This window comes from Tenrec ecaudatus, chromosome X (genome assembly GCF_050624435.1).
Source record: "Tenrec ecaudatus isolate mTenEca1 chromosome X, mTenEca1.hap1, whole genome shotgun sequence".
Classification (NCBI taxonomy): Eukaryota; Metazoa; Chordata; class Mammalia; order Afrosoricida; family Tenrecidae; genus Tenrec; species Tenrec ecaudatus.
In genome coordinates this window covers 68,993,509-69,065,597 of record NC_134548.1, presented here as the reverse complement: position 1 = coordinate 69,065,597, position 72,089 = coordinate 68,993,509, and positions in this window count along the sequence as shown.

Here is a 72,089-nt window from a genome sequence, read left to right as displayed (position 1 = left end):
GCATTTGGACTATGTATGCTCCCTAGCGGTCATTTGGACTATATAGATTACCTAGCGGGCACTTAGACTTTGTAGGTTCCCTATCGGCACTTGGAGAATGTAGGTTAACTAGGGGGAACTAGGACAATGTAGGTTACCAAGCAGGCCCTTGGATTATCTAGGTTACCTAGGGGGAACCTGGTGTATGTAGGTTAACTAGTGGGCACTTGGACTATCTAGGTTACCTAGCAGGCACTTGGATTATGTAGGTTAACTAGTGGACACTTGGACTATCTAGGTTAACTAGCGGGCACTTGGACTATGTACGTTCCCTACCAGGCACTTGGACTATCTACGTTACCTAGCGAGCACTTGGACTATGTACGTTACCTAGCGGGCACTTGGACTATGTACGTTTCCTAGCGGGTACTTGGACTATCTATGTTAACTAGCGGGTACTTGGACTATGTAGGTTCTCTATCGGGCACTTGGACTATTTAGGTTAACTAGCGGGTACTTGGACTATGTAGGTTAACTAGCGGGCCCTTGAACTATGTAGATTAACTAGCGGCACTTTGACTATCTACATTAACTAGCGGGCCCTTCGACTATGTAGATTCCCTAGCGGGCACTTGGACTACGTAGGTTCCCTAGCGGGCACTTGGACTCTGTATGTTCCCTAGAGGGCACTTGGACTATGTATGTTCCCTACGGACACTTGAACTATGTAAGTTAACTACCGGGCACTTGGACTATGTAGGTTAACTAGCGGGCCCTTGGACTATCTAGGTTACCTAGCGGGAACTTGGACTATGTAGGTTAAGTACCGGGCATTTGCACTAGCTAGGTTACCGAACGGGCATTTGGACTATGTAGGTAACCTAGCGGGCACTTGGACAGTCTAGGTTACCTAGTGGGCACTTCGACTTCAAGTTAACGAACGGGCACTTTGACTATGTATGTTGCATAGCGGGCAATTGGACTATCTAGGTTAGGTAACGAGCACTTGGACTATCTAGGTTACCTAGTGGGAACTTGGACTATGTAGGTTACCTAGCGGGCACTTGGACTATCTAGGTTACCTAACGGCACTTGGACTATCTAGGTTTCTTAGCGGGCAGTTGGACTATGTAGATTAACTTGCGGGCACTTGGACTATATAGGTTACCTAGAGGGTCCTTGTACTATGTAGGTTAACTAGTGAGCACTTGGACTATCTAGGTTAACTAGCGGACCTTTGACTACGTAAGATAACTAGCGGGCCCTTGGACAATGTACGTTAACTAGCGGGCACTTGGACGATCTAGCTTAACTAGAGGGCACTTGGACTATCTAGGTCAACAAGCGTGCACTTGGACTATCTAGGTTAACTAGGGGGCACTTAGATGATCAATGTTAACTAGCGGGCACTTGGACTATCTACGTTAGCTAATGGGCACTTGGACTATGTACGTCCCCTAGTGCGCACTTGGACTCTCTAGGTTAACTAACGGGCACTAGGACTATCTAGGTTAACTAGTGGGTACTTGGACTCTCTAGGTTACTTAGCTGGCACTTGGACTATGAAGGTTCCCTAGCGGGCACTTGGATTATCTAGGATACCTAGCGGGCACTTGGACTATGTAGGTCAACTAGCGGGCCCTTGGACTATCTAGGTTAGCTAACTGGCACTTGGACTATGTAGGTTAACTAGCGGACACTTGCACTATCTAGGTTACCGAACGGGCATTTGGAGTATGTAGGTAAACTAGCGGGCACTTGGACAGTCTAGGTTACCTAGCGGGCACTTGGACTTCTAGGTAAACGAACGGGTACTTGGACTATGTATGTTGCATAGCGGGCAATTGGACTATCTAGGTTAAGTAACGGGCACTTGGACTATCTAGGCTACCTAGCGGGAACTTGGACTATGTAGGTTACCTAGCGTGCACTTTAACTATCAACGTTACCTACCGGGTACTTGGACTATCTAGGTTACCTACCGGCACTTGCACTATATAGGTTCCCTAGCGGGCACTTGGATTATGTATGTTCCCTATCGGGCACTTGGACTATGTAGGTTAACTAGGGGGCACTAGGACTATGTAGGTTACCTAGCGGACCCTTGGAATATCTAGGTTACCTAGCGGGCATTTGGACTATGTATGCTCCCTAGCGGTCATTTGGACTATATAGATTACCTAGTGGGCACTTAGACTTTGTAGGTTCCCTATCGGCACTTGGAGAATGTAGGTTAACTAGGGGGAACTAGGACAATGTAGGTTACCAAGCAGGCCCTTGTATTACCGAGGTTACCTATGGGGAACCTGGTGTATGTAGGTTAACTAGTGGGCACTTGGACAATCTAGGTTACCTAGCAGGCACTTGGACTATGTAGGTTAACTAGTGGGCACTTGGACTATCTAGGTTACCTAGCGGGCACTTGGACTATGTACGTTCCCTAGCAGGCACTTGGACTATCTACGTTACCTAGCGGGCACTTGGACTATGTAGGTTCCCTAGAGGGCACTTGTACTATGTAGGTTAACTAGCGGACACCTGGACGATCTAGGTTAACTAGCGGGTACTTGGACTATGTAGGTTAACTAGCGGGCCCTTGAACTATGTAGATTAACTAGCAGCTCTTTGACTATCTACGTTAACTAGCGGGCCCTTCGACTATAGATTCCCTAGCGGGCACTTGGACTACGTAGGTTCCCTAGCGGGCACTTGGACTATGTATGTTCCCTACGGACACTTGAACTATGTAAGTTAACTACCGGGCACTTGGACTATGTAGGTTAACTAGCGGGCCCTTGGACTATCTAGGTTACCTAGCGGGAACTTGGACTATGTAGGTTAAGTACCGGGCACTTGCACTAGCTAGGTTACCGAACGGGCATTTGGACTATGTAGTTAACCTAGCGGGCACATGGGCAGTCTAGGTTACCTAGCGGGCACTTGGACTTCAAGTTAACGAACGGGCACTTGGACTATGTATGTTGCATAGCGGGCAATTGGACTATCTAGGTTAGGTAACGAGCACTTGGACTATCTAGGTTACCTAGTGGGAACTTGGACTATCTAGGTTACCTAACGGCACTTGGACTATCTAGGTTTCATAGCCGGCACTTGGACTATGTAGATTAACTAGTGGGCACTTGGACTATATAGGTTACCTAGAGGGCCCTTGTACTATGTAGGTTAACTAGCGAGCACTTGGACTATCTAGGTTAACTAGCGGACCTTGGACTACGTAGGATAACTAGCGGGCCCTTGGACAATGTCGGTTAACTAGCGGGCACTTGGACTATCTAGGTTAACTAGAGGGCACTTGGACTATCTAGGTCAACAAGCGTGCACTTCGACTATCTAGGTTAACTAGGGGGCACTTGGATGATCAATGTTAACTAGCGGGCACTTGGACTATCTAGGTTAGCTACGGGGACTTGGACTATGTACGTACCCTAGTGGGCACTTGGACACTCTAGGTTAACTAACGGTCACTAGGACTATCTAGGTTAACTAGCGGGTATTTGGACTCTCTAGGTTACTTAGCTGGCACTTGGACTATGAAGGTTCCCTAGCGGGCACTTGGATTATCTAGGATACCTAGCAGGCACTTGGACTATGTAGGTCAACTAGCGGGCCCTTGGACTATCTAGGTTAGCTAACTGGCACTTGGACTATGTAGGTTAACTAGCGGACACTTGCACGATCTAGGTTAACAAGCGGGTACTTGGACTATGTAGGTTAAGTAGCGGGCCGGTGGACAATGTAGATTAACTTGCGGCACTTGGACTATCTACGTTAACTAGCGGGCCCTTGGACAATGTTGGTTAACTAGCGGGCACTTGGACGATCTAGGTTAACTAGCGGGCACTTGGACTATGTAGATTCCCTAGCGGGCATTTGGACTATATAGATAACCTAGCGGGCACTTGGACTATGTAGGTTACCTAGCGGGCCCTTGGACTATGTAGGTTAACTAGCGAGCCCTTGGACTATGTAGGTTACCTAGCGGGCACTTGGACGATCTAGGTTAACTAGCGGGTACTTGGACTATGTAGGTTAACTAGCGGGCCTGTGGACTATGTAGATTAACTTGCGGCTCTTGGACTATCTACTTTAACTAGCGGGCCCTTGGACTATGTAGATTTCCTAGCGGGCATTTGGACTATATAGATAACCTAGCGGGCACTTAGACTTTGTTGGTTACCTAGCAGGCAGTAGGACTTTCTAGGTTACCTAGCTGGCACTTGAAATATCTACGTTACCTAGCGTATTCTTGGAGTATGTAGGTTACCTAGCGGGCTGTTGGAGTATCTAGGTTACCAAGATGGCACTTGGACTATCTAGGTTAACTAACGGGCACTTGGACTATGTAGGTTCCCTAGCGGGCCCTTGGACTATGTAAGTTCCCTTGCGGGCACTTGGACTATGTGGGTTTCCTGGCGGGCATTTGGACTATCTAGGTTACCTAACGGGCACTTGGACTATGTAGGTTCCCTAGTGGGCACTTGGATTATGTAGGTTCCCAATTGGGCACTTGGACTATGTAGGTTAACTAGAGGGCATTTGGACTATGTTGGTTACCTAGCGGGCACTTGGACTATGTAGGTTCCCTATCGGGCACTTGGAGAATGTAGGTTAACTAGGGGGCACTAGGACTATGTAGGTTATCTAGAGGGCCCTTGGACCATCTAGGTTACCTAGCGGGCACTTGGACTATGTGGGTTCCCTAGCGGGCATTTGGACTATCTAGGTTACCTAACGGGCACTTGGACTATGTAGCTTCCCTAGCGGGCACTTGGACTATGTAGGTTAACTAGCGGGCATTTGGACTATGTAGGTTGCCTAGCGGGCCCTTGGACTATCTAGGTTACCTAGGGGGAACGTGGACTATGTAGGATAACTAGTGGGCACTTGGACTATGTAGGTTGCCTAGCGGGCACTTGGACTATGTAGGTTCCCTAGCGGGCACTTGGATTATGTAGGTTCCCTATAGGGCACTTGGACTATGTAGGTTAACTAGCGCGCACTGGGCACTCTGGGTTACCTAGCGGGCACTTCGATTATCTAGGTTAACGAACGGGCACTTGGACTATGTAGGTTACCTAGTCGCCACTTGGACTATCTAGGTTAGCTAACAGGCACTTGGACTATTTAGGTTCCCTAGCGGGCACTTGTACAATCTAGGATACCTATCTGGCACTTGGACTATGTAGGTCAACTAGCGGGCCCTTGGACTATCTAGGATAGCTAACGGGCACTTAGATTATGTAGGTTAACTAGAGGGCACTTGGAATATGTAGGTTAACTAGCGGGCCCATGAACTATGTAGGTTTACAAGCGGGCCCTTGGACTATCTAGGTTCCCTAAAGAGCACTGGGACTATCTAGGTTACCGAACGGGCACTTGGACTATCTAGGTTACCTAAAGGGCAGTTGGACTATGTAGGCTAACTAGGGGGCCCTTGGACGATCTAGGTTACCTAGCGGATAATTGAAGTATCTAGGTTAACTAGCGGGCACTTGCACCATCTAGGTTATCTAGCGGGCACTTGGACTATGTACGTTCCCTAGCAGGCATTTGGACTATCTATGTTAACTAGCGGGCACTTGGAATATGTAGGTTAACTAGCGGACACTTGCACTATGTAGGTTACCTAGCAGGCACTTGGACTATCTAGGTTTACTAGAGGGCACTTGGACTAACTAGGTTAACTGACGGGCACTTGGATATGTAGGTTGCCTAGCGGGCACTTGGATTATCTAGGTTAACGAACGGGCACTTGGACTATGTACGTTACCTCGTTGCCACTTGGACTATCTAGGTTAGCTAACAGGCACTTGGATTATCTAGGTTCCCTAGCGGGCACTTGTACTATCTAGGTTACCTAGCTGGCACTTGGACAATGTAGGTCAACTAGCAGACCCTTGGATTATCTAGGTTAGCTAACGGGCACTTAGATTATGTAGGCTACCTAGCGGGCACTTGGAATATGTAGGTTAACTAGCGGACACTTGCAGTATGTAGGTTAAATAGCAGCCCCATGGACTATGTAGGTTTATTAGCGGGCCCGTGGACTATCTAGGTACCCTAAAGGGCACTTGGACTATCTAGGTTACCGAACGGGCACTTGGACTATGTAGGCTAACTAGGGGGCCCTTGGACGATCTAGGTTACCTAGCGGGTAATTGAACTATCTAGGAAAACTAGCGGGCACTTGCACTATCTAGGTTACCTAGCGGGCACTTGGACTATGTACGTTCCCTAGCGGGCACTTGGAATATCTATGTTAACTAGCGGGCACTTGGAATATGTAGGTTAACTAGTGGACACTTGCACTATGTAGGTTACCTAGCAGGCACTTGGACTATCTAGGTTAACTAGCGTGCACTTGGACTATGTACGTTTCCTAGCGGGTGCTTGGACTAGATAGGTTCCCTAGAGGGCACTTGGTCTATCTAGGTTAACTAGCGGGCATTTGGACTATCTAGGTTAACTAGCGAGCACTTGGACTATCTAGGTTAACTAGCGGGCATTTGGACTATTAGGGACCCTAGCGGGCATTTGGACTATATTGGTTACATAGCGGGCACTTGGACTATGTAGGTTAACGAACGGGCACTTGGACTATGTAGGTAACCTAGTGGTCACTTGAACTGTCTAGGTTACCTAGCGGGCACTTGTACTATGTAGGTTAACTAGCGGGCCCTTGGACTATGTAGGTTACCTAGCGGGCACTTGGACGATCTAGGTTAACTAGCGGGTGCGTGGACTATGTAGGTTAACTAGCGGGCCCTTGGACTATGTAGATTAACTAGCGGCACTTGGACTATCTACATTAACTAGCGGGCCCTTGGACTATGTAGATTCCCTAGCGGGCACTTGGACTATGTATGTTCCAGAGCGGGCACTTGGACTATGTAGGTTCCCTAGCAGGCACTTGGAGTATGTAGGTTCCAGAGTGGGCACTTGGACTATCTAGGTTCCCTAGCGGGCACTTGTACTATGTAGGTTAACTAGCGGACACTTGGACGATCTAGGTTAACTAGCGGCACTTGGACTATCTACATTAACTAAGGGGCACTTGGACTATGTAGATTCCCTAGCGGGCACTTGGACTCTATATGTTCCCTAACGGGCACTTGGAATATGTATGTTCCCTACGGACACTTGAACTATGTAAGTTAACTACCGGGCACTTGGACTATGTAGGTTAACTAGCGCGTCCTTGGACTATCTAGGTTACCTAGCGGGCACTTGGACTATGTAGGTTAACTACCGGCACTTGCACTATCTAGGTTACCGAACGGGCATTTGGACTATGTAGGTAAACTAGCGGGCACTTGGACAGTCTAGGTTACCTAGCGGGCCCTTGGACTTCTAGGTTAACGAACGGGCCCTTGGACTATGTATGTTGCATAGCGGGCAATTGGACTATCTAGGTTAAGTAACGGGCACTTGGACTATCTAGGTTACCTAGCGGGAACTTGGACTATGTAGGTTACCTAGCGGGCACTTGGACTATCTAGGTTACCTAACGTGCACTTGGACTATCTAGGTTTCTTAGCGGGCACTTGGACGATCTAGGTTAACTACAGGGCACTTGGACTATCTAGGTAAACTATCGTGCACTTGGACTATCTAGGTTAAATAGCGGGCACTTGGATGATCAATGATAACTAGCGGGCACTTGGACTATCTAGGTTAGCTAACGGGCACTTGGACTAAGTACGTCCCCTAGTGGGCACTTGGACACTCTAGGTTAACTAACTGGCACTAGGACTATCTAGGTTAACTAGCGGGCACGTGGACTATCTAGGTTACCTAGCTGGCACTTGGACTATGAAGGTTCCCTAGCGGGCACTTGGATTATCTAGGTTACCTGGCGGGCACTTGGACTATGTAGGTTCCCTAGCGGGCATTTGGACTACATAGATAACCTAGCGGGCACTTAGACTCTGTAGGTAACCTAGCGGGCACTTGGACTATCTAGGTTACCTAGCGTGCACTTGAACTATCTACATTACCTACCGGGTACTTGGACAATCAGGTTACCTACCGGGCACTTGCACTATATAGGTTACCTAGCGGCACTTGGATTATGTATGTTCCCTATCGGGCACTTGGACTATGTAGGTTAACTAGGGGGCACTAGGACTATGTAGGTTACCTAGCGGACCGTTGGAATATCTAGGTTACCTAGCGGGCATTTGGACTATGTATGCTCCCTAGCGGTCATTTGGACTATATAGATTACCTAGCGGGCACATAGACTGTAGGTTCCCTATCGGGCACTTGGAGAATGTAGGTTAACTAGGGGGAACTAGGACAATGTAGGTTACCAAGCAGGCCCTTGGATTATCTAGGTTACCTAGGGGGAACCTGGTGTATGTAGGTTAACTAGTGGGCACTTGGACTATCTAGGTTACCTAGCAGGCACTTGGATTATGTAGGTTAACTAGTGGACACTTGGACTATCTAGGTTAACTAGCGGGCACTTGGACTATGTACGTTCCCTACCAGGCACTTGGACTATCTACGTTACCTAGCGAGCACTTGGACTATGTACGTTACCTAGCGGGCACTTGGACTATGTACGTTTCCTAGCGGGTACTTGGACTATCTATGTTAACTAGCGGGTACTTGGACTATGTAGGTTCTCTATCGGGCACTTGGACTATTTAGGTTAACTAGCGGGTACTTGGACTATGTAGGTTAACTAGCGGGCCCTTGAACTATGTAGATTAACTAGCGGCACTTTGACTATCTACATTAACTAGCGGGCCCTTCGACTATGTAGATTCCCTAGCGGGCACTTGGACTACGTAGGTTCCCTAGCGGGCACTTGGACTCTGTATGTTCCCTAGAGGGCACTTGGACTATGTATGTTCCCTACGGACACTTGAACTATGTAAGTTAACTACCGGGCACTTGGACTATGTAGGTTAACTAGCGGGCCCTTGGACTATCTAGGTTACCTAGCGGGAACTTGGACTATGTAGGTTAAGTACCGGGCATTTGCACTAGCTAGGTTACCGAACGGGCATTTGGACTATGTAGGTAACCTAGCGGGCACTTGGACAGTCTAGGTTACCTAGTGGGCACTTCGACTTCAAGTTAACGAACGGGCACTTTGACTATGTATGTTGCATAGCGGGCAATTGGACTATCTAGGTTAGGTAACGAGCACTTGGACTATCTAGGTTACCTAGTGGGAACTTGGACTATGTAGGTTACCTAGCGGGCACTTGGACTATCTAGGTTACCTAACGGCACTTGGACTATCTAGGTTTCTTAGCGGGCAGTTGGACTATGTAGATTAACTTGCGGGCACTTGGACTATATAGGTTACCTAGAGGGTCCTTGTACTATGTAGGTTAACTAGTGAGCACTTGGACTATCTAGGTTAACTAGCGGACCTTTGACTACGTAAGATAACTAGCGGGCCCTTGGACAATGTACGTTAACTAGCGGGCACTTGGACGATCTAGCTTAACTAGAGGGCACTTGGACTATCTAGGTCAACAAGCGTGCACTTGGACTATCTAGGTTAACTAGGGGGCACTTGGATGATCAATGTTAACTAGCGGGCACTTGGACTATCTACGTTAGCTAATGGGCACTTGGACTATGTACGTCCCCTAGTGCGCACTTGGACTCTCTAGGTTAACTAACGGGCACTAGGACTATCTAGGTTAACTAGTGGGTACTTGGACTCTCTAGGTTACTTAGCTGGCACTTGGACTATGAAGGTTCCCTAGCGGGCACTTGGATTATCTAGGATACCTAGCGGGCACTTGGACTATGTAGGTCAACTAGCGGGCCCTTGGACTATCTAGGTTAGCTAACTGGCACTTGGACTATGTAGGTTAACTAGCGGACACTTGCACGATCTAGGTTAACTAGCGGGCACTTGGACTATGTAGGTTAACTAGCGGGCCCATGGACTATGTAGATTAACTTGCGGCACTTGGACTATCTACGTTAACTAGCGGGCCCTTGGATTATGTTGGTTAACTAGCGGGCACTTGGACGATCTAGGTTAACTAGCGGGCACTTGGACGATATAGGTTAACTAGCGGGCACTTGGATTATCTAGGTTACCTAGCGGGCACTTGGACTATGTAGGTTCCCTAGCGGGCATTTGGACTATATAGATAACCTAGCGGGCACATAGACTTTGTAGGTTACCTAGCGGGCCCTTGGACTATGTAGGTTAACTAGCGGTCCTTGGACTATGTAGGTTACCTAGCGGGCACTTGGACGATCTAGGTTAACTAGCGGGTACTTGGACTATGTAGGTTAACTAGCGGGCCCGTGGACTATGTAGATTAACTTGCGGCTCTTGGACTATCTACGTTAACTAGCGGGCCCTTGGACTATGTAGATTTCTTAGCGGGCATTTGGACTATATAGATAACCTAGCGGGCACTTAGATTTTGTAGGTTACCTAGCAGGCAGTTGGACTTTCTAGGTTACCTAGCTGGCACTTGAACTATCTACGTTACCTAGCGTTTTCATGGAGTATGTAGGTTACCTAGCGGGCTGTTGGAGTATCTAGGTTACCAAGATGGCACTTGGACTATCTAGGTTAACTAACGGGCACTTGGATTATGTAGGTTCCCTAGCGGGCCCTTGGACTATGTAAGTTCCCTAACGGGCACTTGGACTATGTGGGTTTCCTGGCGGGCATTTGGACTATCTAGGTTACCTAACGGGCACTTGGACTATGTAGGTTCCCTAGCGTGCACTTGGATTATGTAGTTTCCCAATTGGGCACTTGGACTATATAGGTTAACTAGAGGGCATTTGGACTATGTTGGTTACCTAGCGGGCACTTGGACTATGTAGGTTCCCTATCGGGCACTTGGAGAATGTAGGTTAACTAGGGGGCACTAGGACTATGTAGGTTACCTAGCGGGCCCTTGGACCATCTAGGTTACCTAGCGGGCATTTGGACTATGTAGGCTCCTTAGCGGTCATTTGGACTATATAGATTACTTAGCGGGCACTTAGATTTTGTAGGTTACCAAGCGGGCACTTGGACTATTTAGGTTAACTAACGGGCAGTTGGACTATGTAGGTTCCCTAGCGGGCCCTTGGACTATGTAAGTTCCCTAGCGGGCACTTGGACTATGTGGGTTCCCTAGCGGGCATTTGGACTATCTAGGTTACCTAACGGGCACTTGGACTATGTAGCTTCCCTAGCGGGCACTTGGACTATTTAGGTTAACTAGCGGGCATTTGGACTATGTAGGTTGCCTAGCGGGCCCTTGGACTATCTAGGTTACCTAGGGGGAACGTAGACTATGTAGGATAACTAGTGGGCACTTGGACTATGTAGGTTGCCTAGCGGGCACTTGGACTATGTAGGTTCCCTAGCGGGCACTTGGATTATGTAGGTTCCCTATCGGGCACTTGGACTATGTAGGTTAACTAGCGCGCACTGGGCTCTCTGGGTTACCTAGCGGGCACTTGGATTATCTAGGTTAACGAACGGGCACTTGGACTATGTAGGTTACCTAGCCGCCACTTGGACTATCTAGGTTAGCTAACAGGCACTTGGACTATTTAGGTTCCCTAGCGGGCACTTGTACAATCTAGGATACCTATCTGGCACTTGGACTATGTAGGTCAACTAGCGGGCCCTTGGACTATCTAGGTTAGCTAACGGGCACTTAGATTATGTAGGTTAACTAGAGGGCACTTGGAATATGTAGGTTAACTAGCTGGCCCATGGACTATGTAGGTTTACTAGCGGACCCTTGGACTATCTAGGTTCCCTAAAGGGCACTTGGACTATCTAGGTTACCGAACGGGCACTTGGACTATCTAGGTTACCTAAAGGGCAGTTGGACTATGTAGGCTAACTAGGGGGCCCTTGGACGATCTAGGTTACCTGGCGGATACTTGAAGTATCTAGGTTAACTAGCGAGCACTTGCACTATCTAGGTTATCTAGCGGGCACTTGGACTATGTACGTTCCCTAGCAGGCATTTGGACTATCTATGTTAACTAGCGGGCACTTGGAATATGTAGGTTAACTAGCGGACACTTGCACTATGTAGGTTACCTAGCAGGCACTTGGACTATCTAGGTTAACTAGAGGGCACTTGGACTAACTAGGTTAACTGACGGGCACTTGGACTATGTAGGTTGCCTAGCGGGCACTTGGAATATCTAGGTTAACGAACGGGCACTTGGACTATGTAGGTTAACTAGCGGACACTTGCACTATGTAGGTTACCTAGCAGGCACTAGAACTATGTAGTTTCCCTTGCGGGCATTTGGATTATTTAGGTTACCTAGTGGGCACATGGACTATGTAGGTTACCTAGCGGGCACTTGGACTACGTAGGTCAACTACAAGGCACTTGGACTATCAAGGTTACCTAGCGGGCTCTTGGACTATGTAGGTTACCAGCGGGCACTTGGACTATCTAGGTTAACGAACGTGCACTTGGACTATGTAGGTAACCTAGCGGGCACTTGGACTGTCTAGGTTACCTAGCGGGCACTTGGACTATCTAGGTTAAGGAACGGGCACTTGGACTATGTAGGTTAACTAGCGGACACTTCGAATATCTAGGTTAGCTAACGGGCAATTGGACTATCTAGGTTACCTAGCGGGCACTTGGACTATGTAGGATCCCTAGCGGGCACTTGGACTATTTAGGTTACCTAGCAGGCACTTGGACTATCTAGGTTAGCTAACGGGCACTTGGACTAAGTACGTCCCCTAGTGGGCACTTGGACACTCTAGGTTAACTAACTGGCACTAGGACTATCTAGGTTAACTAGCGGGCACGTGGACTATCTAGGTTACCTAGCTGGCACTTGGACTATGAAGGTTCCCTAGCGGGCACTTGGATTATCTAGGTTACCTGGCGGGCACTTGGACTATGTAGGTTCCCTAGCGGGCATTTGGACTACATAGATAACCTAGCGGGCACTTAGACTCTGTAGGTAACCTAGCGGGCACTTGGACTATCTAGGTTACCTAGCGTGCACTTGAACTATCTACATTACCTACCGGGTACTTGGACAATCAGGTTACCTACCGGGCACTTGCACTATATAGGTTACCTAGCGGCACTTGGATTATGTATGTTCCCTATCGGGCACTTGGACTATGTAGGTTAACTAGGGGGCACTAGGACTATGTAGGTTACCTAGCGGACCGTTGGAATATCTAGGTTACCTAGCGGGCATTTGGACTATGTATGCTCCCTAGCGGTCATTTGGACTATATAGATTACCTAGCGGGCACATAGACTGTAGGTTCCCTATCGGGCACTTGGAGAATGTAGGTTAACTAGGGGGAACTAGGACAATGTAGGTTACCAAGCAGGCCCTTGGATTATCTAGGTTACCTAGGGGGAACCTGGTGTATGTAGGTTAACTAGTGGGCACTTGGACTATCTAGGTTACCTAGCAGGCACTTGGATTATGTAGGTTAACTAGTGGACACTTGGACTATCTAGGTTAACTAGCGGGCACTTGGACTATGTACGTTCCCTACCAGGCACTTGGACTATCTACGTTACCTAGCGAGCACTTGGACTATGTACGTTACCTAGCGGGCACTTGGACTATGTACGTTTCCTAGCGGGTACTTGGACTATCTATGTTAACTAGCGGGTACTTGGACTATGTAGGTTCTCTATCGGGCACTTGGACTATTTAGGTTAACTAGCGGGTACTTGGACTATGTAGGTTAACTAGCGGGCCCTTGAACTATGTAGATTAACTAGCGGCACTTTGACTATCTACATTAACTAGCGGGCCCTTCGACTATGTAGATTCCCTAGCGGGCACTTGGACTACGTAGGTTCCCTAGCGGGCACTTGGACTCTGTATGTTCCCTAGAGGGCACTTGGACTATGTATGTTCCCTACGGACACTTGAACTATGTAAGTTAACTACCGGGCACTTGGACTATGTAGGTTAACTAGCGGGCCCTTGGACTATCTAGGTTACCTAGCGGGAACTTGGACTATGTAGGTTAAGTACCGGGCATTTGCACTAGCTAGGTTACCGAACGGGCATTTGGACTATGTAGGTAACCTAGCGGGCACTTGGACAGTCTAGGTTACCTAGTGGGCACTTCGACTTCAAGTTAACGAACGGGCACTTTGACTATGTATGTTGCATAGCGGGCAATTGGACTATCTAGGTTAGGTAACGAGCACTTGGACTATCTAGGTTACCTAGTGGGAACTTGGACTATGTAGGTTACCTAGCGGGCACTTGGACTATCTAGGTTACCTAACGGCACTTGGACTATCTAGGTTTCTTAGCGGGCAGTTGGACTATGTAGATTAACTTGCGGGCACTTGGACTATATAGGTTACCTAGAGGGTCCTTGTACTATGTAGGTTAACTAGTGAGCACTTGGACTATCTAGGTTAACTAGCGGACCTTTGACTACGTAAGATAACTAGCGGGCCCTTGGACAATGTACGTTAACTAGCGGGCACTTGGACGATCTAGCTTAACTAGAGGGCACTTGGACTATCTAGGTCAACAAGCGTGCACTTGGACTATCTAGGTTAACTAGGGGGCACTTGGATGATCAATGTTAACTAGCGGGCACTTGGACTATCTACGTTAGCTAATGGGCACTTGGACTATGTACGTCCCCTAGTGCGCACTTGGACTCTCTAGGTTAACTAACGGGCACTAGGACTATCTAGGTTAACTAGTGGGTACTTGGACTCTCTAGGTTACTTAGCTGGCACTTGGACTATGAAGGTTCCCTAGCGGGCACTTGGATTATCTAGGATACCTAGCGGGCACTTGGACTATGTAGGTCAACTAGCGGGCCCTTGGACTATCTAGGTTAGCTAACTGGCACTTGGACTATGTAGGTTAACTAGCGGACACTTGCACGATCTAGGTTAACTAGCGGGCACTTGGACTATGTAGGTTAACTAGCGGGCCCATGGACTATGTAGATTAACTTGCGGCACTTGGACTATCTACGTTAACTAGCGGGCCCTTGGATTATGTTGGTTAACTAGCGGGCACTTGGACGATCTAGGTTAACTAGCGGGCACTTGGACGATATAGGTTAACTAGCGGGCACTTGGATTATCTAGGTTACCTAGCGGGCACTTGGACTATGTAGGTTCCCTAGCGGGCATTTGGACTATATAGATAACCTAGCGGGCACATAGACTTTGTAGGTTACCTAGCGGGCCCTTGGACTATGTAGGTTAACTAGCGGTCCTTGGACTATGTAGGTTACCTAGCGGGCACTTGGACGATCTAGGTTAACTAGCGGGTACTTGGACTATGTAGGTTAACTAGCGGGCCCGTGGACTATGTAGATTAACTTGCGGCTCTTGGACTATCTACGTTAACTAGCGGGCCCTTGGACTATGTAGATTTCTTAGCGGGCATTTGGACTATATAGATAACCTAGCGGGCACTTAGATTTTGTAGGTTACCTAGCAGGCAGTTGGACTTTCTAGGTTACCTAGCTGGCACTTGAACTATCTACGTTACCTAGCGTTTTCATGGAGTATGTAGGTTACCTAGCGGGCTGTTGGAGTATCTAGGTTACCAAGATGGCACTTGGACTATCTAGGTTAACTAACGGGCACTTGGATTATGTAGGTTCCCTAGCGGGCCCTTGGACTATGTAAGTTCCCTAACGGGCACTTGGACTATGTGGGTTTCCTGGCGGGCATTTGGACTATCTAGGTTACCTAACGGGCACTTGGACTATGTAGGTTCCCTAGCGTGCACTTGGATTATGTAGTTTCCCAATTGGGCACTTGGACTATATAGGTTAACTAGAGGGCATTTGGACTATGTTGGTTACCTAGCGGGCACTTGGACTATGTAGGTTCCCTATCGGGCACTTGGAGAATGTAGGTTAACTAGGGGGCACTAGGACTATGTAGGTTACCTAGCGGGCCCTTGGACCATCTAGGTTACCTAGCGGGCATTTGGACTATGTAGGCTCCTTAGCGGTCATTTGGACTATATAGATTACTTAGCGGGCACTTAGATTTTGTAGGTTACCAAGCGGGCACTTGGACTATTTAGGTTAACTAACGGGCAGTTGGACTATGTAGGTTCCCTAGCGGGCCCTTGGACTATGTAAGTTCCCTAGCGGGCACTTGGACTATGTGGGTTCCCTAGCGGGCATTTGGACTATCTAGGTTACCTAACGGGCACTTGGACTATGTAGCTTCCCTAGCGGGCACTTGGACTATTTAGGTTAACTAGCGGGCATTTGGACTATGTAGGTTGCCTAGCGGGCCCTTGGACTATCTAGGTTACCTAGGGGGAACGTAGACTATGTAGGATAACTAGTGGGCACTTGGACTATGTAGGTTGCCTAGCGGGCACTTGGACTATGTAGGTTCCCTAGCGGGCACTTGGATTATGTAGGTTCCCTATCGGGCACTTGGACTATGTAGGTTAACTAGCGCGCACTGGGCTCTCTGGGTTACCTAGCGGGCACTTGGATTATCTAGGTTAACGAACGGGCACTTGGACTATGTAGGTTACCTAGCCGCCACTTGGACTATCTAGGTTAGCTAACAGGCACTTGGACTATTTAGGTTCCCTAGCGGGCACTTGTACAATCTAGGATACCTATCTGGCACTTGGACTATGTAGGTCAACTAGCGGGCCCTTGGACTATCTAGGTTAGCTAACGGGCACTTAGATTATGTAGGTTAACTAGAGGGCACTTGGAATATGTAGGTTAACTAGCTGGCCCATGGACTATGTAGGTTTACTAGCGGACCCTTGGACTATCTAGGTTCCCTAAAGGGCACTTGGACTATCTAGGTTACCGAACGGGCACTTGGACTATCTAGGTTACCTAAAGGGCAGTTGGACTATGTAGGCTAACTAGGGGGCCCTTGGACGATCTAGGTTACCTGGCGGATACTTGAAGTATCTAGGTTAACTAGCGAGCACTTGCACTATCTAGGTTATCTAGCGGGCACTTGGACTATGTACGTTCCCTAGCAGGCATTTGGACTATCTATGTTAACTAGCGGGCACTTGGAATATGTAGGTTAACTAGCGGACACTTGCACTATGTAGGTTACCTAGCAGGCACTTGGACTATCTAGGTTAACTAGAGGGCACTTGGACTAACTAGGTTAACTGACGGGCACTTGGACTATGTAGGTTGCCTAGCGGGCACTTGGAATATCTAGGTTAACGAACGGGCACTTGGACTATGTAGGTTAACTAGCGGACACTTGCACTATGTAGGTTACCTAGCAGGCACTAGAACTATGTAGTTTCCCTTGCGGGCATTTGGATTATTTAGGTTACCTAGTGGGCACTTGGACTATGTAGGTTACCTAGCGGGCACTTGGACTACGTAGGTCAACTACAAGGCACTTGGACTATCAAGGTTACCTAGCGGGCTCTTGGACTATGTAGGTTACCAGCGGGCACTTGGACTATCTAGGTTAACGAACGTGCACTTGGACTATGTAGGTAACCTAGCGGGCACTTGGACTGTCTAGGTTACCTAGCGGGCACTTGGACTATCTAGGTTAAGGAACGGGCACTTGGACTATGTAGGTTAACTAGCGGACACTTCGAATATCTAGGTTAGCTAACGGGCAATTGGACTATCTAGGTTACCTAGCGGGCACTTGGACTATGTAGGATCCCTAGCGGGCACTTGGACTATTTAGGTTACCTAGCAGGCACTTTGACTATCTAGGTTAACTAACGGGCACTTGGACTATGAAGGTTGCCTAGGGAGCACTTGGAGTATGTAGGTTCCCTAGCGGGCACTTGGACTATGTAGGTTCCCTATCGGGTACTTGGACTGTCTAGGTTAACTAGTGGGCACTTGGACTATGTACGTTCCCTAGCGGGCACTTGGGCTATCTACGTTACCTAGCGGGCACTTGGACTATGTACCTTCCCTAGGGGGCACTTGGACTATCTATGTTAACTAGCGGGCACTTGGACTATGTAGGTTCCATACCGGTCACGTGGACTATGTAGACTTCATAGAAGGCACTTGGACTATGTAGGTTAACAGGCGGGCACTTGGACTATCCAGGTTACCAAGCGGGCACTTGGACTATGTAGGTTACCCAATGGGCACTTGGACTATCTAGGTTAACGAACGGACACTTGGACTATGTAGGTTAGCTATCAGGCACTTGGACTATCTAGGTTACCTAACAGGCACTTGGACTATGTAGGTTACCTAGCGGACACTTGGACGATTTAGGTTCACTATCGGGCACTTGGACTATCTAGGTTAACTAGCGGGCCCTTGGACTATCTAGGTTAACTAGCGGGCACTTGAACTATGTAGTTTCCCTAGCGGGCATTTGGATTATTTAGGTTACCTAGTGGGCACTTGGACTATGTAGGTTACCTAGCGAGCACTTGGACTATGTAGGTTAACTACAAGGCACTTGGACTATCAAGGTTACCTAGCGGGCCCTTGGACTATGTAGGTTACCAGCGGGCACTTGGACTATCTAGGTTAACGAACGTGCACTTGGAATATGTAGGTAACCTAGCCGGCACTTGGACTGTCTAGGTTACCTAGCGGGCACTTGGACTATCTACGTTAACGAACGGGCACTTGGACTATGTAGGTTACCTAGCGGACACTTGGACGATTTAGGTTCACTATCGGGCACTTGGACTATCTAGGTTAACTAGCGGGCCCTTGGACTATCTAGGTTAACTAGCGGGCACTTGAACTATGTAGTTTCCCTAGCGGGCATTTGGATTATTTAGGTTACCTAGTGGGCACTTGGACTATGTAGGTTACCTAGCGGGCACTTGGACTATGTACCTTCCCTAGGGGGCACTTGGACTATCTATGTTAACTAGCGGGCACTTGGACTATGTAGGTTCCATAGCGGTCACGTGGACTATGTAGACTTCATAGAAGGCACTTGGACTATGTAGGTTAACAGGCGGGCACTTGGACTATCCAGGTTACCAAGCGGGCACTTGGACTATGTAGGTTACCCAATGGGCACTTGGACTATCTAGGTTAACGAACGGACACTTGGACTATGTAGGTTAGCTATCAGGCACTTGGACTATCTAGGTTACCTAGCAGGCACTTGGACTATGTAGGTTACCTAGCGGACACTTGGACGATTTAGGTTCACTATCGGGCACTTGGACTATCTAGGTTAACTAGCGGGCCCTTGGACTATCTAGGTTAACTAGCGGGCACTTGAACTATGTAGTTTCCCTAGCGGGCATTTGGATTATTTAGGTTACCTAGTGGGCACTTGGACTATGTAGCTTACCTAGCGAGCACTTGGACTATGTAGGTTAACTACAAGGCACTTGGACTATCAAGGTTACCTAGCGGGCCCTTGGACTATGTAGGTTACCAGCGGGCACTTGGACTATCTAGGTTAACGAACGTGCACTTGGACTATGTAGGTAACCTAGCCGGCACTTGGACTGTCTAGGTTACCTAGCGGGCACTTGGACTATCTAGGTTAACGAACGGGCACTTGGACTATGTAGGTTACCTAGCGGACACTTGGACGATTTAGGTTCACTATCGGGCACTTGGACTATCTAGGTTAACTAGCGGGCCCTTGGACTATCTAGGTTAACTAGCGGGCACTTGAACTATGTAGTTTCCCTAGCGGGCATTTGGATTATTTAGGTTACCTAGTGGGCACTTGGACTATGTAGATTACCTAGCGGGCCCTTGGACTATGTAGGTTACCAGCGGGCACTTGTACTATCTAGGTTAACGAACGTGCACTTGGACTATGTAGGTAACCTAGCCGGCACTTGGACTGTCTAGGTTACCTAGCGGGCAAATGGACTATCTAGGTTAACGAACGGGCACTTGGACTATGTAGGTTAACTAGCGGACACTTCGAATATCTAGGTTAGCTAACGGGCAATTGGACTATCTAGGTTACCTAGCGGGCACTTGGACTATGTAGGTTCCCTAGCGAGCACTTGGACTATTTAGGTTACCTAGCAGGCACTTTGACTATCTAGGTTAACTAATGGGCACTTGGACTATGAAGGTTGCCTAGCGAGCACTTGGAGTATGTAGGTTCCCTAGCGGGCATTTGGACTATGTAGGTTCCCTATCGGGTACTTGGACTGTCTAGGTTAACAAGTGGGCAATTGGACTGTCTAGGTTACCTAGTGGGTACTTGGACTATGTACGTTCCCTAGCGGGCACATAGGCTATCTACGTTACCTAGCGGGCACTTGAACTATGTAGGTTAACAAACGGGCACTTGGACTATGTAGTTTACCTAGCAGGCACTTGGACTATGTAGGTTAACTAGCGGGCACTTGCACTCTCTAGGTTACCTAGCGGCACTTGGACTATGTACCTTCCCTAGCGGGCACTTGGACTATCTATGTTAACTAGAGGGCACTTGGACTATGTAGGTTACCTAGCGTGCACTTGGACTATGTAGGTTAACTAGAGAACATTTGGACGATCTAGGTTAACTAGCGGGCACTTGGATGATCTAGGTTAACTAAAGGGCACTTGGACTATCAAAGTTAACAGCGAGCCCTTGGACTATCTAGGTTAACTAGCGGGCCCTTGGACTATCTAGGTTACCTAGATAGCACTTGGAATATATAGGTTCCCTAGCGGACACTTGGACTATCTAGGATAAAGAACGGGCACTTGGACTATGCAAGTAACCTAGCGGGCACTTGGACTGTCTAGGTTACATAGCGGGCACTTAGACTTCTAGCTTAACGAACGGGCACAGGAATATGTATGTTGCCTAGCGGGCACTTGGACAATCTAGGTTAGGTAACGGGCACTTGGACTATCTAGGTTACCTAGCGGAAACTTGGACAATGTAGGTTACCTAGCAGGCACTTGGACTATCTAGGTTAACTAGCGGGCACTTGGACTATCTAGGTTACCTAGCGGGCACTTGGACTCTCTAGGTTACCTAGCGGGCCCTTGGATTTTGTAGGTTACCTAGCGGGCACTTGGACTATCTAGGATATCCAGCGGGCACTTTGACTATCTAGGTTAACTAGCAGACCTTGGACTATGTAGGTTAACTAGCGGGCCCTTGGACTATGTAGGTTAACTAGCGGGCTCTTGGACTATCTAGGTTTCCTAGCAGGCACTTGGACTATGTACATACCCTAGCGCGCACTTGGACTATCTAGGTTACCTAGCGGGCACTTGGACTATGTACGTCCCCTAGTGGGCACTTGGACTATCTAGGTTAACTAACGGGCACGAGGACTATCTAGGTTAACTAGCGGGCACTTGGATTATGAAGGATCCCTAGCGGGCACTTGGACTATCTAGGTTAACTAGCGGGCAATGGGACTATGTAGGTTAATTAGCAGACACTTGCACGATCTAGGTTAACTAGCGGGCCCTTGCACTATGTAGGTTAACTAGCGGGCTCATGGATTATGTAGGTTTACTAGCAGGCACTTGGACTATCTAGGTTAACTAGCGGGCCCTTGGACTATGTAGTTTCCCTAGCGGGCATTTGGACTATTAAGGTTACCAAGCGGGAACTTGGACTATGTAGGTTCCCTATCGGGCACTTGGACTATGTAGGTTACCTAGCAGGCACTTTGACTATCTAGGTTAAATAACGGGCACTTGGACTATGTACGTTCCCTACCAGGCACTTGGACTATCTACGTTACCTAGCGAGCACTTGGACTATGTACGTTACCTAGCGGGCACTTGGACTATGTACGTTTCCTAGCGGGTACTTGGACTATCTATGTTAACTAGCGGGTACTTGGACTATGTAGGTTCTCTATCGGGCACTTGGACTATTTAGGTTAACTAGCGGGTACTTGGACTATGTAGGTTAACTAGCGGGCCCTTGAACTATGTAGATTAACTAGCGGCACTTTGACTATCTACATTAACTAGCGGGCCCTTCGACTATGTAGATTCCCTAGCGGGCACTTGGACTACGTAGGTTCCCTAGCGGGCACTTGGACTCTGTATGTTCCCTAGAGGGCACTTGGACTATGTATGTTCCCTACGGACACTTGAACTATGTAAGTTAACTACCGGGCACTTGGACTATGTAGGTTAACTAGCGGGCCCTTGGACTATCTAGGTTACCTAGCGGGAACTTGGACTATGTAGGTTAAGTACCGGGCATTTGCACTAGCTAGGTTACCGAACGGGCATTTGGACTATGTAGGTAACCTAGCGGGCACTTGGACAGTCTAGGTTACCTAGTGGGCACTTCGACTTCAAGTTAACGAACGGGCACTTTGACTATGTATGTTGCATAGCGGGCAATTGGACTATCTAGGTTAGGTAACGAGCACTTGGACTATCTAGGTTACCTAGTGGGAACTTGGACTATGTAGGTTACCTAGCGGGCACTTGGACTATCTAGGTTACCTAACGGCACTTGGACTATCTAGGTTTCTTAGCGGGCAGTTGGACTATGTAGATTAACTTGCGGGCACTTGGACTATATAGGTTACCTAGAGGGTCCTTGTACTATGTAGGTTAACTAGTGAGCACTTGGACTATCTAGGTTAACTAGCGGACCTTTGACTACGTAAGATAACTAGCGGGCCCTTGGACAATGTACGTTAACTAGCGGGCACTTGGACGATCTAGCTTAACTAGAGGGCACTTGGACTATCTAGGTCAACAAGCGTGCACTTGGACTATCTAGGTTAACTAGGGGGCACTTGGATGATCAATGTTAACTAGCGGGCACTTGGACTATCTACGTTAGCTAATGGGCACTTGGACTATGTACGTCCCCTAGTGCGCACTTGGACTCTCTAGGTTAACTAACGGGCACTAGGACTATCTAGGTTAACTAGTGGGTACTTGGACTCTCTAGGTTACTTAGCTGGCACTTGGACTATGAAGGTTCCCTAGCGGGCACTTGGATTATCTAGGATACCTAGCGGGCACTTGGACTATGTAGGTCAACTAGCGGGCCCTTGGACTATCTAGGTTAGCTAACTGGCACTTGGACTATGTAGGTTAACTAGCGGACACTTGCACTATCTAGGTTGCCGAACGGGCATTTGGAGTATGTAGGTAAACTAGCGGGCACTTGGACAGTCTAGGTTACCTAGCGGGCACTTGGACTTCTAGGTAAACGAACGGGTACTTGGACTATGTATGTTGCATAGCGGGCAATTGGACTATCTAGGTTAAGTAACGGGCACTTGGACTATCTAGGCTACCTAGCGGGAACTTGGACTATGTAGGTTACCTAGCGTGCACTTTAACTATCAACGTTACCTACCGGGTACTTGGACTATCTAGGTTACCTACCGGCACTTGCACTATATAGGTTCCCTAGCGGGCACTTGGATTATGTATGTTCCCTATCGGGCACTTGGACTATGTAGGTTAACTAGGGGGCACTAGGACTATGTAGGTTACCTAGCGGACCCTTGGAATATCTAGGTTACCTAGCGGGCATTTGGACTATGTATGCTCCCTAGCGGTCATTTGGACTATATAGATTACCTAGTGGGCACTTAGACTTTGTAGGTTCCCTATCGGCACTTGGAGAATGTAGGTTAACTAGGGGGAACTAGGACAATGTAGGTTACCAAGCAGGCCCTTGTATTACCGAGGTTACCTATGGGGAACCTGGTGTATGTAGGTTAACTAGTGGGCACTTGGACAATCTAGGTTACCTAGCAGGCACTTGGACTATGTAGGTTAACTAGTGGGCACTTGGACTATCTAGGTTACCTAGCGGGCACTTGGACTATGTACGTTCCCTAGCAGGCACTTGGACTATCTACGTTACCTAGCGGGCACTTGGACTATGTAGGTTCCCTAGAGGGCACTTGTACTATGTAGGTTAACTAGCGGACACCTGGACGATCTAGGTTAACTAGCGGGTACTTGGACTATGTAGGTTAACTAGCGGGCCCTTGAACTATGTAGATTAACTAGCAGCTCTTTGACTATCTACGTTAACTAGCGGGCCCTTCGACTATAGATTCCCTAGCGGGCACTTGGACTACGTAGGTTCCCTAGCGGGCACTTGGACTATGTATGTTCCCTACGGACACTTGAACTATGTAAGTTAACTACCGGGCACTTGGACTATGTAGGTTAACTAGCGGGCCCTTGGACTATCTAGGTTACCTAGCGGGAACTTGGACTATGTAGGTTAAGTACCGGGCACTTGCACTAGCTAGGTTACCGAACGGGCATTTGGACTATGTAGTTAACCTAGCGGGCACATGGGCAGTCTAGGTTACCTAGCGGGCACTTGGACTTCAAGTTAACGAACGGGCACTTGGACTATGTATGTTGCATAGCGGGCAATTGGACTATCTAGGTTAGGTAACGAGCACTTGGACTATCTAGGTTACCTAGTGGGAACTTGGACTATCTAGGTTACCTAACGGCACTTGGACTATCTAGGTTTCATAGCCGGCACTTGGACTATGTAGATTAACTAGTGGGCACTTGGACTATATAGGTTACCTAGAGGGCCCTTGTACTATGTAGGTTAACTAGCGAGCACTTGGACTATCTAGGTTAACTAGCGGACCTTGGACTACGTAGGATAACTAGCGGGCCCTTGGACAATGTCGGTTAACTAGCGGGCACTTGGACTATCTAGGTTAACTAGAGGGCACTTGGACTATCTAGGTCAACAAGCGTGCACTTCGACTATCTAGGTTAACTAGGGGGCACTTGGATGATCAATGTTAACTAGCGGGCACTTGGACTATCTAGGTTAGCTACGGGGACTTGGACTATGTACGTACCCTAGTGGGCACTTGGACACTCTAGGTTAACTAACGGTCACTAGGACTATCTAGGTTAACTAGCGGGTATTTGGACTCTCTAGGTTACTTAGCTGGCACTTGGACTATGAAGGTTCCCTAGCGGGCACTTGGATTATCTAGGATACCTAGCAGGCACTTGGACTATGTAGGTCAACTAGCGGGCCCTTGGACTATCTAGGTTAGCTAACTGGCACTTGGACTATGTAGGTTAACTAGCGGACACTTGCACGATCTAGGTTAACAAGCGGGTACTTGGACTATGTAGGTTAAGTAGCGGGCCGGTGGACAATGTAGATTAACTTGCGGCACTTGGACTATCTACGTTAACTAGCGGGCCCTTGGACAATGTTGGTTAACTAGCGGGCACTTGGACGATCTAGGTTAACTAGCGGGCACTTGGACTATGTAGATTCCCTAGCGGGCATTTGGACTATATAGATAACCTAGCGGGCACTTGGACTATGTAGGTTACCTAGCGGGCCCTTGGACTATGTAGGTTAACTAGCGAGCCCTTGGACTATGTAGGTTACCTAGCGGGCACTTGGACGATCTAGGTTAACTAGCGGGTACTTGGACTATGTAGGTTAACTAGCGGGCCTGTGGACTATGTAGATTAACTTGCGGCTCTTGGACTATCTACTTTAACTAGCGGGCCCTTGGACTATGTAGATTTCCTAGCGGGCATTTGGACTATATAGATAACCTAGCGGGCACTTAGACTTTGTTGGTTACCTAGCAGGCAGTAGGACTTTCTAGGTTACCTAGCTGGCACTTGAAATATCTACGTTACCTAGCGTATTCTTGGAGTATGTAGGTTACCTAGCGGGCTGTTGGAGTATCTAGGTTACCAAGATGGCACTTGGACTATCTAGGTTAACTAACGGGCACTTGGACTATGTAGGTTCCCTAGCGGGCCCTTGGACTATGTAAGTTCCCTTGCGGGCACTTGGACTATGTGGGTTTCCTGGCGGGCATTTGGACTATCTAGGTTACCTAACGGGCACTTGGACTATGTAGGTTCCCTAGTGGGCACTTGGATTATGTAGGTTCCCAATTGGGCACTTGGACTATGTAGGTTAACTAGAGGGCATTTGGACTATGTTGGTTACCTAGCGGGCACTTGGACTATGTAGGTTCCCTATCGGGCACTTGGAGAATGTAGGTTAACTAGGGGGCACTAGGACTATGTAGGTTATCTAGAGGGCCCTTGGACCATCTAGGTTACCTAGCGGGCACTTGGACTATGTGGGTTCCCTAGCGGGCATTTGGACTATCTAGGTTACCTAACGGGCACTTGGACTATGTAGCTTCCCTAGCGGGCACTTGGACTATGTAGGTTAACTAGCGGGCATTTGGACTATGTAGGTTGCCTAGCGGGCCCTTGGACTATCTAGGTTACCTAGGGGGAACGTGGACTATGTAGGATAACTAGTGGGCACTTGGACTATGTAGGTTGCCTAGCGGGCACTTGGACTATGTAGGTTCCCTAGCGGGCACTTGGATTATGTAGGTTCCCTATAGGGCACTTGGACTATGTAGGTTAACTAGCGCGCACTGGGCTCTCTGGGTTACCTAGCGGGCACTTCGATTATCTAGGTTAACGAACGGGCACTTGGACTATGTAGGTTACCTAGTCGCCACTTGGACTATCTAGGTTAGCTAACAGGCACTTGGACTATTTAGGTTCCCTAGCGGGCACTTGTACAATCTAGGATACCTATCTGGCACTTGGACTATGTAGGTCAACTAGCGGGCCCTTGGACTATCTAGGATAGCTAACGGGCACTTAGATTATGTAGGTTAACTAGAGGGCACTTGGAATATGTAGGTTAACTAGCGGGCCCATGAACTATGTAGGTTTACAAGCGGGCCCTTGGACTATCTAGGTTCCCTAAAGAGCACTGGGACTATCTAGGTTACCGAACGGGCACTTGGACTATCTAGGTTACCTAAAGGGCAGTTGGACTATGTAGGCTAACTAGGGGGCCCTTGGACGATCTAGGTTACCTAGCGGATAATTGAAGTATCTAGGTTAACTAGCGGGCACTTGCACCATCTAGGTTATCTAGCGGGCACTTGGACTATGTACGTTCCCTAGCAGGCATTTGGACTATCTATGTTAACTAGCGGGCACTTGGAATATGTAGGTTAACTAGCGGACACTTGCACTATGTAGGTTACCTAGCAGGCACTTGGACTATCTAGGTTTACTAGAGGGCACTTGGACTAACTAGGTTAACTGACGGGCACTTGGATATGTAGGTTGCCTAGCGGGCACTTGGATTATCTAGGTTAACGAACGGGCACTTGGACTATGTACGTTACCTCGTTGCCACTTGGACTATCTAGGTTAGCTAACAGGCACTTGGATTATCTAGGTTCCCTAGCGGGCACTTGTACTATCTAGGTTACCTAGCTGGCACTTGGACAATGTAGGTCAACTAGCAGACCCTTGGATTATCTAGGTTAGCTAACGGGCACTTAGATTATGTAGGCTACCTAGCGGGCACTTGGAATATGTAGGTTAACTAGCGGACACTTGCAGTATGTAGGTTAAATAGCAGCCCCATGGACTATGTAGGTTTATTAGCGGGCCCGTGGACTATCTAGGTACCCTAAAGGGCACTTGGACTATCTAGGTTACCGAACGGGCACTTGGACTATGTAGGCTAACTAGGGGGCCCTTGGACGATCTAGGTTACCTAGCGGGTAATTGAACTATCTAGGAAAACTAGCGGGCACTTGCACTATCTAGGTTACCTAGCGGGCACTTGGACTATGTACGTTCCCTAGCGGGCACTTGGAATATCTATGTTAACTAGCGGGCACTTGGAATATGTAGGTTAACTAGTGGACACTTGCACTATGTAGGTTACCTAGCAGGCACTTGGACTATCTAGGTTAACTAGCGTGCACTTGGACTATGTACGTTTCCTAGCGGGTGCTTGGACTAGATAGGTTCCCTAGAGGGCACTTGGTCTATCTAGGTTAACTAGCGGGCATTTGGACTATCTAGGTTAACTAGCGAGCACTTGGACTATCTAGGTTAACTAGCGGGCATTTGGACTATTAGGGACCCTAGCGGGCATTTGGACTATATTGGTTACATAGCGGGCACTTGGACTATGTAGGTTAACGAACGGGCACTTGGACTATGTAGGTAACCTAGTGGTCACTTGAACTGTCTAGGTTACCTAGCGGGCACTTGTACTATGTAGGTTAACTAGCGGGCCCTTGGACTATGTAGGTTACCTAGCGGGCACTTGGACGATCTAGGTTAACTAGCGGGTGCGTGGACTATGTAGGTTAACTAGCGGGCCCTTGGACTATGTAGATTAACTAGCGGCACTTGGACTATCTACATTAACTAGCGGGCCCTTGGACTATGTAGATTCCCTAGCGGGCACTTGGACTATGTATGTTCCAGAGCGGGCACTTGGACTATGTAGGTTCCCTAGCAGGCACTTGGAGTATGTAGGTTCCAGAGCGGGCACTTGGACTATCTAGGTTCCCTAGCGGGCACTTGTACTATGTAGGTTAACTAGCGGACACTTGGACGATCTAGGTTAACTAGCGGCACTTGGACTATCTACATTAACTAAGGGGCACTTGGACTATGTAGATTCCCTAGCGGGCACTTGGACTCTATATGTTCCCTAACGGGCACTTGGAATATGTATGTTCCCTACGGACACTTGAACTATGTAAGTTAACTACCGGGCACTTGGACTATGTAGGTTAACTAGCGCGTCCTTGGACTATCTAGGTTACCTAGCGGGCACTTGGACTATGTAGGTTAACTACCGGCACTTGCACTATCTAGGTTACCGAACGGGCATTTGGACTATGTAGGTAAACTAGCGGGCACTTGGACAGTCTAGGTTACCTAGCGGGCCCTTGGACTTCTAGGTTAACGAACGGGCCCTTGGACTATGTATGTTGCATAGCGGGCAATTGGACTATCTAGGTTAAGTAACGGGCACTTGGACTATCTAGGTTACCTAGCGGGAACTTGGACTATGTAGGTTACCTAGCGGGCACTTGGACTATCTAGGTTACCTAACGTGCACTTGGACTATCTAGGTTTCTTAGCGGGCACTTGGACGATCTAGGTTAACTACAGGGCACTTGGACTATCTAGGTAAACTATCGTGCACTTGGACTATCTAGGTTAAATAGCGGGCACTTGGATGATCAATGATAACTAGCGGGCACTTGGACTATCTAGGTTAGCTAACGGGCACTTGGACTAAGTACGTCCCCTAGTGGGCACTTGGACACTCTAGGTTAACTAACTGGCACTAGGACTATCTAGGTTAACTAGCGGGCACGTGGACTATCTAGGTTACCTAGCTGGCACTTGGACTATGAAGGTTCCCTAGCGGGCACTTGGATTATCTAGGTTACCTGGCGGGCACTTGGACTATGTAGGTTCCCTAGCGGGCATTTGGACTACATAGATAACCTAGCGGGCACTTAGACTCTGTAGGTAACCTAGCGGGCACTTGGACTATCTAGGTTACCTAGCGTGCACTTGAACTATCTACATTACCTACCGGGTACTTGGACAATCAGGTTACCTACCGGGCACTTGCACTATATAGGTTACCTAGCGGCACTTGGATTATGTATGTTCCCTATCGGGCACTTGGACTATGTAGGTTAACTAGGGGGCACTAGGACTATGTAGGTTACCTAGCGGACCGTTGGAATATCTAGGTTACCTAGCGGGCATTTGGACTATGTATGCTCCCTAGCGGTCATTTGGACTATATAGATTACCTAGCGGGCACATAGACTGTAGGTTCCCTATCGGGCACTTGGAGAATGTAGGTTAACTAGGGGGAACTAGGACAATGTAGGTTACCAAGCAGGCCCTTGGATTATCTAGGTTACCTAGGGGGAACCTGGTGTATGTAGGTTAACTAGTGGGCACTTGGACTATCTAGGTTACCTAGCAGGCACTTGGATTATGTAGGTTAACTAGTGGACACTTGGACTATCTAGGTTAACTAGCGGGCACTTGGACTATGTACGTTCCCTACCAGGCACTTGGACTATCTACGTTACCTAGCGAGCACTTGGACTATGTACGTTACCTAGCGGGCACTTGGACTATGTACGTTTCCTAGCGGGTACTTGGACTATCTATGTTAACTAGCGGGTACTTGGACTATGTAGGTTCTCTATCGGGCACTTGGACTATTTAGGTTAACTAGCGGGTACTTGGACTATGTAGGTTAACTAGCGGGCCCTTGAACTATGTAGATTAACTAGCGGCACTTTGACTATCTACATTAACTAGCGGGCCCTTCGACTATGTAGATTCCCTAGCGGGCACTTGGACTACGTAGGTTCCCTAGCGGGCACTTGGACTCTGTATGTTCCCTAGAGGGCACTTGGACTATGTATGTTCCCTACGGACACTTGAACTATGTAAGTTAACTACCGGGCACTTGGACTATGTAGGTTAACTAGCGGGCCCTTGGACTATCTAGGTTACCTAGCGGGAACTTGGACTATGTAGGTTAAGTACCGGGCATTTGCACTAGCTAGGTTACCGAACGGGCATTTGGACTATGTAGGTAACCTAGCGGGCACTTGGACAGTCTAGGTTACCTAGTGGGCACTTCGACTTCAAGTTAACGAACGGGCACTTTGACTATGTATGTTGCATAGCGGGCAATTGGACTATCTAGGTTAGGTAACGAGCACTTGGACTATCTAGGTTACCTAGTGGGAACTTGGACTATGTAGGTTACCTAGCGGGCACTTGGACTATCTAGGTTACCTAACGGCACTTGGACTATCTAGGTTTCTTAGCGGGCAGTTGGACTATGTAGATTAACTTGCGGGCACTTGGACTATATAGGTTACCTAGAGGGTCCTTGTACTATGTAGGTTAACTAGTGAGCACTTGGACTATCTAGGTTAACTAGCGGACCTTTGACTACGTAAGATAACTAGCGGGCCCTTGGACAATGTACGTTAACTAGCGGGCACTTGGACGATCTAGCTTAACTAGAGGGCACTTGGACTATCTAGGTCAACAAGCGTGCACTTGGACTATCTAGGTTAACTAGGGGGCACTTGGATGATCAATGTTAACTAGCGGGCACTTGGACTATCTACGTTAGCTAATGGGCACTTGGACTATGTACGTCCCCTAGTGCGCACTTGGACTCTCTAGGTTAACTAACGGGCACTAGGACTATCTAGGTTAACTAGTGGGTACTTGGACTCTCTAGGTTACTTAGCTGGCACTTGGACTATGAAGGTTCCCTAGCGGGCACTTGGATTATCTAGGATACCTAGCGGGCACTTGGACTATGTAGGTCAACTAGCGGGCCCTTGGACTATCTAGGTTAGCTAACTGGCACTTGGACTATGTAGGTTAACTAGCGGACACTTGCACGATCTAGGTTAACTAGCGGGCACTTGGACTATGTAGGTTAACTAGCGGGCCCATGGACTATGTAGATTAACTTGCGGCACTTGGACTATCTACGTTAACTAGCGGGCCCTTGGATTATGTTGGTTAACTAGCGGGCACTTGGACGATCTAGGTTAACTAGCGGGCACTTGGACGATATAGGTTAACTAGCGGGCACTTGGATTATCTAGGTTACCTAGCGGGCACTTGGACTATGTAGGTTCCCTAGCGGGCATTTGGACTATATAGATAACCTAGCGGGCACATAGACTTTGTAGGTTACCTAGCGGGCCCTTGGACTATGTAGGTTAACTAGCGGTCCTTGGACTATGTAGGTTACCTAGCGGGCACTTGGACGATCTAGGTTAACTAGCGGGTACTTGGACTATGTAGGTTAACTAGCGGGCCCGTGGACTATGTAGATTAACTTGCGGCTCTTGGACTATCTACGTTAACTAGCGGGCCCTTGGACTATGTAGATTTCTTAGCGGGCATTTGGACTATATAGATAACCTAGCGGGCACTTAGACTTTGTAGGTTACCTAGCAGGCAGTTGGACTTTCTAGGTTACCTAGCTGGCACTTGAACTATCTACGTTACCTAGCGTTTTCATGGAGTATGTAGGTTACCTAGCGGGCTGTTGGAGTATCTAGGTTACCAAGATGGCACTTGGACTATCTAGGTTAACTAACGGGCACTTGGATTATGTAGGTTCCCTAGCGGGCCCTTGGACTATGTAAGTTCCCTAACGGGCACTTGGACTATGTGGGTTTCCTGGCGGGCATTTGGACTATCTAGGTTACCTAACGGGCACTTGGACTATGTAGGTTCCCTAGCGTGCACTTGGATTATGTAGTTTCCCAATTGGGCACTTGGACTATATAGGTTAACTAGAGGGCATTTGGACTATGTTGGTTACCTAGCGGGCACTTGGACTATGTAGGTTCCCTATCGGGCACTTGGAGAATGTAGGTTAACTAGGGGGCACTAGGACTATGTAGGTTACCTAGCGGGCCCTTGGACCATCTAGGTTACCTAGCGGGCATTTGGACTATGTAGGCTCCTTAGCGGTCATTTGGACTATATAGATTACTTAGCGGGCACTTAGATTTTGTAGGTTACCAAGCGGGCACTTGGACTATTTAGGTTAACTAACGGGCAGTTGGACTATGTAGGTTCCCTAGCGGGCCCTTGGACTATGTAAGTTCCCTAGCGGGCACTTGGACTATGTGGGTTCCCTAGCGGGCATTTGGACTATCTAGGTTACCTAACGGGCACTTGGACTATGTAGCTTCCCTAGCGGGCACTTGGACTATTTAGGTTAACTAGCGGGCATTTGGACTATGTAGGTTGCCTAGCGGGCCCTTGGACTATCTAGGTTACCTAGGGGGAACGTAGACTATGTAGGATAACTAGTGGGCACTTGGACTATGTAGGTTGCCTAGCGGGCACTTGGACTATGTAGGTTCCCTAGCGGGCACTTGGATTATGTAGGTTCCCTATCGGGCACTTGGACTATGTAGGTTAACTAGCGCGCACTGGGCTCTCTGGGTTACCTAGCGGGCACTTGGATTATCTAGGTTAACGAACGGGCACTTGGACTATGTAGGTTACCTAGCCGCCACTTGGACTATCTAGGTTAGCTAACAGGCACTTGGACTATTTAGGTTCCCTAGCGGGCACTTGTACAATCTAGGATACCTATCTGGCACTTGGACTATGTAGGTCAACTAGCGGGCCCTTGGACTATCTAGGTTAGCTAACGGGCACTTAGATTATGTAGGTTAACTAGAGGGCACTTGGAATATGTAGGTTAACTAGCTGGCCCATGGACTATGTAGGTTTACTAGCGGACCCTTGGACTATCTAGGTTCCCTAAAGGGCACTTGGACTATCTAGGTTACCGAACGGGCACTTGGACTATCTAGGTTACCTAAAGGGCAGTTGGACTATGTAGGCTAACTAGGGGGCCCTTGGACGATCTAGGTTACCTGGCGGATACTTGAAGTATCTAGGTTAACTAGCGAGCACTTGCACTATCTAGGTTATCTAGCGGGCACTTGGACTATGTACGTTCCCTAGCAGGCATTTGGACTATCTATGTTAACTAGCGGGCACTTGGAATATGTAGGTTAACTAGCGGACACTTGCACTATGTAGGTTACCTAGCAGGCACTTGGACTATCTAGGTTAACTAGAGGGCACTTGGACTAACTAGGTTAACTGACGGGCACTTGGACTATGTAGGTTGCCTAGCGGGCACTTGGAATATCTAGGTTAACGAACGGGCACTTGGACTATGTAGGTTAACTAGCGGACACTTGCACTATGTAGGTTACCTAGCAGGCACTAGAACTATGTAGTTTCCCTTGCGGGCATTTGGATTATTTAGGTTACCTAGTGGGCACTTGGACTATGTAGGTTACCTAGCGGGCACTTGGACTACGTAGGTCAACTACAAGGCACTTGGACTATCAAGGTTACCTAGCGGGCTCTTGGACTATGTAGGTTACCAGCGGGCACTTGGACTATCTAGGTTAACGAACGTGCACTTGGACTATGTAGGTAACCTAGCGGGCACTTGGACTGTCTAGGTTACCTAGCGGGCACTTGGACTATCTAGGTTAAGGAACGGGCACTTGGACTATGTAGGTTAACTAGCGGACACTTCGAATATCTAGGTTAGCTAACGGGCAATTGGACTATCTAGGTTACCTAGCGGGCACTTGGACTATGTAGGATCCCTAGCGGGCACTTGGACTATTTAGGTTACCTAGCAGGCACTTTGACTATCTAGGTTAACTAACGGGCACTTGGACTATGAAGGTTGCCTAGGGAGCACTTGGAGTATGTAGGTTCCCTAGCGGGCACTTGGACTATGTAGGTTCCCTATCGGGTACTTGGACTGTCTAGGTTAACTAGTGGGCACTTGGACTATGTACGTTCCCTAGCGGGCACTTGGGCTATCTACGTTACCTAGCGGGCACTTGGACTATGTACCTTCCCTAGGGGGCACTTGGACTATCTATGTTAACTAGCGGGCACTTGGACTATGTAGGTTCCATACCGGTCACGTGGACTATGTAGACTTCATAGAAGGCACTTGGACTATGTAGGTTAACAGGCGGGCACTTGGACTATCCAGGTTACCAAGCGGGCACTTGGACTATGTAGGTTACCCAATGGGCACTTGGACTATCTAGGTTAACGAACGGACACTTGGACTATGTAGGTTAGCTATCAGGCACTTGGACTATCTAGGTTACCTAACAGGCACTTGGACTATGTAGGTTACCTAGCGGACACTTGGACGATTTAGGTTCACTATCGGGCACTTGGACTATCTAGGTTAACTAGCGGGCCCTTGGACTATCTAGGTTAACTAGCGGGCACTTGAACTATGTAGTTTCCCTAGCGGGCATTTGGATTATTTAGGTTACCTAGTGGGCACTTGGACTATGTAGGTTACCTAGCGAGCACTTGGACTATGTAGGTTAACTACAAGGCACTTGGACTATCAAGGTTACCTAGCGGGCCCTTGGACTATGTAGGTTACCAGCGGGCACTTGGACTATCTAGGTTAACGAACGTGCACTTGGAATATGTAGGTAACCTAGCCGGCACTTGGACTGTCTAGGTTACCTAGCGGGCACTTGGACTATCTACGTTAACGAACGGGCACTTGGACTATGTAGGTTACCTAGCGGACACTTGGACGATTTAGGTTCACTATCGGGCACTTGGACTATCTAGGTTAACTAGCGGGCCCTTGGACTATCTAGGTTAACTAGCGGGCACTTGAACTATGTAGTTTCCCTAGCGGGCATTTGGATTATTTAGGTTACCTAGTGGGCACTTGGACTATGTAGGTTACCTAGCGGGCACTTGGACTATGTACCTTCCCTAGGGGGCACTTGGACTATCTATGTTAACTAGCGGGCACTTGGACTATGTAGGTTCCATAGCGGTCACGTGGACTATGTAGACTTCATAGAAGGCACTTGGACTATGTAGGTTAACAGGCGGGCACTTGGACTATCCAGGTTACCAAGCGGGCACTTGGACTATGTAGGTTACCCAATGGGCACTTGGACTATCTAGGTTAACGAACGGACACTTGGACTATGTAGGTTAGCTATCAGGCACTTGGACTATCTAGGTTACCTAGCAGGCACTTGGACTATGTAGGTTACCTAGCGGACACTTGGACGATTTAGGTTCACTATCGGGCACTTGGACTATCTAGGTTAACTAGCGGGCCCTTGGACTATCTAGGTTAACTAGCGGGCACTTGAACTATGTAGTTTCCCTAGCGGGCATTTGGATTATTTAGGTTACCTAGTGGGCACTTGGACTATGTAGCTTACCTAGCGAGCACTTGGACTATGTAGGTTAACTACAAGGCACTTGGACTATCAAGGTTACCTAGCGGGCCCTTGGACTATGTAGGTTACCAGCGGGCACTTGGACTATCTAGGTTAACGAACGTGCACTTGGACTATGTAGGTAACCTAGCCGGCACTTGGACTGTCTAGGTTACCTAGCGGGCACTTGGACTATCTAGGTTAACGAACGGGCACTTGGACTATGTAGGTTACCTAGCGGACACTTGGACGATTTAGGTTCACTATCGGGCACTTGGACTATCTAGGTTAACTAGCGGGCCCTTGGACTATCTAGGTTAACTAGCGGGCACTTGAACTATGTAGTTTCCCTAGCGGGCATTTGGATTATTTAGGTTACCTAGTGGGCACTTGGACTATGTAGCTTACCTAGCGAGCACTTGGACTATGTAGGTTAACTACAAGGCACTTGGACTATCAAGGTTACCTAGCGGGCCCTTGGACTATGTAGGTTACCAGCGGGCACTTGGACTATCTAGGTTAACGAACGTGCACTTGGACTATGTAGGTAACCTAGCCGGCACTTGGACTGTCTAGGTTACCTAGCGGGCACTTGGACTATCTAGGTTAACGAACGGGCACTTGGACTATGTAGGTTACCTAGCGGACACTTGGACGATTTAGGTTCACTATCGGGCACTTGGACTATCTAGGTTAACTAGCGGGCCCTTGGACTATCTAGGTTAACTAGCGGGCACTTGAACTATGTAGTTTCCCTAGCGGGCATTTGGATTATTTAGGTTACCTAGTGGGCACTTGGACTATGTAGATTACCTAGCGGGCACTTGGACTATGTAGGTTAATTACAAGGCACTTGGACTATCAAGGTTACCTAGCGGGCCCTTGGACTATGTAGGTTACCAGCGGGCACTTGTACTATCTAGGTTAACGAACGTGCACTTGGACTATGTAGGTAACCTAGCCGGCACTTGGACTGTCTAGGTTACCTAGCGGGCAAATGGACTATCTAGGTTAACGAACGGGCACTTGGACTATGTAGGTTAACTAGCGGACACTTCGAATATCTAGGTTAGCTAACGGGCAATTGGACTATCTAGGTTACCTAGCGGGCACTTGGACTATGTAGGTTCCCTAGCGAGCACTTGGACTATTTAGGTTACCTAGCAGGCACTTTGACTATCTAGGTTAACTAATGGGCACTTGGACTATGAAGGTTGCCTAGCGAGCACTTGGAGTATGTAGGTTCCCTAGCGGGCATTTGGACTATGTAGGTTCCCTATCGGGTACTTGGACTGTCTAGGTTAACAAGTGGGCAATTGGACTGTCTAGGTTACCTAGTGGGTACTTGGACTATGTACGTTCCCTAGCGGGCACATAGGCTATCTACGTTACCTAGCGGGCACTTGAACTATGTAGGTTAACAAACGGGCACTTGGACTATGTAGTTTACCTAGCAGGCACTTGGACTATGTAGGTTAACTAGCGGGCACTTGCACTCTCTAGGTTACCTAGCGGCACTTGGACTATGTACCTTCCCTAGCGGGCACTTGGACTATCTATGTTAACTAGAGGGCACTTGGACTATGTAGGTTACCTAGCGTGCACTTGGACTATGTAGGTTAACTAGAGAACATTTGGACGATCTAGGTTAACTAGCGGGCACTTGGATGATCTAGGTTAACTAAAGGGCACTTGGACTATCAAAGTTAACAGCGAGCCCTTGGACTATCTAGGTTAACTAGCGGGCCCTTGGACTATCTAGGTTACCTAGATAGCACTTGGAATATATAGGTTCCCTAGCGGACACTTGGACTATCTAGGATAAAGAACGGGCACTTGGACTATGCAAGTAACCTAGCGGGCACTTGGACTGTCTAGGTTACATAGCGGGCACTTAGACTTCTAGCTTAACGAACGGGCACAGGAATATGTATGTTGCCTAGCGGGCACTTGGACAATCTAGGTTAGGTAACGGGCACTTGGACTATCTAGGTTACCTAGCGGAAACTTGGACAATGTAGGTTACCTAGCAGGCACTTGGACTATCTAGGTTAACTAGCGGGCACTTGGACTATCTAGGTTACCTAGCGGGCACTTGGACTCTCTAGGTTACCTAGCGGGCCCTTGGATTTTGTAGGTTACCTAGCGGGCACTTGGACTATCTAGGATATCCAGCGGGCACTTTGACTATCTAGGTTAACTAGCAGACCTTGGACTATGTAGGTTAACTAGCGGGCCCTTGGACTATGTAGGTTAACTAGCGGGCTCTTGGACTATCTAGGTTTCCTAGCAGGCACTTGGACTATGTACATACCCTAGCGCGCACTTGGACTATCTAGGTTACCTAGCGGGCACTTGGACTATGTACGTCCCCTAGTGGGCACTTGGACTATCTAGGTTAACTAACGGGCACGAGGACTATCTAGGTTAACTAGCGGGCACTTGGATTATGAAGGATCCCTAGCGGGCACTTGGACTATCTAGGTTAACTAGCGGGCACTTGGACTATGTAGGTTAATTAGCAGACACTTGCACGATCTAGGTTAACTAGCGGGCCCTTGCACTATGTAGGTTAACTAGCGGGCTCATGGATTATGTAGGTTTACTAGCAGGCACTTGGACTATCTAGGTTAACTAGCGGGCCCTTGGACTATGTAGTTTCCCTAGCGGGCATTTGGACTATTAAGGTTACCAAGCGGGAACTTGGACTATGTAGGTTCCCTATCGGGCACTTGGACTATGTAGGTTACCTAGCAGGCACTTTGACTATCTAGGTTAAATAACGGGCACTTGGACTATGTAGGTTGCCTAGCGGGCACTTGGACTATATAGGTTCCCTAGCGGGCACTTGGATTATGTAGGTTCCCTATCGGGCACTTGGACTATGTAGGTTACCTAGCGGGTACTTGGACTGTCTAGGTTACCTAGCGGGCACTTGGATTATCTAGGTTAGCTAACAGGCACTTGGACTATCTAGGATCCCTAGCGGGCACTTGTACTATCTAGGTTACCTAGCTGGCACTTGGACTATGTAGGTCAACTAGCGGGCCCTTATACTACCTAGGTTAGCTAACGGGCACTTAGATTATGTAGTTTAACTAGGGGGCACTTGGAATTTGTAGGTTAACTAGCGGACACTTGCACTATGTAGGTTAACTAGCGGGCCCATGGACTATGTAGGTTTACTAGCGGGCCTTTGGACTATCTAGGTTACCTCAAGGGCACTTGGGGTATCTTGGTTACCGAACGGGCACTTGAACTATCTAGGTTATCTAGCGGGCACTTGGACTATGTAGGCTAACTCGGGGGCCCTTGAACGATCGAGGTTACCTAGTGGGTACTAGAACTATCTAGGTTAACTAGCGGGCACTTGCACTATCTAAGTTACCTAGCGGGCACTTGGAATAAGTACGTTCCCAGCGGGAATTTAGACTATGTACGTTCCCTAGCGGGCACTTGGACTATCTATGTTAACTGGCGGGCACTTGGAATATGTAGGTTAACTTGCGGACACTTGCACTATGTCGGTTACCTAGCAGGCACTTGGACTATCTAGGTTAACTAGCGGGCACTTGGAGTACCTAGGCTAACTATCGTGCACTTGGACTATGTAGGTTCCTTAGCGGGCACTTGGACAATCTAGGTTGCCTAGCGGGCACTTGTACTATGTAGGTTAACTAGCGTGCCCTTGGACTATCTAGGTTACGCAGCGGGCACTTGGTATATAGGTTAACTAGCGGGCATTTGGACTATATAGGTTAACTAGCGGACACTTACACGATCTAGGTTAACTAGCGGGCCCTTGTACTATATAGGTTAACTAGCGGGCCATGGATTATGTAGGTTTACTAGCAGGCACTTGGACTATCTAGGCAAACTAGCGGGCACTTGGACTATGTAGCTTCCCTAGTGGGCACTTAGACTATCTAGGTTAGCTAACGGGCACTTGGACTATCTAAGTAACCTAGCGGGAACTTGGACAATGTAGGTTACCTAGCAGGCACTTGGACTATCTAGGTTACCTAACGGGCACTTTCACTATCTAGGTTACCTAGCTGGCACTTGGACTATGTAGGTTAACTAGCGGGCACTTGGACGATCTAGGTTAACTAGCGGGCACCTGGACTATATAGGTTACCTTGCGGGCACTTGGAATATCGAGCTTAACGAACGGGCACTTGGACGATGTAGGTTACCTAGCAGGCACTTGGACTATCTAGGTTACCTATTTAGCACTTGGACTATATAGGTTCCCTAGCGGGCACTTGGACTATCTAGGTTAACGAACGGGCACTTGGACTATGCAGGTAACCTAGCGGCACTTGGACTGTCTAGGTTACATAGCGGGCACTTGGACTTCTAGGTTAACGAACGGGCACTTGGACTATGTATGTTGCCTAGCGGGCACTTGGACTATCTAGGTTAGGTTACGGGCACTTGGACTATCTAGGTTACCTAGCGGGAACTTGGACTGTCTAGGTTACCTAGCAGGCACTTGGACTATCTAGGTTACCTAACGGGCACTTTCACTATCTAGGTTACCTAGCTGGCACTTGGACTATGTAGGTTACCTAAAGGGCACTTTGACTATCTAGGTTAGCTAGCGGGCACTTGGACTATGTAGGTTAACTAGCGGGAACTTAGACTATCTAGGTTACCTAGCGGGCACTTGGATTATCTAGGATACCTAGCGGTCCCCTGGACTATGTAGGTTACCTAGCGGGCACTTGGACTATCTAGGTTAACGAACAGGCACTTGGACTATGTAGGTACCTAGCGGGCACTTGGACTGTCTAGGTTACCTAGCGGGCACTTTTACTATCTAGGTTAACTAGCAGACCTTGGACTATGTAGGTTAACTAGCGGGCCCTTGGACTATGTAGGTTAACTAGCGGGCACTTGGACTATCTAGGTTTCCTGGCAGGCCCTTGGACTATGTACATACCCTAGCGCGCACTTGGACTATCTAGCTTACCTAGCGGGCACTTGGACTATGTACTTCCCCTAGTGGGCACGTGGACTATCTAGGTTACCTAGCAGGCACTTGGATTATGAAGGATCCCTAGCGGGCCTTTGGACTATCTAGGTTAACTAGCGGGCACTTGGACTATGTAGGTTAACTAGCGGACACTTGCACGATCTAGGTTAACTAGCGGGCCCTTGCACTATGTAGGTTAACTAGCGGGCCCATGGATTATGTAGGTTTACTAGCAGGCACTTGGACTATCTAGGTTAACTAGCGGACACTTGGACTATGTAGTTTCCCTAGCGGGCATTTGGACTAATTAGGTTACCAAGCGGGAACTTGGACTATGTAGGTTACCTAGTGGGCACTTGGACTATCTAAGTTACCTAGCAGGCACTTTGATTATCTAGGATAACTAACGGGCACTTGGACTATGTAGGTTGCCTAGCGGGCACTTGGACTATGTAGGTTAACTAGCGGGCTCTTGGATTATGTAGCTTCCCTATCGGGCACTTGGACTATGTAAGTTAACTAGCACGCACTTAGACTATCTAGGTTACCTAGCGGGCACGTGGACTATGTACGGCCCCTAGTGGGCACTTGGACTATCTAGGTTAACTAACGGGCACGAGGACTATCTAGGTTAACTAGCGGGCACTTGGACTATCTAGGTTACCTAGCAGGCACTTGGATTATGAAGGATCCCTAGCGGGCACTTGGACTATCTAGGTTAACTAGCGGGCACTTGGACTATGTAGGTTAACTAGCGGACACTTGCACGATCTAGGTTAACTAGCGGGCCCTTGCACTATGTAGGTTAAATAGCGGGCTCATGGATTATGTAGGTTTACTAGCAGGCACTTTGACTATCTAGGTTAACTAGCGGGCCCTTGGACTATGTAGTTTCCCTAGCGGGCATTTGGACTATTAAGGTTACCAAGCGGGAACTTGGACTATGTAGGTTCCCTAGCGGGCACTTGGAGTATGTAGGTTCCCTATCGGGCACTTGGACTATGTAGGTTACCTAGCAGGCACTTTGACTATCTAGGTTAAATAACGGGCACTTGGATTATCTAGGTTAGCTAACAGGCACTTGGACTATCTAGGATCCCTAGCGGGCACTTGTACTATCTAGGTTACCTAGCTGGCACTTGGACTATGTAGGTCAACTAGCGGGCCCTTATACTACCTAGGTTAGCTAACGGGCACTTAGATTATGTAGTTTAACTAGGGGGCACTTGGAATTTGTAGGTTAACTAGCGGATACTTGCACTATGTAGGTTAACTAGCGGGCCCATGGACTATGTAGGTTTACTAGCGGGCCTTTGGACTATCTAGGTTCCCTCAAGGGCACTTGGGGTATCTTGGTTACCAAACGGGCACTTGAACTATCTAGGTTATCTAGCGGGCACTTGGACTATGTAGGCTAACTAGGGGGCCCTTGAACAATCGAGGTTACCTAGCGGGTACTAGAACTATCTAGGTTAACTAGCGGGCACTTGCACTATCTAAGTTACCTAGCGGGCACTTGGAATAAGTACGTTCCCTAGCGGGAATTTAGACTATGTACGTTCCCTAGCGGGCACTTGGACTATCTATGTTAACTGGCGGGCACTTGGAATCTGTAGGTTAACTAGCGGACACTTGCACTATGTCGGTTACCTAGCAGGCACTTGGACTATCTAGGTTAACTAGCGGGCACTTGGACTATCTAGGTTAACTATCGTGCACTTGGACTATGTAGGTTCCTTAGCGGGCACTTGGACAATCTAGGTTGCCTAGTGGGCACTTGTACTATGTAGGTTAACTAGCGTGCCCTTGAACTATCTAGGTTACGAACGGGCACTTGGTATATAGGTTAACTAGCGGGCATTTGGACTATGTAGATTAACTAGCGGACACTTACACGATCTAGGTTAACTTCTGGGCCCTTGTACTATATAGGTTAACTAGCGGGCCATGGATTATGTAGGTTTACTAGCAGGCACTTGGACTATCTAGGCAAACTAGCGGGCACTTGGACTATGTAGGTTACCTAGCGGGCCCTTGGACTATCTAGGTTAACTAGCGGGCACTTGAACTATGTAGTTTCCCTAGCGGGCATTTGGATTATTTAGGTTACCTAGTGGGCACTTGGACTATGTAGATTACCTAGCGGGCACTTGGACTATGTAGGTTAATTACAAGGCACTTGGACTATCAAGGTTACCTAGCGGGCCCTTGGACTATGTAGGTTACCAGCGGGCACTTGTACTATCTAGGTTAACGAACGTGCACTTGGACTATGTAGGTAACCTAGCCGGCACTTGGACTGTCTAGGTTACCTAGCGGGCACATGGACTATCTAGGTTAACGAACGGGCACTTGGACTATGTAGGTTAACTAGCGGACACTTGGACTGTCTAGGTTACCTAGCGGGCACTTGGACTATCTAGGTTACCTAGCTGACACTTGAACTATCTATGTTGCCTAGCGGGTTCTTGGACTATGTAGGTAACCTAGCGGGCACTTGGACTGTCTAGGTTACCTAGCGGGCACTTGGACTATCTAGGTTACCTAGCTGACACTTGAACTATATATGTTGCCTAGCGGGTTCTTGGACTATGTAGGTAACCTAGCGGGCACTTGGACTGTCTAGGTTACCTAGCGGGCACTTGGACTTTCTAGGTTAACGAACGGGCACGTGGACTATGTAGGTTAACTAGCGGACACTTATACTATCTAGGTTAGCCCGTTACCTAACCTAGATAATCCAAGTGCCCACTAAGCAACCTACATAGTCCAAGTGCCCGTCGTTAACCTAAAAGTCCAAGTGCCCGCTAGGTAACCTAGACAGTCCAAGTACCCGCTAGGTTACCTGCACATACCAAGTGCCCGTTCGTTAACCTAGATAGTCCAAGTGCCCGTTAGTTAACCTAGATAGTCCAAGTGCCCGCTTTAAACCTAGATAGTCCAAGGGCCTGCTAGTTAACCTAGATAGTCCAAGTGCCCGCTAGTTAACCTAAATTGTCCAAGTGTCCGCTAGGTAACCTAGATAGTCCAAGTGCCTGATAGCTAACCTACATAGTCCAAGTGTCCGTTCGTTAACCTAGATAGTCCAAGTGCCCATTGGGTAACCTACATAGTCCAAGTGTCCGCTATTTAACCTACATAGTCCAAGTGCCTGCTAGGGAGCCTACATAGTACACGTGACCGCTAGGGAACCTACATAGTCCAAGTGCCCGTTAGGGAACCTACATAGTCCAAGTGCCCGCTAGGTAACCTACATAGTCCAAAAGCCCGCAAGGAAACCTACATAGTCTAAATGTCCGCTAGGCAACCTACATAATCCAAGTGCCCGCTCTGGAACATACATAGTCCAAGTGCCCGTTAGCTAACCTAGATAGTCCAAGGGCCCGCTAGTTGACCTACATATTCCAAGTGCCAGCTAGGTAACCTAGATAGTACAAGTGCCCGCTAGGGAACGTAGATAGTCCAAGTACCTTTTAGCTAACCTAGATAGTCCAAGTGGTGGCTAGGTAACCTACATAGTCCAAGTGCCCGTTCGTTAACCTATATAATCCAAGTGCCCGTTAGGTAACCTAGACAGTCCAAGTGCCCGCTAGTTACCCTACATAGTTCAAGTGCCCATTAGTTAACCTAGATAGTCAAAGGGCCTGCTAGGTAACCTAGATAGTCCAAGTGCCCGCTAGGTAACGTACATAGTCCAAGTGCCCGCTAGGCAACCTAAATAGTCCAAATGCCCGCTAGGGAAACTACATAGTCCAAGTGCCCGCTAGTTAACCTAGATAGTCCAAGTGCCCCCTAGTAAACCTACTTAATCCATGGGCCCGCTAGTTAACCTACATAGTGCAAGGGCCCGCTAGTTAACCTAGATCGTGCAAGTGTCCGCTAGTTAACCTACATAGTCCAAGTGCCAGCTAGGTAAGCTAGATAGTCCAATTGCCCGCTAGGGATCCTTCATAATCCAAGTGCCTGCTAGGTAACCTAGATAGTCCAAGTACCCGCTAGGGAAGGTACATAGTCCAAGTATCCGCTAGGTAACCTAGAGAGGGCAAGTGCCCGCTAGTTAACCTACATAGTCCAAGTGCCCGCTAGTTAACCTAGATAGTCCAAGTGCCCGCTAGTAAACCTAGATAGTCCAAGGGCCTGCTAGTTAACCTAGATAATCCATGTGCCCGCTAGTTAACCTAAATCGTCCAAGTGTCCACTAGGTAACCTACATAGTCCAAGTGCCTGCTAGGTAACCTAGATAGTCCAACTGCCTGATAGCTAACCTACATAGTCCAAGTGTCCGTTCGTTAACCTAGATAGTCCAAGTGCCCATTGGGTAACCTACAGAGTCCAAGTGCCCGCTTGGTAACCTGGTTAGTCCAAGTTCCCGCCTGTTAACCTACATAGTCCAAGTGCCCGTTAGGGAACCTACATAGTCCAAGTGCCCGCTAGGTAACCTACATAGTCCAAATGCCCGCAAGGAAACCTACATAGTCTAAATGTCCGCTAGGCAACCTACATAATCCAAGTGCCCACTCTGGAACATACATAGTCCAAGTGCCCTTTAGCTAACCTAGATAGTCCCAGGGCCCGCTAGTTGACCTACATAGTCCAAGTGCCAGCTAGGTAACCTAGATAGTACAAGTGCCCTCTAGGGAACCTAGATAGTCCAAGTGGTGGCTAGGTAACCTACATAGTCCAAGTGCCCGTTCGTTAACCTAGATAATCCAAGTGCCCATTAGGTAACCTAGACAGTCCAAGTGCCCGCTAGTTACCCTACATAGTCCAAGTGCCCGTTAGTTAACCTAGATAGTCAAAGTGCCTGCTAGGTAACCTAGATAGTCCAAGTGTCCGCTAGATAACCTACATAGTCCAAGTGACCACTAGGTTACCTACATTGTCCAAGTGCCCGTTCGTTAACCTACATAGTCCAAGTGCACGCTAGGTAACGTAGATAGCCCAAGTGCCCGCTAGGGAAGGTACATAGTCCAAGAGCCCGTAGGTAACCTAGATAGTCCAAGTGCCCGCTAGTTAACCTACATAGTCCAAGTACCTGCTAGGTAAACTACATAATCCAAGTGCCCGTTCGTTAACCTACATAGTCCAAGTGCCCATTCGTTAACCTACATAGTCCAAGTGCCCGCTAGGTAACGTAGAAAGCCCAAGTGCCCGCTAGGGAACGTACATACTCCAAGTGCCCACTAGGTAACCTAGACAGTCCAATTGCCCGCTAGTTAACCTAGACAGTCCAAGTACCCAATAGGGAACCTAAATAGTCCAATTGCCCGCTAGGGAACCTACATACTCCATGTGCTCGCTAGGCAACCTACATAGTCCAAGTGCCCGTTAGTTAACCTAGATAGTCAAAGTGCCTGCTAGGTAACCTAAATAGTCCAAGTGCCCGCTGGGAACCTACATAGTTCAAGTGCCCGCTAGGTAACCTAGATAGTCCAATTGCCCGTTAGCTAACCTAGATAGTCGAAGTGTCCGCTAGTTAACCTACATAGTCCAAGTGCCCGTTCGTTAACCTAGAAAGTCCAAGTGCCCATTAGGTAACCTAGACAGTCCAAGTGCCCGCTAGTTGCCCTACATAGTCCAAGTGCCCAATAGTTAACCTAGATAGTCAAAGTGCCTGCTAGGTAACCAAGATAGTCCAAGTGCCCGCTAGATAACCTACATAGTCCAAGTGCCCGATAGGTAACCTAAATAGTCCAAATGTCCGCTAGGGAAACTACATAGTCCAAGTGCCCGCTAGTTAACCTAGATAGTCCAAGTGCCCCCTAGTAAACCTACATAATCCATGGGCCCGCTAGTTAACCTACATAGTGCAAGGGCCCGCTAGTTAACCTAGATAGTCCAAGTGCCCGCTAGTTAACCTACATAGTCCAAGTGCCCGCTAGGTAATCTAGACAGTCCAAGTGACCACTAGGTTACCTACATAGTCCAAGTGCCCATTCGTTAACCTACATTGTCCAAGTGCCCGCTAGGTAACCTAGATAGCCCAAGTGCCCGCTAGGGAACGTACATAGTCCAAGTGCCCGCTAGGTAACCTAGATAGTCTAAGTGCCTGCTAGTAAACCTACATAGTCCAAGTGCCTGCTAGGTAAACTACATAGTCCAAGTGCCCACTAGGTAACCTAGACAGTCCAATTGCCCGCTAGTTGACCTAGACAGTCCAAGTACCGCTAGGGAATCTACATAGTCCAAGCGCCCGCTAGGGAACCTACATAGTCCAGGTGCTCGCTAGGCAACCTACATAGTCCAAGTGCCCGTTAGTTAACCTAGATAGTCAAAGTGCCTGCTAGGTAACCTAGATAGTCCAAGTGCCCGCTAGGTAACCTACATAGTCCAAGTGCCCGTTAGGTAACCTTGATAGTCCAATTGCCCGTTAGCTATCCTAGATAGTCCAAGTGTCCGCTAGTTAACCTACATAGTCCAAGTGCCCGTTCGTTAACTTACATTGTCCAAGTGCCCACTAGGTAACGTAGATAGCCCAAGTGCCCGCTAGGAAACGTACATAGTCCAAGTGCCCACTAGGTAACGTAGACAGTCCAATTGCCCCCTAGTTAACCTAGACGGTCCAAGTACCCGATAGGGAACCTACATAGTCCAAGTGCCCACTAGGGAACCTACATAGTCCAAGTGCTCGCTAGGCAACCAACATAGTCCAAGTGCCCGTTAGTTAACCTAGATTGTCCAATTGCCCGTTAGCTAACCTAGATAGTCGAAGTGTCCGCTAGTTAACCTACATAGTCCAAGTGCCCGTTCGTTAACCTAGATAGTCCAAGTGCCCGCTAGGTAACCTAGACAGTCCAAGTGCCCGCTAGGTTACCTACATAGTCCAAGTGCACGTTCGTTAACCTAGATAGTCCAAGTGCCCGCTTGTAACCTACATAGTCCAAGGGCCCGCTAGGTAACCTTGATAGTCCAAGAGCCTTCTAGTTAACCTACGTAGTCCAAGTGCCCGCTAGATAACCTACATAGTCCAAGTGCCCACTAGGTAACCTAAATAATCCAAATGCCCGCGAGGGAAACTACATAGTCCAAGTGCCCGTTAGTTAACCTAGATAGTCCAAGTGCCCGCTAGTAAACCTAGATAGTCCAAGGGCCTGCTAGTTAACCTAGATAGTCCAAGGGCCCGCTAGTTAACCTAAATCGTCCAAGTGTCCGCTAGGTAACCTAGATAGTCAAAGTGCCTGATAGCTAACCTACATAGTCCAAGTGTCCGTTCGTTAACCTAGATAGTCCAAGTGCCCATTGGGTAACCTACATAGTCCAAGTGTCCGCTATTTAACCAACATAGTCCAAGTGCCTTCTAGGGAGCCTACATAGTACACGTGACCGCTAGGGAACCTACATAGTCCAAGTGCCCGCTAGGTAACCTACATAGTCCAAAAGCCCGCAAGGAAACCTACATAGTCTAAATGTCCGCTAGGCAACCTACATAATCCAAGTGCCCGCTCTGGAACATACATAGTCCAAGTGCCCGTTAGCTAACCTAGATACTCCAAGGGCCCGCTAGTTGACCTACATAGTCCAAGTGCCAGCTAGGTAACCTAGATATTACAAGTGCCCGCTAGGGAACCGAGATATTCCAAGTGGTGGCTAGGTAACCTACATAGTCCAAGTGCCCGTTCGTTAACCTAGATAATCCAAGTGCCCGTTAGGTAACCTAGACATTCCAAGTGCCCGCTAGTTACCCTACATAGTCCAAGTGCCCGTTAGTTAACCTAGATAGTCAAAGTGCCTGCTAGGTAACCTACATAGTCCATGTGCGCGCTAGGCAACCTAAATAGTCCAAATGCCCGCTAGGGAAACTACATAGTCCAAGTGCCCGCTAGTTAACCTAGATGTTCCAAGTGCCCCCTAGTAAACCTACATAATCCATGGGCCCGCTAGTGAACCTACATAGTGCAAGGGCCCGCTAGTTAACCTAGATCGTGCAAGTGTCCGCTAGTTAACCTACATAGTCCAAGTGCCAGCTAGGTAACCTAGATAGTCCAAATGCCCGCTAGGGATCCTTCATAATCCAAGTGCCTGCTAGGTAACCTAGATAGTCCAAGTGCCCGCTAGGGAAGGTACATAGTCCAAGTGTCCGCTAGGTAACCTAGAGAGTTCAAGTGCCCGCTAGTTAACCTACATAGTCCAAGTTCCCGCTAGTAAACCTAGATAGTCCAAGTGCCCGCTAGTAAACCTAGATAGTCCAAGGGCCTGCTAGTTAACCTAGATAGACCAAGTGCCCGCTAGTTAACCTAAATCGTCCAAGTGTCCGCTAGGTAACCTACATAGTCCAAGTGCCTGCTAGGTAACCTACATAGTCCAAGTGCCCGTTAGTTAACCTAGATAATCCAAGTGCCCGTTAGGTAACCTAGACAATCCAAGTGCCCGCTAGGTACCCTACATAGTCCAGGTGCGCGTTAGTTAACCTAGATAGTCAAAGTGCCTGCTAGGTAACCTAGATAGTCCAAGTGCCCGCTAGATAACCTACATAGTCCAAGTACCCGCTAGGTAACCTAAATAGTCCAAATGTCCGCTAGGGAAAATACATAGTCCAAGTGCCCGCTAGTTAACCTAGATAGGCCAAGTGCCCCCTAGTAAACCTACATAATCCATGGGCCCACTAGTTAACCTAGATAGTCCAAGTGCCCGCTAGGTAACCTACATAGTGCAGGTGTCCGCTAGGTAACCTACATAGTCCAAGTGCCCGCTAGTTAACATAGATAGTCCAAGTGCCCGCTAGGGAAGGTACATAGTCCAAGTGCCCGCTGGGTAACCTAGAGAGTGCAAATGCCCGCTAGTTAACCTACATAGTCCAAGTGCCTGCTAGGTAACCTAGATAGTCCAAGGGCCTGCTAGTTAACCTAGATAGTCCAAGTGCCCGCTAGGTAACCTACATAGTGCAAGTGTCCGCTAGTTAACCTATGTAGTCCAAGGAACCCCTAGTTAACCTAGATAGTCCAAGTACCCGCTAGTTAACCTAGATCATCCAATTGTCCGCTAGTTAACCTACATAGTCCAAGTGTCCTTTAGGGAACCTAGATAATCCAAGTGCCCGCTAGTTAACCTACATAGTCCAAGTGCCCGCTAGGCAACCTACATAATCCAAGTGCCCGCTAGGTAACCTATAAAGTCCAAATGCCCGCTAGGGAAACTACATAGTACAAGTGCCCGCTAGTTAACCTAGATAGTCCAAGTGCACGCTAGTTAACCTACATAGTCCAAGTGTCCGCTAGGTAACCTAGACTGTCCAAGTGACCACTACGTTACCTACATAGTCCAAGTGCCCGTTCATTAACCTACATAGTCCAAGTGCCCGCTAGGTAACATAGATAGTCCAAGTGCCCGCTAAGGAACGTACATAGTCCATGTGCCCGCTAGTTAACCTACATAGTCCAAGTGCCTGCTAGGTAAACTACATAGTCCAAGTGCCCACTAGGTAACCTAGACAGTCCAATTGCCCGCTAGTTAACCTAGACAGTCCAAGTACCCGCTAGGGAACCTACATAGTCCAAGCGCCCGCTAGGGAACCTACATAGTCCAAGTGCTCGCTTGGCAACCTACATAGTTCAAGTGCCCCTTAGTTAACCAAGATAGTCAAAGTGCCTGCTAGGTAATCTAGATAGTCCAATTGCCCGCTAGGTAACATACATAGTCCAAGTGCCCGTTAGGTAACCTTGATAGTCCAATTGCCCGTTAGCTAATCTAGATAGTCCAAGTGTCCGCTAGTTAACCTACATAGTCCAAGTGCCCGTTCGTTAACCTAGATAGTCCAAGTGCCCGCTAGGTAACCTAGACAGTCCAAGTGCCCGTTAGGTTACCTACATAGCCCAAGTGCACTTTCGTTTACCTAGATAGTCCAAGTGCCCGCTGGTAACCTACATAGTCCAAGAGCCTTCTAGTTAACCTACATAGTCGAAGTGCCCGCTAGGTAACCTAGATAGTCTCAGTGCCCGCTAGGTAACCTAGATAGTCCATGTGCCCGCTAGTTAACCTACATAGTCCAAGTGCCCGATAGAAACCTATATAGTCCAAGTGCCCTTTAGGGAAACCAAATAGTCCAAGTGCCCGTTAGGGAACCAATAGTCTTTTGCTGGCTAGGGAACCTGTATCATCCAAGTGCACGCTAGGTAACCTAGATAGTCCAAGTGCCCGCTAGGTAACCTACAAAGTACAAGTGCCCGCTAGGTTATCTATATACTCCAAATGCCCGCTAGGGAACCTACATAGTCCACGTACCCGCTAATTAACCTACATAGTCCAAGTGACCATTAGCTAACCTAGATAGTCTAAGGGCCCACTAGTTAACCTACATAGTTCAAGTGCCCGCTAGGTAACTTAGATAATCCAAGTGCCCGCTAGTTAACCTACATAGTCGAAGGGCCCCTTAGTTAACCTAGATTGTCCACGTGCCCGCTAGTTAACCTAGATTGTCCAAGTGTCCGCTAGTTAACCTACATAGTCCAAGTGCCCTTAGGTAACCTACATAGTCCAAGTTCCCGCTAGGTAACCTAGATAGTCAAGGGCCCGTTACCTATCCTAGATCGTCCAATTGCCCGCTGGGCAACCTACATAGTCCGAGTGCCCGTTCGTCAACATAGAAGTCCAAGTGCCCGCTAGGTAACCTAGACAGTCCAAGTGCCCGCTAGGTTACCTGCATAGCCCAAGTGCCCGCTAGTTAACCTACATAGTCCAAGTGCCAGTTAGCTAACCTAGGTAGTCCAAGAACCCGCTAGTTGACCTACATAGTCCAAGTGCCCGCTAGGTAACCTAGATAATACAAGTGCCCGCTAGGGAATCTTCATAGTCCAAGTGCCAGCTAGGTAACCTAGATAGTCCAAGTGCCCGCTAGTTAACCTACATAGTCCAAGTACCTGCTAGGTAAACTACATAATCCAAGTGCCCGTTCGTTAACCTACATAGTCCAAGTGCCCATTCGTTAACCTACATAGTCCAAGTGCCCGCTAGGTAACGTAGAAAGCCCAAGTGCCCGCTAGGGAACGTACATACTCCAAGTGCCCACTAGGTAACCTAGACAGTCCAATTGCCCGCTAGTTAACCTAGACAGTCCAAGTACCCAATAGGGAACCTAAATAGTCCAATTGCCCGCTAGGGAACCTACATACTCCATGTGCTCGCTAGGCAACCTACATAGTCCAAGTGCCCGTTAGTTAACCTAGATAGTCAAAGTGCCTGCTAGGTAACCTAAATAGTCCAAGTGCCCGCTGGGAACCTACATAGTTCAAGTGCCCGCTAGGTAACCTAGATAGTCCAATTGCCCGTTAGCTAACCTAGATAGTCGAAGTGTCCGCTAGTTAACCTACATAGTCCAAGTGCCCGTTCGTTAACCTAGAAAGTCCAAGTGCCCATTAGGTAACCTAGACAGTCCAAGTGCCCGCTAGTTGCCCTACATAGTCCAAGTGCCCAATAGTTAACCTAGATAGTCAAAGTGCCTGCTAGGTAACCAAGATAGTCCAAGTGCCCGCTAGATAACCTACATAGTCCAAGTGCCCGATAGGTAACCTAAATAGTCCAAATGTCCGCTAGGGAAACTACATAGTCCAAGTGCCCGCTAGTTAACCTAGATAGTCCAAGTGCCCCCTAGTAAACCTACATAATCCATGGGCCCGCTAGTTAACCTACATAGTGCAAGGGCCCGCTAGTTAACCTAGATAGTCCAAGTGCCCGCTAGTTAACCTACATAGTCCAAGTGCCCGCTAGGTAATCTAGACAGTCCAAGTGACCACTAGGTTACCTACATAGTCCAAGTGCCCATTCGTTAACCTACATTGTCCAAGTGCCCGCTAGGTAACCTAGATAGCCCAAGTGCCCGCTAGGGAACGTACATAGTCCAAGTGCCCGCTAGGTAACCTAGATAGTCTAAGTGCCTGCTAGTAAACCTACATAGTCCAAGTGCCTGCTAGGTAAACTACATAGTCCAAGTGCCCACTAGGTAACCTAGACAGTCCAATTGCCCGCTAGTTGACCTAGACAGTCCAAGTACCGCTAGGGAATCTACATAGTCCAAGCGCCCGCTAGGGAACCTACATAGTCCAGGTGCTCGCTAGGCAACCTACATAGTCCAAGTGCCCGTTAGTTAACCTAGATAGTCAAAGTGCCTGCTAGGTAACCTAGATAGTCCAAGTGCCCGCTAGGTAACCTACATAGTCCAAGTGCCCGTTAGGTAACCTTGATAGTCCAATTGCCCGTTAGCTATCCTAGATAGTCCAAGTGTCCGCTAGTTAACCTACATAGTCCAAGTGCCCGTTCGTTAACTTACATTGTCCAAGTGCCCACTAGGTAACGTAGATAGCCCAAGTGCCCGCTAGGAAACGTACATAGTCCAAGTGCCCACTAGGTAACGTAGACAGTCCAATTGCCCCCTAGTTAACCTAGACGGTCCAAGTACCCGATAGGGAACCTACATAGTCCAAGTGCCCACTAGGGAACCTACATAGTCCAAGTGCTCGCTAGGCAACCAACATAGTCCAAGTGCCCGTTAGTTAACCTAGATTGTCCAATTGCCCGTTAGCTAACCTAGATAGTCGAAGTGTCCGCTAGTTAACCTACATAGTCCAAGTGCCCGTTCGTTAACCTAGATAGTCCAAGTGCCCGCTAGGTAACCTAGACAGTCCAAGTGCCCGCTAGGTTACCTACATAGTCCAAGTGCACGTTCGTTAACCTAGATAGTCCAAGTGCCCGCTTGTAACCTACATAGTCCAAGGGCCCGCTAGGTAACCTTGATAGTCCAAGTGCCTTCTAGTTAACCTACGTAGTCCAAGTGCCCGCTAGATAACCTACATAGTCCAAGTGCCCACTAGGTAACCTAAATAATCCAAATGCCCGCGAGGGAAACTACATAGTCCAAGTGCCCGTTAGTTAACCTAGATAGTCCAAGTGCCCGCTAGTAAACCTAGATAGTCCAAGGGCCTGCTAGTTAACCTAGATAGTCCAAGGGCCCGCTAGTTAACCTAAATCGTCCAAGTGTCCGCTAGGTAACCTAGATAGTCAAAGTGCCTGATAGCTAACCTACATAGTCCAAGTGTCCGTTCGTTAACCTAGATAGTCCAAGTGCCCATTGGGTAACCTACATAGTCCAAGTGTCCGCTATTTAACCAACATAGTCCAAGTGCCTTCTAGGGAGCCTACATAGTACACGTGACCGCTAGGGAACCTACATAGTCCAAGTGCCCGCTAGGTAACCTACATAGTCCAAAAGCCCGCAAGGAAACCTACATAGTCTAAATGTCCGCTAGGCAACCTACATAATCCAAGTGCCCGCTCTGGAACATACATAGTCCAAGTGCCCGTTAGCTAACCTAGATACTCCAAGGGCCCGCTAGTTGACCTACATAGTCCAAGTGCCAGCTAGGTAACCTAGATATTACAAGTGCCCGCTAGGGAACCGAGATATTCCAAGTGGTGGCTAGGTAACCTACATAGTCCAAGTGCCCGTTCGTTAACCTAGATAATCCAAGTGCCCGTTAGGTAACCTAGACAGTCCAAGTGCCCGCTAGTTACCCTACATAGTCCAAGTGCCCGTTAGTTAACCTAGATAGTCAAAGTGCCTGCTAGGTAACCTACATAGTCCATGTGCGCGCTAGGCAACCTAAATAGTCCAAATGCCCGCTAGGGAAACTACATAGTCCAAGTGCCCGCTAGTTAACCTAGATGTTCCAAGTGCCCCCTAGTAAACCTACATAATCCATGGGCCCGCTAGTGAACCTACATAGTGCAAGGGCCCGCTAGTTAACCTAGATCGTGCAAGTGTCCGCTAGTTAACCTACATAGTCCAAGTGCCAGCTAGGTAACCTAGATAGTCCAAATGCCCGCTAGGGATCCTTCATAATCCAAGTGCCTGCTAGGTAACCTAGATAGTCCAAGTGCCCGCTAGGGAAGGTACATAGTCCAAGTGTCCGCTAGGTAACCTAGAGAGTTCAAGTGCCCGCTAGTTAACCTACATAGTCCAAGTTCCCGCTAGTAAACCTAGATAGTCCAAGTGCCCGCTAGTAAACCTAGATAGTCCAAGGGCCTGCTAGTTAACCTAGATAGACCAAGTGCCCGCTAGTTAACCTAAATCGTCCAAGTGTCCGCTAGGTAACCTACATAGTCCAAGTGCCTGCTAGGTAACCTACATAGTCCAAGTGCCCGTTAGTTAACCTAGATAATCCAAGTGCCCGTTAGGTAACCTAGACAATCCAAGTGCCCGCTAGGTACCCTACATAGTCCAGGTGCGCGTTAGTTAACCTAGATAGTCAAAGTGCCTGCTAGGTAACCTAGATAGTCCAAGTGCCCGCTAGATAACCTACATAGTCCAAGTACCCGCTAGGTAACCTAAATAGTCCAAATGTCCGCTAGGGAAAATACATAGTCCAAGTGCCCGCTAGTTAACCTAGATAGGCCAAGTGCCCCCTAGTAAACCTACATAATCCATGGGCCCACTAGTTAACCTAGATAGTCCAAGTGCCCGCTAGGTAACCTACATAGTGCAGGTGTCCGCTAGGTAACCTACATAGTCCAAGTGCCCGCTAGTTAACATAGATAGTCCAAGTGCCCGCTAGGGAAGGTACATAGTCCAAGTGCCCGCTGGGTAACCTAGAGAGTGCAAATGCCCGCTAGTTAACCTACATAGTCCAAGTGCCTGCTAGGTAACCTAGATAGTCCAAGGGCCTGCTAGTTAACCTAGATAGTCCAAGTGCCCGCTAGGTAACCTACATAGTGCAAGTGTCCGCTAGTTAACCTATGTAGTCCAAGGAACCCCTAGTTAACCTAGATAGTCCAAGTACCCGCTAGTTAACCTAGATCATCCAATTGTCCGCTAGTTAACCTACATAGTCCAAGTGTCCTTTAGGGAACCTAGATAATCCAAGTGCCCGCTAGTTAACCTACATAGTCCAAGTGCCCGCTAGGCAACCTACATAATCCAAGTGCCCGCTAGGTAACCTATAAAGTCCAAATGCCCGCTAGGGAAACTACATAGTACAAGTGCCCGCTAGTTAACCTAGATAGTCCAAGTGCACGCTAGTTAACCTACATAGTCCAAGTGTCCGCTAGGTAACCTAGACTGTCCAAGTGACCACTACGTTACCTACATAGTCCAAGTGCCCGTTCATTAACCTACATAGTCCAAGTGCCCGCTAGGTAACATAGATAGTCCAAGTGCCCGCTAAGGAACGTACATAGTCCATGTGCCCGCTAGTTAACCTACATAGTCCAAGTGCCTGCTAGGTAAACTACATAGTCCAAGTGCCCACTAGGTAACCTAGACAGTCCAATTGCCCGCTAGTTAACCTAGACAGTCCAAGTACCCGCTAGGGAACCTACATAGTCCAAGCGCCCGCTAGGGAACCTACATAGTCCAAGTGCTCGCTTGGCAACCTACATAGTTCAAGTGCCCCTTAGTTAACCAAGATAGTCAAAGTGCCTGCTAGGTAATCTAGATAGTCCAATTGCCCGCTAGGTAACATACATAGTCCAAGTGCCCGTTAGGTAACCTTGATAGTCCAATTGCCCGTTAGCTAATCTAGATAGTCCAAGTGTCCGCTAGTTAACCTACATAGTCCAAGTGCCCGTTCGTTAACCTAGATAGTCCAAGTGCCCGCTAGGTAACCTAGACAGTCCAAGTGCCCGTTAGGTTACCTACATAGCCCAAGTGCACTTTCGTTTACCTAGATAGTCCAAGTGCCCGCTGGTAACCTACATAGTCCAAGAGCCTTCTAGTTAACCTACATAGTCGAAGTGCCCGCTAGGTAACCTAGATAGTCTCAGTGCCCGCTAGGTAACCTAGATAGTCCATGTGCCCGCTAGTTAACCTACATAGTCCAAGTGCCCGATAGAAACCTATATAGTCCAAGTGCCCTTTAGGGAAACCAAATAGTCCAAGTGCCCGTTAGGGAACCAATAGTCTTTTGCTGGCTAGGGAACCTGTATCATCCAAGTGCACGCTAGGTAACCTAGATAGTCCAAGTGCCCGCTAGGTAACCTACAAAGTACAAGTGCCCGCTAGGTTATCTATATACTCCAAATGCCCGCTAGGGAACCTACATAGTCCACGTACCCGCTAATTAACCTACATAGTCCAAGTGACCATTAGCTAACCTAGATAGTCTAAGGGCCCACTAGTTAACCTACATAGTTCAAGTGCCCGCTAGGTAACTTAGATAATCCAAGTGCCCGCTAGTTAACCTACATAGTCGAAGGGCCCCTTAGTTAACCTAGATTGTCCACGTGCCCGCTAGTTAACCTAGATTGTCCAAGTGTCCGCTAGTTAACCTACATAGTCCAAGTGCCCTTAGGTAACCTACATAGTCCAAGTTCCCGCTAGGTAACCTAGATAGTCAAGGGCCCGTTACCTATCCTAGATCGTCCAATTGCCCGCTGGGCAACCTACATAGTCCGAGTGCCCGTTCGTCAACATAGAAGTCCAAGTGCCCGCTAGGTAACCTAGACAGTCCAAGTGCCCGCTAGGTTACCTGCATAGCCCAAGTGCCCGCTAGTTAACCTACATAGTCCAAGTGCCAGTTAGCTAACCTAGGTAGTCCAAGAACCCGCTAGTTGACCTACATAGTCCAAGTGCCCGCTAGGTAACCTAGATAATACAAGTGCCCGCTAGGGAATCTTCATAGTCCAAGTGCCAGCTAGGTAACTTAGATAGTCCAAATGTCCCCTCGTTAACCTAGATAGTCCTAGTGCCCGTTAGTTAACCTAGAGTGTCCAAGTGCCCCCTAGGGGATGTACTTAGTCCAAGTGCCCGTTAGCTAACCTAGATAGTCCAAGGGCCCCGCTAGTTAACATTGATCATCCAAGTGCCCGCTAGTTAACCTACGTAGTCCAGGGTCCGCTAGTTAACCTAGATAGTCCAAGTGCTCGCTAGTTAACCTACATAGTACAAGGGCCCGCTAGGTGACCTAGATAGTCCAAGTGCCCGCTAGTTAACCTAGATAGTCCAAGTGCCCGCTAGGTGGCCTAAGTAGTCCAAATGTCCGATAGGGATCCTACATAGTCCAAGTGCCCGCTAGGTAACCTATATAGTCCAAGTGCCCGTTCGTCAACCTAGATAGTCCAAGTTCCCGCTAGGTAACCTAGATACTCAAAGTGCCCGTTACCTAACCTAGATAGTCCAAGTGCCCGCTAAGCAACCTACATAGTCCAAGTGCCTGTCGTTAACCTAGAAGTCCAAGTGCCCGCTAGGTAACCTAGACAGTCCAAGTACCCGCAAGGTTACATGCACATACCAAGTGCCCGTTCGTTAACCTAGATAGTCCAAGTGCCCGTTAGTTAACATAGATAGTCCAAGTGCCCGCTAGTAAACCTAGATAGTCCAAGGGCCTGCTAGTTAACGTAGATAGTCCAAGTGCCCGCTAGTTAACCTAAATCGTCCAAGTGTCCGCTAGGTAACCTAGATAGTCCAAGTGCCTGATAGCTAACCTACATAGTCCAAGTGTCCGTTCGTTAACCTAGATAGTCCAAGTGCCCATTGGGTAACCTACATAGTCCAAGTGCCCGCTAGTTAACCTACATAGTCCAAGTGCCTTCTAGGGAGCCTACATAGTCCACGTGACCGCTAGGGAACCTACATAGTCCAAGTGCCCGTTAGGGAACCTACATAGTCCAAGTGTCCGCTAGGTAACCTACATAGTCCAAAGCCCGCAAGGAAACCTACATAGTCTAAATGTCCGCTAGGCAACCTACATAATGCAAGTGCCCGCTCTGGAACATACATAGTCCAAGTGCCCGTTAGCTAACCTAGATAGTCCAAGGGCCCACTAGTTGACCTACATAGTCCAAGTGCCAGCTAGGTAACCTAGATAGTACAAGTGCCCGCTAGGGAACCTAGATAGTCCAAGTGGTGGCTAGGTAACCTACATAGTCCAATTGCCCATTCGTTAACCTAGATAATCCAAGTGCCCGTTAGGTAACCTAGACAGTCCAAGTGCCCGCTAGTTACCCTACATAATCCAAGTGCCCGTTAGTTAACCTAGATAGTCAAAGTGCCTGCGAGGTAACCTACATAGTCCATGTGCCTGCTAGGCAACCTAAATAGTCCAAATGCCCGCTAGGGAAACTACATAGTCCAAGTGCCCGCTAGTTAACCTAGATGTTCCAAGTGCCCCCTAGTAAACCTACATAATCCATGGGCCCGCTAGTTAACCTACATAGTGCAAGGGCCCGCTAGTTATCCTAGATCGTGCAAGTGTCCGCTAGTTAACCTACATAGTCCAAGTGCCAGCTAGGTAACCTAGATAGTCCAATTGCCCGCTAGGGATCCTTCAAAATCCAAGTGCCTACTAGGTAACCTAGATAGTCCAAGTGCCCGCTAGGGAAGGTACATAGTCCAAGTGTCCGCTAGGTAACCTAGAGAGTTCAAGTGCCCGCTAGTTAACCTAGATAGTCCAAGTGCCCGCTAGTTAACCTAGATAGTCCAAGTGCCCGCTAGTAAACCTAGATAGTCCAAGGGCCTGCTAGTTAACCTAGATAGAACAAGTGCCCGCTAGTTAACCTAAATCGTCCAAGTGTCCGCTAGTTAACCTACATAGTCCAAGTGCCTGCTAGGTAACCTAGATAGTCCAAGTGCCTGATACCTAACCTACATAGTCCAAGTGTCCGTTCGTTAACCTAGATAGTCCAAGTGCCCATTGGGTAACCTACATAGTCCAAGTGCCCGCCTGGTAACCTGGTTAGTCCAAGTGCCCGCTAGTTAACCTCCATAGTCCAAGTGCCTTCTAGAGAGCCTACATAGTCCACGTGACCGCTAGGGAACCTACATAGTCCAAGTGCCCGCTAGGTAACCTACATAGTCCAAATGCCCGCAAGGAAACCTACATAGTCTAAATGCCCGCTAGGCAACCTACATAATACAAGTGCCCACTCTGGAACATACATAGTCCAAGTGCCCGTTAGCTTACCTAGATAGTCCAAGGGCCCGCTAGTTGACCTACATAGTCCAAGTGCCAGCTAGGTAACCTAGATAATACAAGTGCCCGCTAGGGAACCTAGATAGTCCAAGTGTCTGTTAGCTAACCTAGATAGTCCAAGTGGTGGCTAGGTAACCTACATAGTCCAAGTGCCCGTTCGTTAACCTAGATAATCCAAGTGCCCGTTAGGTAACCTAGACAGTCCAAGTGCCCGCTAGTTACCCTACATAGTCCAAGTGCCCGTTAGTTAACCTAGATTGTCAAAGTGCCTGCTAGGTAACCTAGATAGTCCAAGTGCCTGCTAGATAACCTACATAGTCCAAGTGCCCGCCAGGTAACCTAAATAGTCCAAATGTCCGCTAGGGAAACTACATAGTCCAAGTGCCCGCTAGTTAACCTAGATAGTCCGAGTGCCCCCTAGTAAACCTACATAATCCATGGGCCCGCTAGTTAACCTACATAGTGCAAGGGCCCGCTAGTTAACCTAGATAGTCCAAGTGCCCGCTAGGTAACCTACATAGTGCAGGTGTCCGCTAGGTAACCTACATAGTCCAAGTGCCCGCTAGTTAACATAGATAGTCCAAGTGCCCGCTAGGGATGGTACATAGTCCAAGTGCCCGCTGGGTAACCTAGAGAGTGCAAATGCCCGCTAGTTTACCTACATAGTCCAAGTGCCTGCTAGGTAACCTAGATAGTCCAAGGGCCTGCTAGTTAACCTAGATAGTCCAAGTGCCCGCTAGGTAACCTACATAGTGCAAGTGTCCGCTAGTTAACCTACGTAGTCCAAGGAACCCCTAGTTAACCTAGATAGTCCAAATACCCGCTAGTTAACCTAGATCATCCAATTGTCCGCTAGTTAACCTACATAGTCCAAGTGTCCTTTAGGGAACCTAGATAATCCAAGTGCCCGCTAGTTAACCTACATAGTCCAAGTGCCCGCTAGGCAACCTACATAATCCAAGTGCCCGCTAGGTAACCTATATAGTCCAAATGCCCGCTAGGGAAACTACATAGTCCAAGTGCCCGCTAGTTAACCTAGATAGTCCAAGTGCACGCTAGTTAACCTACATAGTCCAAGTGTCCGCTAGGTAACCTAGACAGTCCAAGTGACCACTAGGTTACCTACATAGTCCAAGTGCCCGTTCGTTAACCTACATAGCCCAAGTGCCCGCTAAGGAACGTACATAGTCCACGTGCCCGCTAGGTAACGTAGATAGTCCAAGTGCCCGCTAGTTAACCTACATAGTCCAAGTGCCTTCTAGGTAAACTACATAGTCCAAGTGCCTACTAGGTAACCTAGACAGTCCAATTGCCCGCTAGTTAACCTAGACAGTCCAAGTACCCGCTAGGGAACCTACATAGTCCAAGTGCTCGCTTGGCAACCTACATAGTTCAAGTGCCCCTTAGTTAACCAAGATAGTCAAAGTGCCTGCTAGGCAACCTAGATAGTCCAATTGCCCGCTAGGTAACATACATAGTCCAAGTGCCCGTTAGGTAACCTTGATAGTCCAATTGCCCGTTAGCTAATCTAGATAGTCCAAGTGTCCGCTAGTTAACCTACATAGTCCAAGTGCCCGTTCGTTAACCTAGATAGTCCAAGTGCCCGCTAGGTAACCTAGACAGTCCAAGTGCCCGTTAGGTTACCTACATAGCCCAAGTGCACTTTCGTTTACCTAGATAGTCCAAGTGCCCGCTGGTAACCTACATAGTCCAAGAGCCTTCTAGTTAACCTACATAGTCGAAGTGCCCGCTAGGTAACCTAGATAGTCTCAGTGCCCGCTAGGTAACCTAGATAGTCCATGTGCCCGCTAGTTAACCTACATAGTCCAAGTGCCCGATAGAAACCTATATAGTCCAAGTGCCCTTTAAGGAAACCAAATAGTCCAAGTGCCCGTTAGGGAACCAATAGTCTTTTGCTGGCTAGGGAACCTGTATCATCCAAGTGCACGCTAGGTAACCTAGATAGTCCAAGTGCCCGCTAGGTAACCTACATAGTCCAAATGCCCGCAAGGAAACCTACATAGTCTAAATGTCCGCTAGGCAACCTACATAATCCAAGTGCCCGCTCTGGAACATACATAGTCCAAGTGCCCGTTAGCTAACCTAGATAGTCCAAGGGCCCGCTAGTTGACCTACATAGTCCAAGTGCCAGCTAGGTAACCTAGATAGTACAAGTGCCCGCTAGGGAACCTAGATAGTCCAAGTGGTGGCTAGGTAACCTACATAGTCCAATTGCCCATTCGTTAACCTAGATAATCCAAGTGCCCGTTAGGTAACCTAGACAGTCCAAGTGCCCGCTAGTTACCCTACATAGTCCAAGTGCCCGTTAGTTAACCTAGATAGTCAAAGTGCCTGCGAGGTAACCTACATAGTCCATGTGCCTGCTAGGCAACCTAAATAGTCCAAATGCCCGCTAGGGAAACTACATAGTCCAAGTGCCCGCTAGTTAACCTAGATGTTCCAAGTGCCCCCTAGTAAACCTGCATAATCCATGGGCCCGCTAGTTAACCTACATAGTGCAAGGGCCCGCTAGTTATCCTAGATCGTGCAAGTGTCCGCTAGTTAACCTACATAGTCCAAGTGCCAGCTAGGTAACCTAGATAGTCCAATTGCCCGCTAGGGATCCTTCAAAATCCAAGTGCCTACTAGGCAACCTAGATAGTCCAAGTGCCCGCTAGGGAAGGTACATAGTCCAAGTGTCCGCTAGGTAACCTAGAGAGTTCAAGTGCCCGCTAGTTAACCTAGATAGTCCAAGTGCCCGCTAGTTAACCTAGATAGTCCAAGTGCCCGCTAGTAAACCTAGATAGTCCAAGGGCCTGCTAGTTAACCTAGATAGAACAAGTGCCCGCTAGTTAACCTAAATCGTCCAAGTGTCCGCTAGGTAACCTAAATAGTCCAAGTGCCTGCTAGGTAACCTAGATAGTCCAAGTGCCTGATACCTAACCTACATAGTCCAAGTGTCCGTTCGTTAACCTAGATAGTCCAAGTGCCCATTGGGTAACCTACATAGTCCAAGTGCCCGCCTGGTAACCTGGTTAGTCCAAGTGCCCGCTAGTTAACCTCCATAGTCCAAGTGCCTTCTAGAGAGCCTACATAGTCCACGTGACCGCTAGGGAACCTACATAGTCCAAGTGCTCGCTTGGCAACCTACATAGTTCAAGTGCCCCTTAGTTAACCAAGATAGTCAAAGTGCCTGCTAGGTAACCTAGATAGTCCAATTGCCCGCTAGGTAACATACATAGTCCAAGTGCCCGTTAGGTAACCTTGATAGTCCAATTGCCCGTTAGCTAATCTAGATAGTCCAAGTGTCCGCTAGTTAACCTACATAGTCCAAGTGCCCGTTCGTTAACCTAGATAGTCCAAGTGCCCGCTAGGTAACCTAGACAGTCCAAGTGCCCGTTAGGTTACCTACATAGCCCAAGTGCACTTTCGTTTACCTAGATAGTCCAAGTGCCCGCTGGTAACCTACATAGTCCAAGAGCCTTCTAGTTAACCTACATAGTCGAAGTGCCCGCTAGGTAACCTAGATAGTCTCAGTGCCCGCTAGGTAACCTAGATAGTCCATGTGCCCGCTAGTTAACCTACATAGTCCAAGTGCCCGATAGAAACCTATATAGTCCAAGTGCCCTTTAGGGAAACCAAATAGTCCAAGTGCCCGTTAGGGAACCAATAGTCTTTTGCTGGCTAGGGAACCTGTATCATCCAAGTGCACGCTAGGTAACCTAGATAGTCCAAGTGCCCGCTAGGTAACCTGCATAGTCCAAATGCCCGCAAGGAAACCTACATAGTCTAAATGTCCGCTAGGCAACCTACATAATCCAAGTGCCCGCTCTGGAACATACATAGTCCAAGTGCCCGTTAGCTAACCTAGATAGTCCAAGGGCCCGCTAGTTGACCTACATAGTCCAAGTGCCAGCTAGGTAACCTAGATAGTACAAGTGCCCGCTAGGGAACCTAGATAGTCCAAGTGGTGGCTAGGTAACCTACATAGTCCAATTGCCCATTCGTTAACCTAGATAATCCAAGTGCCCGTTAGGTAACCTAGACAGTCCAAGTGCCCGCTAGTTACCCTACATAGTCCAAGTGCCCGTTAGTTAACCTAGATAGTCAAAGTGCCTGCGAGGTAACCTACATAGTCCATGTGCCTGCTAGGCAACCTAAATAGTCCAAATGCCCGCTAGGGAAACTACATAGTCCAAGTGCCCGCTAGTTAACCTAGATGTTCCAAGTGCCCCCAAGTAAACCTACATAATCCATGGGCCCGCTAGTTAACCTACATAGTGCAAGGGCCCGCTAGTTATCCTAGATCGTGCAAGTGTCCGCTAGTTAACCTACATAGTCCAAGTGCCAGCTCGGTAACCTAGATAGTCCAATTGCCCGCTAGGGATCCTTCAAAATCCAAGTGCCTACTAGGTAACCTAGATAGTCCAAGTGCCCGCTAGGGAAGGTACATAGTCCAAGTGTCCGCTAGGTAACCTAGAGAGTTCAAGTGCCCGCTAGTTAACCTAGATAGTCCAAGTGCCCGCTAGTTAACCTAGATAGTCCAAGTGCCCGCTAGTAAACCTAGATAGTCCAAGGGCCTGCTAGTTAACCTAGATAGAACAAGTGCCCGCTAGTTAACCTAAATCGTCCAAGTGTCCGCTAGGTAACCTAAATAGTCCAAGTGCCTGCTAGGTAACCTAGATAGTCCAAGTGCCTGATACCTAACCTACATAATCCAAGTGTCCGTTCGTTAACCTAGATAGTCCAAGTGCCCATTGGGTAACCTACGTAGTCCAAGTGCCCGCCTGGTAACCTGGTTAGTCCAAGTGCCCGCTAGTTAACCTCCATTGTCCAAGTGCCTTCTAGAGAGCCTACATAGTCCACGTGACCGCTAGGGAACCTACATAGTCCAAGTGCCCGCTAGGTAACCTACATAGTCCAAATGCCCGCAAGGAAACCTACATAGTCTAAATGCCCGCTAGGCAACCTACATAATACAAGTGCCCACTCTGGAACATACATAGTCCAAGTGCCCGTTAGCTTACCTAGATAGTCCAAGGGCCCGCTAGTTGACCTACATAGTCCAAGTGCCAGCTAGGTAACCTAGATAATACAAGTGCCCGCTAGGGAACCTAGATAGTCCAAGTGTCTGTTAGCTAACCTAGAGAGTCCAAGTGGTGGCTAGGTAACCTACATAGTCCAAGTGCCCGTTCATTAACCTAGATAATCCAAGTGCCCGTTAGGTAACCTAGACAGTCCAAGTGCCCGCTAGTTACCCTACATAGTCCAAGTGCCCGTTAGTTAACCTAGATAGTCAAAGTGCCTGCGAGGTAACCTACATAGTCCATGTGCCTGCTAGGCAACCTAAATAGTCCAAATGCCCGCTAGGGAAACTACATAGTCCAAGTGCCCGCTAGTTAACCTAGATGTTCCAAGTGCCCCCAAGTAAACCTACATAATCCATGGGCCCGCTAGTTAACCTACATAGTGCAAGGGCCCGCTAGTTATCCTAGATCGTGCAAGTGTCCGCTAGTTAACCTACATAGTCCAAGTGCCAGCTCGGTAACCTAGATAGTCCAATTGCCCGCTAGGGATCCTTCAAAATCCAAGTGCCTACTAGGTAACCTAGATAGTCCAAGTGCCCGCTAGGGAAGGTACATAGTCCAAGTGTCCGCTAGGTAACCTAGAGAGTTCAAGTGCCCGCTAGTTAACCTAGATAGTCCAAGTGCCCGCTAGTTAACCTAGATAGTCCAAGTGCCCGCTAGTAAACCTAGATAGTCCAAGGGCCTGCTAGTTAACCTAGATAGAACAAGTGCCCGCTAGTTAACCTAAATCGTCCAAGTGTCCGCTAGGTAACCTAAATAGTCCAAGTGCCTGCTAGGTAACCTAGATAGTCCAAGTGCCTGATACCTAACCTACATAGTCCAAGTGTCCGTTCGTTAACCTAGATAGTCCAAGTGCCCATTGGGTAACCTACATAGTCCAAGTGCCCGCCTGGTAACCTGGTTAGTCCAAGTGCCCGCTAGTTAACCTCCATAGTCCAAGTGCCTTCTAGAGAGCCTACATAGTCCACGTGACCGCTAGGGAACCTACATAGTCCAAGTGCCCGCTAGGTAACCTACATAGTCCAAATGCCCGCAAGGAAACCTACATAGTCTAAATGCCCGCTAGGCAACCTACATAATACAAGTGCCCACTCTGGAACATACATAGTCCAAGTGCCCGTTAGCTTACCTAGATAGTCCAAGGGCCCGCTAGTTGACCTACATAGTCCAAGTGCCAGCTAGGTAACCTAGATAATACAAGTGCCCGCTAGGGAACCTAGATAGTCCAAGTGTCTGTTAGCTAACCTAGATAGTCCAAGTGGTGGCTAGGTAACCTACATAGTCCAAGTGCCCGTTCATTAACCTAGATAATCCAAGTGCCCGTTAGGTAACCTAGACAGTCCAAGTGCCCGCTAGTTACCCTACATAGTCCAAGTGCCCGTTAGTTAACCTAGATAGTCAAAGTGCCTGCTAGGTAACCTAGATAGTCCAAGTGCCTGCTAGATAACCTACATAGTCCAAGTGCCCGCTAGGTAACCTAAATAGTCCAAATGTCCGCTAGGGAAACTACATAGTCCAAGTGCCCGCTAGTTAACCTAGATAGTCCGAGTGCCCCCTAGTAAACCTACATAATCCATGGGCCCGCTAGTTAACCTACATAGTGCAAGGGCCCGCTAGTTAACCTAGATAGTCCAAGTGCCCGCTAGGTAACCTACATAGTGCAGGTGTCCGCTAGGTAACCTACATAGTCCAAGTGCCCGCTAGTTAACATAGATAGTCCAAGTGCCCGCTAGGGAAGGTACATAGTCCAAGTGCCCGCTGGGTAACCTAGAGAGTGCAAATGCCCGCTAGTTTACCTACATAGTCCAAGTGCCTGCTAGGTAACCTACATAGTGCAAGTGTCCGCTAGTTAACCTACGTAGTCCAAGGAACCCCTAGTTAACCTAGATAGTCCAAATACCCGCTAGTTAACCTAGATCATCCAATTGTCCGCTAGTTAACCTACATAGTCCAAGTGTCCTTTAGGGAACCTAGATAATCCAAGTGCCCGCTAGTTAACCTACATAGTCCAAGTGCCCGCTAGGCAACCTACATAATCTAAGTGCCCGCTAGGTAACCTATATAGTCCAAATGCCCGCTAGGGAAACTACATAGTCCAAGTGCCCGCTAGTTAACCTAGATAGTCCAAGTGCACGCTAGTTAACCTACATAGTCCAAGTGTCCGCTAGGTAACCTAGACAGTCCAAGTGACCACTAGGTTACCTACATAGTCCAAGTGCCCGTTCGTTAACCTACATAGCCCAAGTGCCCGCTAAGGAACGTACATAGTCCACGTGCCCGCTAGGTAACGTAGATAGTCCAAGTGCCCGCTAGTTAACCTACATAGTCCAAGTGCCTTCTAGGTAAACTACATAGTCCAAGTGCCTACTAGGTAACCTAGACAGTCCAATTGCCCGCTAGTTAACCTAGACAGTCCAAGTACCCGCTAGGGAACCTACATAGTCCAAGTGCTCGTTTGGCAACCTACATAGTTCAAGTGCCCCTTAGTTAACCAAGATAGTCAACGTGCCTGCTAGGTAACCTAGATAGTCCAATTGCCCGCTAGGTAACATACATAGTCCAAGTGCCCGTTAGGTAACCTTGATAGTCCAATTGCCCGTTAGCTAATCTAGATAGTCCAAGTGTCCGCTAGTTAACCTACATAGTCCAAGTGCCCGTTCGTTAACCTACATAGTCCAAGTGCCCGCTAGGTAACCTAGACAGTCCAAGTGCCCGTTAGGTTACCTACATAGCCCAAGTGCACTTTCGTTTACCTAGATAGTCCAAGTGCCCGCTGGTAACCTACATAGTCCAAGAGCCTTCTAGTTAACCTACATAGTCGAAGTGCCCGCTAGGTAACCTAGATAGTCTCAGTGCCCGCTAGGTAACCTAGATAGTCCATGTGCCCGCTAGTTAACCTACATAGTCCAAGTGCCCGATAGAAACCTATATAGTCCAAGTGCCCTTTAAGGAAACCAAATAGTCCAAGTGCCCGTTAGGGAACCAATAGTCTTTTGCTGGCTAGGGAACCTGTATCATCCAAGTGCACGCTAGGTAACCTAGATAGTCCAAGTGCCCGCTAGGTAACCTACATAGTCCAAATGCCCGCAAGGAAACCTACATAGTCTAAATGTCCGCTAGGCAACCTACATAATCCAAGTTCCCGCTCTGGAACATACATAGTCCAAGTGCCCGTTAGCTAACCTAGATAGTCCAAGGGCCCGCTAGTTGACCTACATAGTCCAAGTGCCAGCTAGGTAACCTAGATAGTACAAGTGCCCGCTAGGGAACCTAGATAGTCCAAGTGGTGGCTAGGTAACCTACATAGTCCAATTGCCCATTCGTTAACCTAGATAATCCAAGTGCCCGTTAGGTAACCTAGACAGTCCAAGTGCCCGCTAGTTACCCTACATAGTCCAAGTGCCCGTTAGTTAACCTAGATAGTCAAAGTGCCTGCGAGGTAACCTACATAGTCCATGTGCCTGCTAGACAACCTAAATAGTCCAAATGCCCGCTAGGGAAACTACATAGTCCAAGTGCCCGCTAGTTAACCTAGATGTTCCAAGTGCCCCCTAGTAAACCTGCATAATCCATGGGCCCGCTAGTTAACCTACATAGTGCAAGGGTCCGCTAGTTATCCTAGATCGTGCAAGTGTCCGCTAGTTAACCTACATAGTCCAAGTGCCAGCTAGGTAACCTAGATAGTCCAATTGCCCGCTAGGGATCCTTCAAAATCCAAGTGCCTACTAGGTAACCTAGATAGTCCAAGTGCCCGCAAGTTAACCTACATAGTCCAAGTGCCCGCTAGGTAACCTAGAGAGTTCAAGTGCCCGCTAGTTAACCTAGATAGTCCAAGTGCCCGCTAGTTAACCAGATAGTCCAAGTGCCCGCTAGTAAACCTAGATAGTCCAAGGGCCTGCTAGTTAACCTAGATAGAACAAGTGCCCGCTAGTTAACCTAAATCGTCCAAGTGTCCGCTAGGTAACCTACATAGTCCAAGTGCCTGCTAGGTAACCTAGATAGTCCAAGTGCCTGATACCTAACCTACATAGTCCAAGTGTCCGTTCGTTAACCTAGATAGTCCAAGTGCCCATTGGGTAACCTACATAGTCCAAGTGCCCGCCTGGTAACCTGGTTAGTCCAAGTGCCCGCTAGTTAACCTCCATAGTCCAAGTGCCTTCTAGAGAGCCTACATAGTCCACGTGACCGCTAGGGAACCTACATAGTCCAAGTGCTCGCTTGGCAACCTACATAGTTCAAGTGCCCCTTAGTTAACCAAGATAGTCAAAGTGCCTGCTAGGTAACCTAGATAGTCCAATTGCCCGCTAGGTAACATACATAGTCCAAGTGCCCGTTAGGTAACCTTGATAGTCCAATTGCCCGTTAGCTAATCTAGATAGTCCAAGTGTCCGCTAGTTAACCTACATAGTCCAAGTGCCCGTTCGTTAACCTAGATAGTCCAAGTGCCCGCTAGGTAACCTAGACAGTCCAAGTGCCCGTTAGGTTACCTACATAGCCCAAGTGCACTTTCGTTTACCTAGATAGTCCAAGTGCCCGCTGGTAACCTACATAGTCCAAGAGCCTTCTAGTTAACCTACATAGTTGAAGTGCCCGCTAGGTAACCTAGATAGTCTCAGTGCCCGCTAGGTAACCTAGATAGTCCATGTGCCCGCTAGTTAACCTACATAGTCCAAGTGCCCGATAGAAACCTATATAGTCCAAGTGCCCTTTAGGGAAACCAAATAGTCCAAGTGCCCGTTAGGGAACCAATAGTCTTTTGCTGGCTAGGGAACCTGTATCATCCAAGTGCACGCTAGGTAACCTAGATAGTCCAAGTGCCCGCTAGGTAACCTACATAGTCCAAATGCCCGCAAGGAAACCTACATAGTCTAAATGTCCGCTAGGCAACCTACATAATCCAAGTGCCCGCTCTGGAACATACATAGTCCAAGTGCCCGTTAGCTAACCTAGATAGTCCAAGGGCCCGCTAGTTGACCTACATAGTCCAAGTGCCAGCTAGGTAACCTAGATAGTACAAGTGCCCGCTAGGGAACCTAGATAGTCCAAGTGGTGGCTAGGTAACCTACATAGTCCAATTGCCCATTCGTTAACCTAGATAATCCAAGTGCCCGTTAGGTAACCTAGACAGTCCAAGTGCCCGCTAGTTACCCTACATAGTCCAAGTGCCCGTTAGTTAACCTAGATAGTCAAAGTGCCTGCGAGGTAACCTACATAGTCCATGTGCCTGCTAGGCAACCTAAATAGTCCAAATGCCCGCTAGGGAAACTACATACTCCAAGTGCCCGCTAGTTAACCTAGATGTTCCAAGTGCCCCCTAGTAAACCTACATAATCCATGGGCCCGCTAGTTAACCTACATAGTGCAAGGGCCCGCTAGTTATCCTAGATCGTGCAAGTGTCCGCTAGTTAACCTACATAGTCCAAGTGCCAGCTAGGTAACCTAGATAGTCCAATTGCCCGCTAGGGATCCTTCAAAATCCAAGTGCCTACTAGGTAACCTAGATAGTCCAAGTGCCCGCTAGGGAAGGTACATAGTCCAAGTGTCCGCTAGGTAACCTAGAGAGTTCAAGTGCCCGCTAGTTAACCTAGATAGTCCAAGTGCCCGCTAGTTAACCGAGATAGTCCAAGTGCCCGCTAGTAAACCTAGATAGTCCAAGGGCCTGCTAGTTAACCTAGATAGAACAAGTGCCCGCTAGTTAACCTAAATCGTCCAAGTGTCCGCTAGGTAACCTAAATAGTCCAAGTGCCTGCTAGGTAACCTAGATAGTCCAAGTGCCTGATACCTAACCTACATAGTCCAAGTGTCCGTTCGTTAACCTAGATAGTCCAAGTGCCCATTGGGTAACCTACATAGTCCAAGTGCCCGCCTGGTAACCTGGTTAGTCCAAGTGCCCGCTAGTTAACCTCCATAGTCCAAGTGCCTTCTAGAGAGCCTACATAGTCCACGTGACCGCTAGGGAACCTACATAGTCCAAGTGCCCGCTAGGTAACCTACATAGTCCAAATGCCCGCAAGGAAACCTACATAGTCTAAATGCCCGCTAGGCAACCTACATAATACAAGTGCCCACTCTGGAACATACATAGTCCAAGTGCCCGTTAGCTTACCTAGATAGTCCAAGGGCCCGCTAGTTGACCTACATAGTCCAAGTGCCAGCTAGGTAACCTAGATAGTCCAAGTGCACGCTAGGTAACCTAGACTGTCCAAGTGCCTGCTAGGAAACCTACATAGTCAAAGGCCCCGCTAGGTAACCTAGAATCCAAGTGCTCGCTAGTTAACCTACATAGTCCAAGTGCCCGCTATGTAACCTAGATAGTCAAAGTGCCCGCTAGGTAACTTACATTGTCCAAGTTCCCGGTAGGTAACCTAGATACTCAAAGTGCCCGTTACCTAACCTAGATAGTCCAAGTGCCCGCTAAGCAACCTACATAGTCCAAGTGCCTGTCGTTAACCTAGAAGTCCAAGTGCCCGCTAGGTAACCTAGACAGTCCAAGTACCCGCTAGGTTACATGCACATACCAAGTGCCCGTTCGTTAACCTAGATAGTCCAAGTGCCCGTTAGTTAACATAGATAGTCCAAGTGCCCGCTAGTAAACCTAGATAGTCCAAGGGCCTGCTAGTTAACGTAGATAGTCCAAGTGCCCGCTAGTTAACCTAAATCGTCCAAGTGTCCGCTAGGTAACCTAGATAGTCCAAGTGCCTGATAGCTAACCTACATAGTCCAAGTGTCCGTTCGTTAACCTAGATAGTCCAAGTGCCCATTGGGTAACCTACATAGTCCAAGTGCCCGCTAGTTAACCTACATAGTCCAAGTGCCTTCTAGGGAGGCTACATAGTCCACGTGACCGCTAGGGAACCTACATAGTCCAAGTGCCCGTTAGGGAACCTACATAGTCCAAGTGCCCGCTAGGTAACCTACATAGTCCAAAGCCCGCAAGGAAACCTACATAGTCTAAATGTCCGCTAGGCAACCTACATAATCCAAGTGCCCGCTCTGGAACATACATAGTCCAAGTGCCCGTTAGCTAACCTAGATAGTCCAAGGGCCCACTAGTTGACCTACATAGTCCAAGTGCCAGCTAGGTAACCTAGATAGTACAAGTGCCCGCTATGGGACCTAGATAGTCCAATTGCCTTTTAGCTAACCTAGATAGTCCAAGTGGTGGCTAGGTAACCTACATAGTCCAAGTGCCCGTTCGTTAACCTAGATAATCCAAGTGCCCGTTAGGTAACCTAGACAGTCCAAGTGCCCGCTAGTTACCCTACATAGTCCAAGTGCCCGTTAGTTAACCTAGATAGTCAAAGTGCCTGCTAGGTAACCTAGATAGTCCAATTGCCCGCTGGGCAACCTACATAGTCCGAGTGCCCGTTCGTTAACATAGAAGTCCAAGTGCCCGCTAGGTAACCTAGACAGTCCAAGTGCCCGCTAGGTTACCTGCATAGTCCAAGTGCCCGTTAGGTAACCTACATAGTCCAAGTGTCCGCTAGTTAACCTACATAGTCCAAGTGCCAGTTAGCTAACCTAGATAGTCCAAGGGCCCGCTAGTTGACCTACATAGTCCCAGTGCCCGCTAGGTAACCTAGGTAATCCAAGTGCCCGCTAGGTAACCTA